This window comes from Pipistrellus hanaki (genome assembly GCF_964339955.1).
Source record: "Pipistrellus hanaki genome assembly, chromosome: 2".
Classification (NCBI taxonomy): Eukaryota; Metazoa; Chordata; class Mammalia; order Chiroptera; family Vespertilionidae; genus Pipistrellus; species Pipistrellus hanaki.
In genome coordinates, this window is record NC_140504.1 from 178,563,857 (window position 1) to 178,635,262 (window position 71,406).

General features: G+C 43.2%; 2 protein-coding genes across 2 annotated transcripts; both read left to right on the forward strand.

The window, feature by feature from the left end:
* Nucleotides 1-5,452: 5,452 nt before the first annotated feature.
* Nucleotides 5,453-33,266, forward strand: CLSPN (claspin). The gene is made up of 25 exons (XM_084872669.1): nt 5,453-5,590; nt 8,834-8,942; nt 9,474-9,928; nt 10,910-11,071; nt 11,940-12,017; nt 12,345-12,417; nt 13,330-13,438; nt 13,616-14,205; nt 17,547-17,738; nt 19,822-20,048; nt 20,966-21,144; nt 21,258-21,310; nt 21,831-22,030; nt 22,356-22,510; nt 23,090-23,316; nt 23,868-23,973; nt 25,250-25,325; nt 25,544-25,647; nt 27,801-27,965; nt 28,072-28,193; nt 28,672-28,799; nt 29,383-29,488; nt 30,030-30,112; nt 30,359-30,520; nt 30,826-33,266. The coding sequence occupies exons 1-25, from the start codon at nt 5,564-5,566 to the stop codon at nt 30,934-30,936; spliced, it is 3,999 nt and encodes a 1,332-aa protein (XP_084728795.1). The 5' UTR covers nt 5,453-5,563; the 3' UTR covers nt 30,937-33,266.
* Nucleotides 33,267-44,281: 11,015 nt separating this feature from the next.
* Nucleotides 44,282-49,166, forward strand: LOC311616528 (UPF0500 protein C1orf216). The gene is made up of 2 exons (XM_084871957.1): nt 44,282-44,713; nt 47,282-49,166. The coding sequence occupies exons 1-2, from the start codon at nt 44,395-44,397 to the stop codon at nt 47,962-47,964; spliced, it is 1,002 nt and encodes a 333-aa protein (XP_084728083.1). The 5' UTR covers nt 44,282-44,394; the 3' UTR covers nt 47,965-49,166.
* Nucleotides 49,167-71,406: the final 22,240 nt, after the last annotated feature.

The window sequence follows — 71,406 nt, forward strand, 5'->3', positions numbered from 1 at the left end:
TCTTTAGTCACCAGAAAAGCCGGGAGGGGTGGTGGGAAGGATGGGGGAGGAGAGAGAACTTGAGCTCCAATTTGGACAATTGGTGGACAGGGGTGAGCTAGGAAGGGAAAACCTTTTGTTCCACGTATTAATTTGTACCAAGCTTAAGTGAGTCTTTATTTGGAATTTGTGACATATATTCTCAATTTTGGCGAATGGCACCATAATCTGTCACTCAACCAATCCAGAAACCTGAGACTCGAGAGAGTCACACTGACTCCACTGTCCCTGGCCTCTCAAAGGTTAGTCCTCCAACAAGCCCTGTCAATTTTTGCCTCTATTTCCCACTCTATCTCCTCCTCTCCATTGTTACTATCATTGACCTAGTTCAGGTCCTTATAATCTCCCACCTAGGCAACTGGTCTTCCTGCCTCCAGTCTAATTGCCTTCCAAATACATCCTTCAGACGCTAACCAGAATAATCTTTCTCAGACATTTATTTAACCACGTTGCTCTCCTTCTTAATAACCCTCATACCCCCCAACTGCCCAGTTCATAGAATCTGAAAACTAAATTCTAGGCATAGCATTCTAGATCTAGATTTGTTCTTCCCTGTTTAACTTTCAGCCTTCATCCTATGAACAGTTAGGAGCAATCCACTGTGCTGGCCATCCTCACCCCCACCACACACACACACACACACACACACACACACACACACACCCTATGCTCCAGTCATACTGACCTACTTTCAGTTCCCCGAACACAACATGCTTTATCAAGCCCCTACACATACCTGGAATGCCTTTCCCTCCTGTGCCAGCCTGGAGAACTCCAGTCCATTTGGAAACTCAGTTTGGGAGTCATCGCCTCCTGACTTACCCCAGGCGAAGTCAGTTGCCCCTCTCTTGGGGCTCCGCAGCTATTGTACATACTTCCACTATTACACAAGATGGTTTGCTTGCCTGTCTCCAGCCAGCAATGGAAACCTGTCTGAGAATAAGACTGTATTTTATTTATCGTTATATTTTCTGTTTCTAGCATAGGCTTAAAATAGGTGCTTGAGGTTTGTTGAGTGAGTGGATGAATATGTTAGAGGTACGTTAGGTTGCCAAAAGTGGTGGTAAAGGAGCTTCTGCATACAAGAAGCTGATGGTGTGTGTGCTGTCACGCCTTGGCAAAAGGCCCTGGTGTTTCTTTTTTTGTTTTGTTTTGTTTTGTTTTGTTTTAGGCCATGGTATTTTAGTCATTTGTCCCACAATTATTCATTAAACACCCACTATGTGTCAGGTCCTGTGACATTTTTAGAGGTCAGTGTGTACTACATTAAGCAAGAAAAACACCCTGGCCTTCAAGCAGCACACTCTCCAAAATAAGCTTCATAATCATATGGGATTACAGCATGAATTTTTTAAAGCAGATTCTGAGAGATGCAATTATTTCACTGTACCAAAGGAAAGTTTAGACAACTCTTTGAATATCTTTTAAATAAAAATTAAAAAAAAAAAAAAAAAGTTTTAGGATAGGTGAACTGACATGACAAAATCCTGCCACGAGGTGGCAGTGCTTATCTAAAAATGAAAACTAGACTTTTGAAGCCCTTAATGGCATAGGACTTTAGAAAAGCAAGTGGTTCTCACACCTTACTCCAGAGCAGTGATTGGCAAACTCATTAGTCAACAGAGCGGCAAACAAGCCCGAGCTGCACGCGGTTTGCCGATCACAGCTCCAGAAGAATGCTAGTACTAAAAATTTAATATGGTAGCTGTTCTCAATTTTCAGAAAAGATCAACTGAAAGATATGATTTAATCAGTTTTCCCTCCACACTTTCACAAGATATGATTTAATCAATGTTTTCCCTTAAAATTTTCACAAGCCTTTGGAATCTGTTTTTTGTTTGCCTCCCAACAAGCAAATATAAATTTATAATGGGCTGAGCATGATAAATTACATGCCTTATTATTTTATAGACATATTAGAGGCCTGGTGCATGAAATTCTTGCATGGGTAGGGTCCCTAGGCCTGGCGGGCGATCAGGGCCATCTGTGTGGCAATTGACGGGGCGATCGGGGTCCCTGCTCGCACCTGCTTTGGCCTGGCACTGCCTGTTCATCTGCTCCATCATCCCACCACGGTCCCACTCTCATTGGGGCTCATCAGGGCCAACAGTGTCTCCACTGCTGCCTGTGCCACATCGCTGCTGCCCACCATGTTCCACCATGGTGGTCAGCACACATCTAACTCCTGGTCAGTAGAACTCCCACCAGTGGGGACAATTTGCATATTAGCCTTTTATTATATAGAATAATTTCAAAATTTATTTTTATATTACTTTTGAATGATATACTAATAGATCCTACTAATGAAATTGTTTCTTGACTAATATGACAGATTAAATGGGTCAGTATTACAAAGTATTTCCTACAGAGATCCTTACTTCCAGGTACTTTAGCAATTAAACCCATTTGAGAATTATGATCTAATCGAATGTTTTCTAATTTCAAATGAAGAAAACAAGGTTCTGAGGAACTAAATGACTTCCCCAAGGTCACAAAGTCATTTGTGGGACAAGTTCAGGCTTATCCCTGCAGAGTGAACATTGAGTTCTTTCCCTTGTTGCCATCTATCAATTTCATAAGCAGAGCTTTTTGGATAATTAACCTTGAGAGCCAAGACAAAGAGAGGAGTCAAGATGACTTTCAGGTTTCTGAATTGGTAAGTGATGGGTTATGGTGCCATTCACCAAAATTGAGAACACAGACTGCTCATTCCAAATACAGACTCCCTTTAGTGGCACAAGTTAGTATATAGAATGAAAGGTTTCCCTTCCTAGCTCAGCCCTTTGACCCATTGTCCAAATCAGAGCTCTTTTTCTTAGCTTCTCTGGTGACTAAAGAGGTGCTCTATAAACAGAGAAAAATGCTAATTAGTTCTGGAAAAAGCTAATATCAGCAGTATTATTTCATATATTCACTTCCAGAGGGGGTTCAATCTATAATAATAAAAGCATAATATGCTAATTAGACCAGATGTCCTTCAGGATGTCCTTCCGGGATAAAGCTGGAGCTGCAGCCACCACACCTGTGAGGGAGGGATCGAGGCTGCAGCTGTGAAGACCTACTCTTGCACAAATTTCGTGTATCGAGCCTCTAGTAATAACATTTGACAAGTGACTGATCTAATTAGTTCAACAAATATGGATTGACTTTCCTACTATGTTCTAAAGTGTGGTTCTCAAAGTATGGTCTTCATATAAGCCACATTAGCATCACCTGGCAACTTGTTAGAAATGCAAATTCTTAGGCCCCACATGAGACACACTGAATCAGAACTTCTGGGAGTGGGAGTCAAACAGTCTGTTTTTACCAGTCCTTTACAGCATTCCGATGCATGCTCAACTTTGAGAAGGATAGTGAGGATATGGTATTAAAGAAAAAGTGGCCGAGGCCAGTTTGGCTCAGTGGATAGAGCGTCAGTCTGCAGACTGGAGGGTCCCAGGTTCGATTCCGGTCAGGGGCATGTACCGTGGTTGCGGGCACATCCCCAGTAGGGGGTGTGCAAGAGGCAGCTGATTGATGATTCTCTCTCATCGATGTTTCTAACTCTCTATCCCTCTCTCTTCCTCTCTGTGAAAAATCAATAAAATATATATTTTTTTTAAAGAAGAAAAAAACAACGAAGTGCTTGTCTTCTTGGACCAACACTATACAAATAGAAACTTTTAGGTAAAGGTGAGTATTACCAGAGAAACCAAAACAAGGGACAGAGGGAGAATGTAGAGGGCACTCAGGCGAGGTCTTTCTGAGGAGTATGAACTCTGGAGTCAGGTTGAACCGCATGTGAATACTGGCTCCACCAGTTATTAGGGTTTTAAAGGTTTCCTCATCTACTAAGATGGAGATAGTAATATTACTTATCTTACAAAGTTACTCTGAAGATGAAATAAAATAATGTGTGTAAAAGTCTTGCGAGTGTTTCTGTTACAGGGCAACTCTCCAATAAATGTTAGCCCTTCAAACATGAGGGAGGAGTGCTACAGATGTATATTTGGGAATCATCAATAGGGCTTACTAATAGAGTGGGTGAAAAGATGTGAGAAAAGAGAATGGATGATAGGCTCTTGTTGGAGGGTGGGGTGGCAGAAATGGGTTGAGAAGTGGTGAGGAGGTGAAGGAATGAAAATGAGACCATTTACCTGAACTCAGCTAAACGGTGGGAACTTGGGAGAGCAGTCCAATGGATAGGGTGAGCAGCTATCCTGGTTTGCCTGGGATTGAGGAGATTCCTGGGAAGTGATTATTTCAATGCTAAAACCAAGAAAGTCCAGGGAAAATTGGGATGAGCTGGTCAACCTACCAGTGGTTAGGATCCTGGGGGGTGAAGTGGAAGTGCTAACTGCCATAAACTTTCTTTCTTGGTGCCCTCTGATCTCCTTACAGTAATCTTGTAAAGTACCTTCCAGTAGCTTGACTCCACCTGAAATCAGAGGGCCAGGGTGCTCAGGAATGCAGTGGAGGAAAAGCCAGCCTCGCCCGGATACAGCAGGATAAGGAACGACAGAGAATGGATCTGGAGTGGCTAAAAGATAGTAACCAGAACAGTGACAAGAGGTTAGAATTGTCTGGGATTGGTCTGATTCCATACTTTTTATTTCCCCCCCCCCCTGCCTTATCCAAAGAGCCTAGAAGTGGGATGAATGTCTTTTCTGCATCCTTGAATTAATCTTACGTAGAATTATAAAAGTTACCCAAGGATATTCCTTAGTATCTGAGCAGCCCCCCCCCCAAATTTTTCTCTTTAGATGTTCACCGGTGTGAGTGCCATATACAAGAAGGAGCAGGTAGGGTGGTCCTGGAGAAAACACTCATGCGCACTGGACTCTAGTACAGATTAGGGATGCCCCTCTGGTGTCCACAGATTTTTCTCCCCACTTTTTAAAAATTTATATATATTTTATTGATTTTTTACAGAGAGGAAGGGAGAGGAAGAGAGAGTTAGAAACGTCGATGAGAGAGAAACATTGACCAGCTGCCTCTTGCACACTCCCTACCGGGGATGTGCCCGCAACCAATGTACATGGCCTTGACTGGAATCGAACCTGGGACCTTTCAGTCCAAAGACCGATGCTCTACCACTGAGCCAAACCGGTTTCGGCATTTCTCCCCACTTTTTACCTAGAGCAGGAACTTACTCCTCAAATCGCTGCTTGATGGAAACTATCGGCAAAGTCAAAGGCCAAAGTCCACCACTCGAACGGTACCATCTTGCTCTACACCCCAGTAGCCAGAACACCTTCAGCCTCCTCCAGGTTCACTTGACTTGAGGAGCCGCGACCCGCCAACCTTTACATTTGTGGGACTGGCCGAAGGCGCTTCGTGATTGGCCGAACGGAATGGGGGCGTGGCCTCACGTAGAAAGCCGCCTCCGGATTGGTGCAAATCGTTAAGGGCGGTACCTCCACGCCGGGTAGGCGCGAAAGCTCCCAAGTCGCAGCCGGGTTGAATCCGGCGGGAGCAGCTGCGCCGCGGCTGAGGGAGCCGGGGGCCAGTTTCGTCCCAAGCAAAGCGCTGGGGAGCCGAAGTCATGACGGAGGGCGAAGTGCCTTCCGAGGTGAGTTCATGCAAATGTCTCCATCGCGATTGCGGAGGTCGGCGCTGAAGGGGTGCGGGGGTCGAGGGTCGAGTGCGGTGGAATGGGTCGCGGAGGCTGGGAGAACTACAGTTCCCGGCGTGCACCGGGCGGCCCGGCCTCGCAGTCCCTGAGGGAAAACACCCCCACCCCTGGCCCACCGTCTCGCGGTCCAGTCCCCACGTCGGGGTTTCCGCGCCTCCGTCCAGTGGGCCGTGTTGCTTCGGGTCTTTGTGGCGCGCAGCCGGCCACCCAGCTCCTCCTCAGTCCGTCCCGCCTTCCCTCCCCTTTGGCGCGTTTCCTGCCGTGGGTGCTTTTCCTCTTACGGCGTCCGGAAAGAGGAAGGCCCGAGCCGAACCGGGCCCTGGGAGGCGGGGCAGGACTCTGTAAACGGACGGCGGGAGTTCGTAATTGTGTCTGGAAGGGGCCTTTGCGGTCATCGGGAAGGGGCTGTACTCAGCTCCGGGCGGATTTGGGCACAGGAACTACTGTTTACAGTTCTGTGTTCTTTCCTGGGGCGGGAGTAGGGTGAGGTACTCACCTTGGGAGCAAAATATAAGGAGACGTCAGAAAACTCAGTAATCAAGATGATAACATTAAAAAAAGTAAAAGTTAATATCAAAAAATCCCATGACTTGATATTGAGTAAAATAACATACATTTAAATAAAGACAATATCTGATCCTGAACTTGCACTCCTCAGCATCATTCACCTCACCCTTGCTGATACTGCTGCAAACTGCCTAGAATAAAATGACTAACAATATCTTGTATTGAGTTGTGTGGCTGCCTATATGCAGTTTTCTAATCTACAAACAGAGCGAAGAGACTTAACTGTTTTGTATTGTTGGAAGAACCATCAGCAAATGCATGAATCTCCTTGGTGATGTTCTTTTTAGCTATTTAGTAATTGTACCAAGCATTGAAATCAATTTAATAGCTGTTGGATCCCTAAACCGGTTTGACCTAGAGCGTTGGCATGTGGAGAGAAAGGTCCCAGGTTTGATTCCAGTCAAGGGCATATACCTCGGTTGCGGGCACATCCCCAGTAGGAGGTGTGCAGGAGGCGACTGATCATTGTTTCTAACTCTCTATTCCTCTCCCTCTCTGTAAAAACTCAATATAATATATTAAAAAACAAGACAAAAAAGAAACCACATAATTGGCCTTATAATGAGTCCCACACCTGGATTGCATCTCTTTTTAAAAATATATATATATTTTTTTATTGATTTCAGAGAGAATAATTGATTTGCTGCCTCTGGCACTCCCCCTTAAAGAAAGCACTTTATGGCTCCTCTTTGGCATATCTGAATTGTCAGCATCACCACTCTGGTGATATTATTAAGTAAACTAGAGGCCCAGTGCATGAAATTCGTGCACCTGGGGGGGGGGTTGTCCCTCAGCCCAGCCTGCACCCTCTCCAATCTGGGACCCCTTGGGGGATCCCTGCAGGCTTACACCAGCAGTTAGATATCCGCTCACAATCCAGGACTGCTGGCTCCTAACCATTTGCCTGCCTGATTGCCCCTAACCGCTCCCCTGCCAGCTTGATAGCCCCCAACGGCCCTCCCCTTCAGGGTTGGTTCCCCCAACTGCCTTCCCCTACCGGCTATCTTGTGACAGCCATCTTATGATGACATGGGGTGGCCATCTTGTGAGGTGTGAGGGTCAATTTGCATATTACCTCTTTATTATATAGGTTAAGGGTTAATTTGAACCCAAGTACTGTGGTACGGTGACAGTAGATCTCATAACTGAGGTGGCTACTAAGTGTCTACTAGCAAAAAATGGATTGTATATACAGCACAGATATGCTGGACAAAGGATGATTCATGTCCTGAGTGGGACAAAGTGGGGTGGTGCGAGATTCCATCATGCTACTCAGAATGATATGCAATTTAAAACTTAGGAATTGTTTATTTTTGGAATTTTCCATTTAATATTTTCTGACCTCGTTTGACCATGGGTAACAAATTATGGAAAAGTAAAACTGTTGATAGGGGGATCTACTGTATTCAATATAAAGAGTTGGTTTTGCCCTGGATGGTGTGGCTCAGTTGATTGGAGTATTGTTCCATACACTGAAAGGTTGTGGGTTCAGTTCCCGGTCAGAGCATACTAGTATACCTAGGTTGCAGGTTTGATCCCCTGTTGGGGCATGTATGAGAGATAACCAATTGATGTTTTTCACATCAGTGTTTTCTCTCCCTCTCTTCTTCTCTAAAATAAAAAGCAAACAAACGTATCCTTGAGTGAGGATTAAAAAAAAGATTTGCGTCTATAGAATCCTTTAAAGATGAACAATGATTTTTCTTTTGGCTTTTGGTCCAGTAATTCTTTTTAAAAATATATATGTTTATTGATTTCAGAGTGGAAGAGAGAAGGAGAGATAGAAACATCAATGATGAGAGAGAATCATTGATCTGCTGTCTCCTTCACTCTCCCTATTGGGGATTCAGGCCTGCAACCTGGGCATGTGCCTTGACCAGAATTGAACCCAGGACCCTTCAAGTCCATATGCCGACACTCTACTCATTGTGCCAAACCAGCTAGGGTATGTCCGGTAATTCTTTTTTTTTTTTTTTAATATATTTTATTGATTTTTTACAGAGAGGAAGGGAGAGAGATAGAGAGCTAGAAACAGCGATGAGAGAGAAACATCGACCAGCTGCCTCTTGCACACCCCCTACCGGGGATGTGCCAGCAACCAACATACATGCCCTTGACCGGAATCGAACCTGGGACCTTTCAGTCCGCAGACCGACGCTCTACCACTGAGCCAAACCGGTTTCGGCTGTCCAGTAATTCTTAATGTCATCTCTCTCTCTCTCCCCCCGCCCCTCTCTCTCTCTCAGTCCTTACCTGAAGATGTTTTTTCCATTGATTTTTAGAGAGAGTGGAAGGGAGGGAGAGACACACAGAGAGGAACATCAATATAAGAGAGATATCCATTGGTTGCTCCTGCACATGTCCTGCAACCCAAGTATGTGCCCTTGACCGGAATTGAACCTGAGGCCCTTCAATGTACACACCAACATCCTATCCACTTTACCAAATGGCTAGGGTTGTCATCTCTTCATTGAACCCTTGAATTGTGGTAGGGTTTCCCCCCCACACCCCTTTTTTTCAGCCTGATGATCCCATAATGCTGTGTGTATCATAATGTACTTAGAGCTTTTTGTAACCTGCTGGTTAATGCAAAATATATTCTCATTGATTTAGGTTCATCTAGAAATCAATGATTTAAAACTCATTTCACAAGAAGAAGCAGATAGTCCTTTTGACAGTGGACAGGGCAGCTATGAAACAATTGGACCCTTGAGTGAAGGAGGTTTGTAATAGTACTTTTATTTTTAGAAATAGAATGTGGGGGCTTGGATTTGTAAATGGGTTGGATTAATTTTTATTATTCTCTTGATTTATTAGGTTATGCCCAACTTTATCATTTTTTATTATAAAAGCAAAATAGTTCTGTTGTACTCTTTTGAGAATAATATTTTCTGTTATATGACTGAATATATAAAATGTCAAGAAGCTACCACATTGCCTGGTTGAATGCATTCATCCCATAATAAAAAAATTGTAACACCTTCCAGAATGATTAGAACAACTTTTCCTGTTGTAAAGATATATACAATAGTTACATTTTCCAGTGATACATTTTTCTAGTGAAAATGTTTTCCAAATGTACTTTTAGATTTGCTTTGCTACAGTCACTTCTTAGGGGTAGTTACATAATTTTACAAAGTGATACATCACTTAGATAATTGGATATATTTTTGGATGATTGGATAGGTTTAGTGGATCTAGGAGAAAGGCCAAATGACAGCGGACTGCTAACAAAATTTTGTGTTTCCTTCAGATTCTGATGAAGAGATATTTGTGAATAAGAAATTGAAAAGCAGGAAGGTGCTACAAGACAGTGATTCGGAAAGAGAAGAACCAAATGCCTCTCCAGAGGAAGCTGCCTATGATGTTGTCAAAGAGGAAAACAAAGAGAACTTATATCCCGGGGAAAATGGGAAAGCCAGAAGGATGCACAAAACTCTGGCAGACAGTGATGAAAGTGACATGGAGGAGGAAGAGTCTTCGTACCAGGAAAATCTTGAAACCCAAGTGACATCTTCCTTAGAGCTGGGTCATCAATCTGAAAACTCTGTGGACTTTACAGCTAGTAGAAAGATTTCCAAAAAACCCATAGGTGATAAAGAAGGAACTAAAGGGAAAGCAAGAGTAAAATCAAAGAGAAGACTAGAGAAAGAGGAGAGAAAGATGGAAAAAATTAGGCAGCTAAAAAAAAAGGAAACAAAAAATGAGGTACATTTAAAATATATATATATATATATATATTTTTTTTTATTGCCCTAATTGGTTTGGCTCTATGGATAGAGTGTCAGCCTGTGGACTAAAGGGTCCCAGGTTCGATTTCAGTCAAGGGCACATGCCTGTTGTGGGCTCAGTCCCCAGCAGGGGGTGTGCAAGAGGCAGCCAATTAATGATTCTCTTCCATTGTTGATGTTTCTCCCTCCTCTCCCTTCCTCTCTGAAATCAACAAAAATATATGTATAGAAACATCAACCATAAGAGAGAATCATTGATTGCCTGCCTCCTGCACACCATACACTGAGGATCTATCTAGCCTGCAATCTGAGTATGTACCCTGACTGGAAATTGAACCGTGACACCTGGTTCATGGGTCATTGCTCAGCCACTGAGCCACACCGGCCAGGCAAATTAGGTACATTTTAAAGAACAATTTGCTATTTCTAATGCAGATTAATAGTTTGGAAAGGATTGTTTTTAGTTCTTGAGGTTTTTCTGCATTCAGAATACAGCTTTGAATTGATTGTTTTTACATTGTGAGTAACAAGGTATGTGATTTAAAACTTGATGCCATTTTCCATTTCATATACGTGAAGGACACCTCCAAATATATAGGTTTCTGATCTCTGAAAGTTAATTTTCAACAAAGGATTTTTCATGCGTTTATCAGTCAGAAATGTTGCTAACTATAATAGAAAACACCATCCTCAAGTTTTATAGACTAGTTGCTTAATAAATATTAAATTGACTTTTCAAAAATACTTGCTGTGTTGTAAGTTAGTTTTAGACAGTTTGCATAAAATCACAGCCTGGACTTCAAGGGATGACTATGTGTTAGGAAATGGTGAGGATGTTCTAGAATGCCATCTATTTGTCTGAAACCTGGACTTTTTCTGGCCTGATCCAGATTGCCTTGTGTTGTGAAATTGGATTCTGAAATGATTGGGTTTTGCTTTTTCTTTATGCATTATCCAGGAAGAAGATGTGAAAGAGCCATTTACTGATAGTGGCTGTCTTCTTGTGGATGAAGATCTTTTTGAAACTGGGTTGGAGGAGGAAAATAACTCTGCATTGGAAGATGAAGAGTCGCTAGAATCCATAAGGGCAGCTGTGAAAAACAAAGTAAAGAAACACAAGGCAAGTAAAAGATTATCACAGTAGGGGCTACCCTATTGCTTCTAAGTTTTGCATTATTTTCTGACTTACTTTTGGAACCTTAGTTTTTTAATATATATATATATATATATATATATATATATATATATATATATATTTTATTGATTTTTTACAGAGAGGAAGGGAGAGAGATAGAAACGTCGATGAGAGAGAAACATCGACCAGCTGCCTCCCGCACACCCCCTACCGGGGATGTGCCCACAACCAATGTACATGCCCTTGACCGGAATTGAACCTGGGACCTTTCAGTCCTCAGACCAACGCTCTATCCACTGAGCCAAACCGGTTTCGGCTGGAACCTTAGTTTTTTTTTTTAAAAGCGATAGACATGCTAACTTGTTTGGAAACTAGTATTTTGATTGCCCTCATTGAAATATTGAGGGGAGAGAGAATAAGATACTTTATGTTGTGTAAGAAGCAGAGAAATAAGGGGACAGAGATGTAAGTTTTATAACTGTGTGGCCTCTAAGAAATGAACCAATAGGGTTTCAGGAAAGGTATAAAGGAGACGTCAAAAGCATTGTTATCCTGAGTGATTGGGAGCATAATTGTTTTTCCTAAGATTATCTTTAGATGCCTGGAAGTCATTGTCTCTCCTTAGGGGAAGTTGTAATACAGAAGTATAAGAAACAAGAGCCCAAACTCCATTTGAGACATCTAATTTGTTTTCTAGGTATTATAGCGTGCTGTGTTTAAATTTTTCTATTTGATAATTATTGACATATTACTAATGTAGCATGATGTAATGTTAGAGCACAAAAGCAATCTTTGAGTAAGCTTATTTCATGTTCATTTTTGTCCATATTATTTAACTTGTCATCTCTTTTAGAAAAAGCAACTATCTTTGGAGAGTGGCATTTCTTCATATGAAGAAGAAAGTGAGTCATCAAAAGGCACCATGAGGAAGGTGAGTTAGAGCTCCGTACTATATAGTTGTCATGTGGTCTCTTTCCCCAGGAGATTGTGAATTTCTCAGGGTTAATATTTTATCATGTTTATCATGTTTTCCTGGTACCCAAGATAATGCTTTATACATGGGAGGGATGCAAATATGGATTGGATTGAATTAATTCTTTGTGATTTGCAAATGAATGAACTCCTTGGATTTGTATTGTATTGAGCTTATTTGTGCTTACTATTACCTCTCTTGTCCTCTTTTCTTGGAAAGAGCAAACTCTCTTTCCGAATGTCTACGTGTAGCATTAATGTATTCTCACTTTTTGTTTTCTTTAAGGAAAGGAAGGCAGCCAAGTTAAGTAAGGAAGCATTAAAAAAACTACACAGTGAGACTCAGCGCCTTATTCGAGGTAATTCAAATCAGTACAGTAAACTTTGAGGCAAATCACAATATTTCTTTGTAAGCTCAATTTAGATGGGGATTTTTGCTTGTTTAACACTCCTCCTAATATGAATTGGGTTATAATATCAAGTTTAGAATGATCTTGGTGGATGGCTATTGTTCTGAATCCCCTGGGACATGACTACAAACAAAATTTTCAGAACTATAGTCATGGTAAAGAGGAAAGTCTTTTTTGTTTTTGTTCTTTTTATTAAGAAGTTTTATGAGTTTATTTCAGTTCATTTGAGCCAAATTGATGACATGCTGGAAAGGAAGATCTTAAATGCTCCCGGGAGGTTTTTTGTTTTTCATGGTTTTCTATGGACCAGCTGCATCAGGATCCCTTGGGAGCTTGACAAATATATAAATTCTTAGTCTCCACAGAAAGTGTCATTCAATAGGCTTGAAATAGGGGCCAAGAGAATCTGTATTTTTTAAGAACTTTCTGGACCAGTTTGTCTTCCAACTAGGTTAAAAGCACTGGTCTATCTTGGTGGGCGAGGGTGTGTGTGTGTGTGGGGGGTGTTTTCCCTATAGAGGGGAGATGGGAAGAGATTAACCAAAGAGCTTATATGCATAACCAATGGACACAGACAATAGTGTGGTGAAGGCCTGGGGTGGGGCAGGGGCTAGGAAGAGGGAAGCTAAGGAGGGGGTTGTTGGGAGACATCTGTAATACTATCAACAATAAAAAATTAAGTATTTTTTTAAAAGCCACTGGTCTTCAGGGATTTCTTTTGTACTTAAATCCTGTCTTTATTAAAGTCAGGATTGTTTTTTTTCTGGTGATGACTTTGGCTTACTATTTAGTTAACTGAATATAAAGCGACATTTCCGAATATACAGTATATAGATTTGCTTGTTTTGTTTCATTTTGTAGAGTCTGCACTTAATCTTCCGTATCATATGCCTGAGAATAAAACCATTCATGATTTCTACAAACGTAAACCCCGGCCCACTTGGCAGGGAAATGCCATGGCCCTACTAAAGTAAGAACCCTCTTTCCTTTGATTATAATTTTCATAAACATTCCATTTTGTAGGAAACAAAAAGTTCAGATTCCTTACACCCTTCCTACTGATTTAACTTGTTCATTCTCTGCTAAACGAGGAGAATGTTTCTCATTTAGGATAGCTTACAACTCCAGCTTATTTCCCCTTCCCTAGGTCATCTAAGTATCAGTCAAGCCATCACAAAGAAGTCACAGACCCTGCAAACAAAACTGAGATGAGCAATGACCATCATACCAAAGATTCTGAGCCAACAACAGGTGCAGGATATGAAATGGAAGCTAATGCACTCCCTGCAGTTTCAAAGGAACTCCAGATGACTACTGGATCCGATGAGTCTTGCAGTAAAGATCTGATGGTAAGTGAAGAGCCAGAAATTCAGGAGAAACAGGAGCAGAGGGATACTAGACCTCCTGGGGACAGCTCAGTGGCACAGCAGGAATCCAGCTTTCTTGGGAACAAGGTCAATGACGAGTCTCAGACTGAAGAGTCTCAGACTGAAGAGCGTGTGGCACTTGAGCCTGATGCCCTGGAGGGAGAAGGCCTGCAAAAAACAGAAGAAGCAGATGAGAAGGTGGAAGAGCCCAGGCAGCAAACCAAATCAGCGGCTGTCGTGCCACCTGAGAAAGCGAGGAGGTTCACGCTGGATAGACTTAAGCAACTGGGAGTAGATGTTTTCGTTAAACCTCGGCTGGGTGCTGATGAAGATTCCTTTGTGGTACTTGAAGAACCTGAACCCAACAGAGGTAATCCTTTGAGTTGTGGGGGGCCACTCCAGAGTGACTTATTCAGGCAGCATTCCATTACATGCCACTTGGGAGGACAGGGAACCCAGGAGAAGCCAATAACCACACATGATCTTATTCTACAGATGTACAGGCACATCCTGTTTTATTGTGCTTCACCTATTGCACTTCACAGATATTGCTGTGGTTTTGTTTTTGTTTTTACAAATTGAAGGCAGGACCCTCCACCAGCAAAATTATTATGACTTGCTTTATTGTAATACTAGCTTTATTGTTGTGGTCTGGAACCGAACCTGCAATATCTCTGAGGTCTGCCTGTACTAGATAGGATAGAATCCCATTTAGATAGATTTGGCAGTGTATCAGAATATTCTAAACCTTGTTTAAAATTGAAGCCTGTTCATAGGTTAATATATAAAAGAGGTACATTGCTATTGTGTTATGATATGACATTACTGTTCAGTTTTTCACAATTAAAGAAAAATATTTTGCTGTGGTTTTGTTTTTGTTTTTACAAATTGAAGGCAGGACCCTCCACCAGCAAAATTATTATGACTTGCTTTATTGTAATACTAGTTTTATTGTTGTGGTCTGGAACCGAACCTGCAATATCTCTGAGGTCTGCCTGTACTAGATAGGATAGAATCCCATTTAGATAGATTTGGCAGTGTATCAGAATATTCTAAACCTTGTTTAAAATTGAAGCCTGTTCATAGGTTAATATATAAAAGAGGTACATTGCTATTGTGTTATGATATGACATTACTGTTCAGTTTTTCACAATTAAAGAAAAATATTTTGGTTCAGGAAATTGCAAAACTGAATTTCTTTGCTGCTGCTTCTTCTTTTATTTTTTATTTTTATTCTACTCAGCAAATACTAAACTATCCACTACATGCAAGATGCTATAGAACATACCAAGGGAAATCTGACATTTATTCTACACTGTTTATGGAAAACATTAAATAATGTGGAAAAAAGGGGAAAAAAGTTTAAAATTTACTTTGCTGGAAAAACTTTAGAATAAAGTGCCTTGGGCCCTGGCTGGGTAACTCAGTTGGTTGGAGTGTCATCCAACCAAGGTTTCGAGTTCGATTCTTGGTCAGGGCACATAGTAGGTTTTAGGTTTGAACCCCACTTGGGATATGCACTGGAAGCCAGCTCTCTCTCACATCAGTGTTTTTTCCTCTCTCAAAAATCAATAAAAACATAGCCGGGACCGGTTTGACTCAATGGATAGAGCGTCGGCTTGGGGACTGGAGGGTCCCGGGTTCGATTCCGGTCAAGGGCATGTACCTTGGTTGCGGGCACATCCCCAGTAGGGGGTGTGCAGGAGGCAGCTGATCGATGACTCTCTCTCATCGATGATTCTAACTCTATCTCTCTCCCTTCCTCTCTGTACAAAATCAATAAAACATATTTTTTTTAAAAAATCAATAAAAACATAATAATAACAATAAATTAAATAGAAAATAAAGTGCTTTTTGGAATTCAGAGGAGGGATAAGTTTCTTCCAATAGGTGGTTAAAAGAAAGGCTTGAAGAATAGGCGGGTATAATTTCTTGTTCACTGCCTTCCCCTACTTTGAGTAGGCTCTTCTGGCTTGTTCCCTACACTAAACTCAGTGCTTCCACAGGGATGACATATAGTAGGCATTCATATTTATTGAATGATGCATGATCTTTCAAAGAGAACTCAAGTGTTATTACCACATGAGGTAAACTTCCTGACTCAGGTAGAATTTGGTGTTGCCTCTGCATTAAAGCAGTGTAGCATGACAACTAAGAGCTTAGGCTTTATAGCAAGACCAGAGTTTGAATCTAGACTATGCTACTTACGGTTTAACCTTGAGTATGCTCTTTCTAAGCCATCTTTTAAAAACAAAAATTGAAAAAATAGCACTCTTGTTTCACAAGGCTACCGAGAGGATTTGTTAAAATCGTGAATACAATTAGATAACATAAAGAAGCACTCAACTAGCGGCTGCTACTTTTACTAGTGTTATTAGTGAAATTAATACATCAAGATTCACTAAACAGTTTATGGTTGACAGGTACTATGTTATTCATAGTATTTGGTGTGTAAAATATGCTCAATGAGTCTTTGTTAATTGAGTAGATGGGCTTTGTGGAAGTGGAGAGGACATTCTTGGAAGGAAGAGAAAGAGTGGTACAAATTGAGAAGTTGTATAAGTCCGTTTGACCGGAACAGAAGGTGGGAGGGAAGAGTTGTTTAACAGCCTAGCCAGTGTGGTTCAGTGGTTGAGGGTCAACCTATGAACCAGGATGTCATGGTGAAAGTTTTATTCTCTTAGACTAGAAATTATCTAAACAGTTTCAGACTAAGAGAGAGAACAAATGCTTTTGGAGTTTTTTTTTAAATCTTCACCAGAGGTTATTTTTTCCATTGATTTCTAGAAAGAGTAGAAGGGAGGGAGGATAGAGAGGGAGAAAGAAACATCGATGTGAGAGATACATTGATTGGTTGCCTCCTGCATGTGTACCTACTGGAGCTATGGAATCTGCAATTGAGGTATTTGCTCTTGTCTGGGAATTGAACCTGAGACCCTTCGGTTCTCAGGCTGACACTCTAACCACTGAGAAAACTGGCCAGAATGAAAACAAACATTTTTTGAGTACTTGCTATAATAGACACTGCTAAATTTTGTTGTATGGAACCAGAAGTTACCTAAGCAGTCCTGGACTGAGAGACAGGAAAGGGAAGAAACTTAATTTTGAGTACCTACTGTGTTGATTCTTTATTAATTGTCTTGTTTACAAGTTGGGTATGGTTCAGGGGCAGCCTGAAGGAGAATTTCCTTTCTGATTATACTGACTAAGCTAGCATAATAGTTTCACCAAAAAATTTTGCCATCCTGCTGCTGAGTTACATCACTGATTGGATTGTCATTTTCTTTTTTTTCTGTTTTTTAATTGACCTTGCCCATTTCTAGTAAGATTTTTCAATAAATAGTGAAATGTTCCAAATAGGGAATTTTTTAAAAGGAGCCCTTGAATAGTCAAGAATAATGTCATTTTTTCTGATCAGTTTTACTTTTTAAAAAAAAAATTGCACATATTTAGAAAGTTAATTTGTAAATTTCTACCCTAAATGACTTTTAAGTATGTTGAGAAAGCATTGCAGCAGTCCATTAGTTTGGGTTAAGTTATATCAATTCATAGTGCTGTTAGTATCAAAGGATATTTGGTGTTTCTGCATTGTGTGTTTTTTTTCTTACAACTATATTTCTTAAAAAACTTAGCTTATAATTTCTAACTGAAATCATAAAGGAAAGAGTTTGAGCATGGCAAACTGACATACTGGTTGGCACTTGTGTTTAGAACTGGAAGCCTTGAAGCAGCGTTTCTGGAAGCATGCTAATCCCGCAGCCACACCCAGGGCTGCTCAGAAGGTAAATGTGAGCATCGTCGTGAAAGAGGTGGGCACTGATGGTAAGGAAGAGCTGAAGGCCGATGTGGTGCCTGTGACTTTGGCAGCTGAGAAGCTGGATGGAGTAAGCCACACAAAACCAGGTATTTGAGTTGACCTTTTTTTTTTCTTTGTGCCTTGTACTCTGACGAGTCTTTATGCCACTGAAGAAACGGTAGTGAAAAGTTCCAGGCCCTGGCCGAGGAGCTCAGTTGGTTCATCCCCAAACCCCAAGGTTGTGGGTCCAGTCTCCAGTTAGGACACATACAAAAATCAGTCAAACAACCAATCGATATTTCTCTTTCTGTCTCTGTTGAAAATCAATAAGTTTTTTAAAAAGTGTAGAACCTTTTTTTTTTTTTTTTTTTGAGACTTGGGAGAGTTGATAGCAGTACCTGGCTGTCATGTATAGCATTGAATTGTGTAGCATTGCCTAGAGGTGTGGGGTGAGTAAGATGACTTTATTCCTTTGTCTTATTTAAAAAAAAACACTAAATATCTATCGTAGAAAATGCATGAAAATAATAAACAAAAGTTCTACAGTCCTCTGTGTATCTATCCTTTTAAACTCTTTACATGTTTGTTTTTTTAAAAAAACACTATAATGTGATAACACCATTCATTCTGCTTTGTCATCTGCTTTTTTGTTTTCAGTATGTTAGGGACAGGTATGTTGTTCCCACTCCCACTTTGAAATATGAGTAATAGGTCACATAGAAAATATTTAAAACACTGAGAAAAAGATATAAGGAAAAATTAGTCTTCCCAAAGGCAACTGTTAACAATTTTTTGTTTGTCCTAGGAAAATTTATATGTATATATCATTTGTGTGTGTGTGTGTGTGTGTGTGTGTGTGTGAGAGAGAGAGAGAGAGAGACAGAGAGAGACAGAGAGAGACAGAGAGAGACAGAGAGAGAGACAGAGAGACAGAGATGGACAGAATTTGAATATTCTGTGCCAGGCATTGCTAGGAGCTTTATAGAAAATTGTATTAGTATCCTTATTTTATATATGAGGAAATGATATACAAAGCATTTACACAACCTTCTCAAGTACTAGAACCAGTAGCCTAATCCAAACCCCCTAACTCCTGAGTTCAGATATACATTTTGTTGCTTTTGAAGGTTGTTGTTTTTTTAACAGCTGCATAAAATTTCATTGTATGAGTATAACATGATTTGAGGATTTATTTAACCATACTCTTATTAATGGACATATTGTTTGTTCCAGTTTTTGGTATTTTATATAATGTACTTCCTAGTATGAGATATATATTGGTATATCTGGATGCAAAATTTCTTACAGTGAAATCAAATTCTGATGTATATCATTTCATTGTTCTTCAAAATAGTTGTCTCAATTTATACTCAGAATAATATAAAAGTTTCTGTTTCCTCCTGTTAATTCATATTATCAAACCTAAGTTTTGCTAAATATATAAAAAATTGTATCTCTTTATTTTGATTTGTAGCTCTTTAACTAGAAGTGAAGTTAAACGTTATTTTTAACTATTTATTAACAACATAGCCCTAACTGGTTGGGCTCAGTGGATAGAGCATTAGCCTGTGGACTCAAGGGTCCCAGATTCAATTCTGGTCAAGGGCGTATACCTTGGTTTCAGGCACATCCCCAGTGGAGGGTGTGCAGGAGGCAGCTGATTAATGTTTTTCTCTAATTGATGTTTCTAACTCGCCCTCTCCCTTTCTCTCTGTAAAAAAATCAATAAAAACATATTTAAAACAAACAAACTAACTAACAAACAAAAAAACCCCAATATACTCACTTTCTGTGAACTCCCACTCCATATCCTATGCTCATTTTACTCCTTGATTGTTTCTCTTTTTCTTCTAAATAGATCACTTTATCAACTTTTTTTTCATGGCTTCTGAGCCAGAGACTATTGAAGTCCCACTCCTCCTCCATTTTTTTGCCTTTTTAATAATAAGTTTATAATCTCTGCATAGTATATTATCCCAGAGTGTGGAACTTAATTCTGGAAGTTCTCTTTTACACTTGACTTCATAATAATCCTCACTTGTTAAAGGAACAAAAGTCTAGAGTGCTAAGATCTCTGCCCTTTAGGGATGTGACTAGAACACTTCTGGAATTGCCTAAAATGCACACTTCCATTATTGATGTGTGGGGTCAGTCATTATGTCTAACACATGCCTTCATGTTTCTATTCAGGTGAAAAGCTTCAGGTGCTGAAAGCTAAACTGCAAGAAGCAATGAAACTCCGAAGGTCAGAGGAGCGCCAAAAGCGCCAGGCATTGTTTAAATTAGATAATGAAGATGGATTTGAAGAAGAGGAGGAGGAGGAGGAGGAGGAGGAGATGACGGATGAGTCTGAGGAAGATGGAGAAGGGGAGGAAGAAGAAAAGTTAGAGGAAGAGGAGGAAGAAGGCAGTCACGAGGTTTCTGGCAATTATGTAATTTTGTTACTTGATCGTGATGAATAAGGAAAAGAAAAGAATTCGATTTGAATGATTAAATAAGCATGTTCAATTGTATAAAGATGTTAGGGGGTGGACATGAAAGCAGCTAGCTCATGTGTACCTCAGTCTTAATGTATTCAGTTTAGTTGGCACCATTGAATACCTACAGGTCTCAGAGCCACGGCTTGTGTTAGTTTATCTTATGTAACACAATGCTGGTATGAAATGGCTTTGAGTGAATAAGGGCTTTTATCTTTGTTTATTTAGGTTTCTTTGTTCAGAATAAAAAGCAGTTTTAGCCTTGGCCATGCTGAGGCCTGGAATCAATTCTCAGGCCAAGACCTTCCTGTGTTGATTGCATTCTTGGTTGAGGAGGGTATTTGTAGAAGGGTCTCTTACCCTTGTTCCATGGTATTCCACTGAGGGAACATAGATGATGACACGATTTTTTGTATTAGAAAAATGAAAAGTTTCCTTCTTTGAACACTGGAATCACTTGAAAGAGCTGGTTAGTAGTTAGCCTGGGGAGAGAAAGAAGAAAGCAGTGGCTGAACTAGGTAGCATGTCACAGTCTGTAGTTGGTTTGAGGTCAGTAGTCATCCTGCACTCTCAGGCTAATCATTTAACCTCTCATTGCCTCAATAAAATGTTAATTCCAGTTTTCTTTCATAATTTTAAAGCAATTTTGGGAGGGTAAAAGGTAAAATAAGTATAAAAGAACTCTAAAAGTGTAAGGGAGAATTATATTATTGATAATGGTGGGGCCAGATTTCTTTCAGGTTTACCTTTTCAGTATAAAATGTGACCAAGCAGCTATATTTTAGGTCAACAGTGTGTTTGCTTTAAAAATTTTTTGACACGTATTATTTTGTTTTGGGTTGATGTGATTGTTAAAGACGGCAGAATTCCTTCTCGGTAATGAAGAAATAGAAACCAAAGGTGAGAAAGAAATGGACAAGGAAAACAATGATGACAGTAGTGAAATTGGCAAGTCAGTTGGCCTTCCGTTGGTTCTTAAGCCTCTCTCATCAGATTCTACCGTTCTCCTATTTAAAGACAACTCTTCCAAGATGGAGTAAGTAATTCTCTCTAAAGAAAGATAAGATTCCCTTGGATTTGCCTCTTTAGTAAGAAACAGGAACAGATACTCAAACAGTTTACTTTCTTGTTTTGTAATTACTTTCCTAGTGAAGAAAAATCAGAAACAGATGAAAACTCAAGCAAAAGGCCTACCAAACTGGGTAAGTAGTGACTCTTTCACAGATCTGTTTGATCTTTCATTTTTTATATTTAAGGACTATGATTCCATAAGGTTCCATTTTTTGAACCCTAGTGGAATTTTCCCAGTCTTACATGTGGCAGTGAAAGCAGTTTATGAATTAGATTTTTTTTTTTTTTTTGGTCTGGTTTTATAAAACTTATATGCAATTTCTTTATAGTTGACCGTGGACATCTAATAGGTCTGTAGTTAAGTGTATTGATTGTGTGAACCATGAAGCATTTCCATGTAGATCAGAGGGAGATGTGTAAGTGATTGGATAATGGAAAGACTGATCAGAGGCATTAGGTAGGGTGACAGACAGAACTTTCAGTTGTTACTTAGCTCAGAGGAATAAGCCTTGATTAACTTAATATTTGGGAACATATCTGAGAGACTTGCTTGTGAATGTTACCTGACAGTTTCATCCCCAATTATTTTTCCTAAACAAACCCACTTTATTTCCGGAATCACACACCTAAAAGTGTCTTCTCTTTCTTTAGATGAGGAGGATTCATGCTCATTGCTAACAAAGGAGAGCAGCCACAATAGCAGCTTTGAATTGATTGGCTCCACAATTCCATCCTATCAGCCTTGCAACAGACAAACAGGCCTTGGGACTAGTTTTACTCCTTTAGCAGCAGGATTTAGATCTCCTTCCCCTGGACTATTTCGAGCCAGTTTGATCAGCTCAGCTTCTAAGGTAAGATGGTAATGGTTTTCTGATCTCCTCCCGCTTTTGCTTCCCACAATGCTAAGGAAAATGTATCTGAGCCAACCAACTCCTACCCCATTATGTGTGTTCAGTTTAAAAATCCACCCGGTGTATTAAAAACAAGCTTCATTCAGTGTTCTTACTTTCTTGGAGATATTTTTCTTTATGCTTCTCTTGGCTATTCATTGTCCTCCTCAATTGCAGTTGCCTGAGAACAGATTAAATATTGCAAATAGCAACTTCTGTTGTTGTCATGACAGTGAATGATATTTGTAAAATGTTATGTTTTTGTTTGGTTTTATTTTGGTGCCAGAGTTCAGAAAAGCTGTCTGAGCCTTCACTTCCCATAGAGGATTCCCAGGATCTATATAACGCCTCCCCAGAGCCTAAGACACTTTTCCTAGGAGCAGGAGATTTCCAGTTCTCTTTAGAAGATGACACGCAGAGCCAACTGTTGGATGCAGATGGGTTGGTAGTTTTATGTTTTTGTGAGTGGGAAGGCGCTGGGCACTGCTTAATTTTGTTTAAAAATAAAGTGAGCTTCTGTCACTCCATCTGTGCTTTCTCATCTGAGAAAGAGAAGATGTACAGACCATTAGTATTACATTCTGCAAGCTTGAACAAAGTCTCTCCAGAAAGTGAAATGTAAATAGCCCTTGCTGGCATCCTTCAATCTCTGCCTCATTTGAAATGCATAGCTCTTGTAAAGGCATCAGAATTTCATGTATCCATTCTACTATGTTATGATTGTTGGGTGGGATTGAAAATTGACCGGCTTGTGGTGCATTACATGGCCATAACACCAAGCCCTACTCTAGCATCATCTGAAGCCAAAATTATCCCTTTACCCTTTACCTTCTGAATAGCATTTATTCGTTCGTAAAACTTTCCCGTCTTTAGACTGTCAACAAGGCTGAAGGTTAAATCTTTTGTCTTCTGGTTTGGGATTCAGCTTCTAACTTTGGTATTGGAGACGAGTTGGCTTTTTCTCTCACTGCTTTGTTTTTCTCCCTAGAGCGTTTCTTACACTCTTTATTGTGCTTTTAGGTTCCTAAATGTTAGAAACCACAGGAATCAGTACCAAGCTTTGAAACCTCGATTGCCATTGGCCAATATGGATGAGAATGCCATGGACGCTAACATGGATGAGCTGCTGGATTTGTGCACTGGAAAATTCACTTCTCAGACGGAGAAGGCTCTGCCCGGGAAGAGTGACAAGAAAGAGAACATGGAGGAACTTCTGAATCTTTGTTCAGGAAAATTCGCCTCTCAGGGTAAATATCCAACAAAGTGCATCAGGTTTGCCACAGCCAACTACCTTACACCAGTATCCTTGAAAAAAAGCCCCTTACTCTTGGGTGAAAAGTTTGCAGAAAACTGTGTGATGGGTTCTTTTATGTAGGTTGAATTCACAGCTTAGCTCCCTGACATTTAGAGCCCTTACTTTCTTATGGTGGTAAAGTGTCATCTTAAGATTGCTCTTAATATTTGTGCAAAGCTTAGAGAAGTGTCTGGTGTGTAGTAAATATAATATAAATGCTAATTTGTTGTTCTTACCTGCACACTTTCTCTGCCCCCTGACACCCCTGCTAAAATGTAAGCTTTGTGGAAGTTGGGATCTTTGTTTTGTTCACTATTGTATCCCTGGTGCCTGGCACATGGTAAGCACTAAATAAGGATTTGCTGAATGAATGAATAGCTGATGAGGTTTTTTTTGGCAAGCGTACTTTAGAACTGTATTGAGCTGGCATGTCTCAGATGGCTGGGAAAAGAGGATAAAGCTGTCATTCCTTGGTGACAGATCTTTTTCTTTGTTGTGATGTAGATGCTCTGGCTCCATCAGAGTTAAATAAACAGGAGAAGGAGAGCAGCATGGATGATCCGATGGAAGAAGCACTTGCTCTTTGTTCAGGCTCTTTCCCAACAGACAGGTGAGTCTCAGTGATTGGTGGGAACTTGGGAAGGCCTGGGTCAGATTCTCTGGATTTAGCAATAGCCAACCATCATGGGGCTTCTTATATTGTTTGAGAGCATTTCAGTGCATCTGAGTCTTATATTTGTATGTAAGGAAATTATAATGCTTTTATTTAGTTGGTGGAGTATAGAAGGGGGGAAAGGTTAAAAATAAGTACATGAAAGTGCTCAAAATCACTAATAATTAGGGAAATGCAAGTCAAAATCATGATAAGATACTACCTCACGCTCATTTGAATGGCTACTATTAAAAACACACATACACACACACACCCCAAAATAACTATTGGTGAGGATATGGAGAAACTGGAATCATTGTGCTATGTTGGTAGGAATATAAACAGAAGCTGCTATGGAAAACAATGGCAGTTCCTAAAAAAGAAATTCTAAATAGAATATGATTCAGCATTTCTACTTTTGGGTTTATATACAAAAGAAGTGAAAATAGGGACTCAGATATTTGTACCCATGTTTATAGCAGCATCATTTTTAATAGTCAAAGGGTGAAAACAACCCAAATGGATACAAAATGTGTTGTGTGTATGTTATATACATACACAGTGGAATATTATTCAGCCTTAAAAAGAAGGAAATTCTAATAAATGCTACAACCTAGATGAACTGTAAGGATGTTATGCTAAGTGACGTAAGCCAGTCAGGAAAATACAAATATTATATGATTCCACTTATTTGAGGCACTTAGAATAGTTAAATTCATAGAGACAGAAAGTAGAAGATGATTGTCAGGAGCTAGGGGGAGGGAAGAATGAGGAGATATTTAAAGGATATAGAGTTTTAGTTTTGCAAGATGAAAAGGTTTCTGAAAGTTAGCTCACAACAATGTGAATGCACTTAACATAGTGAAGTATACACTTAAAAATGGGCCCGGCTGGTGTGGCTCAGAGGTCTCTGTTCAATTCCTGTTCGGGGCACATGCCTAGATTGCGGGCTCAGTCCCCAAGAGGCATCTGATCGATGATTCTCTCTCATCATTGATATTTCTCTTTTCCCCTCTCCCTTTTTCTATAAAATCAATTTAAAGAAAAACATTAAAAAAATGTTGAAAAAAAGATTAAGGTGGTAAATTTGTTATGTGTTATATCACAATTTTTTTTTTTAAATTAAAGTCAAAATATCTTGTTTCCTGTTTCTTGAAGATATTTTGTTTTAAAATATTTTCAATTCTTCTAGTTTGCTTTCAACAACTTACTGATTTGTGGATTTGCATTTTAGGGAAGAAGAAGGTGAAGAGGAAGAATTTGGAGACTTTCGGCTTGTCCCAAATGATAACGAGTTCAGTAGTGATGAGGTGAGTTTGAAGGGAGCAGAGTAATCATAACTGTACTTCATGTAGTGCTGCTATATGGGTTTCTTTCCTAGTCTGAGTTCTTAAAAGTTCTAGCTCGGCATCTATGAGAAGCAATTTCGTAGAATAAGATGTTTGGGCAGAAGTTCATACACCCTGTCTTAGTTGAGAACACATTGTACTCTGCCTGGCCTTCGGTGTGATTCCATATGATTTTGCAGGATGAACACAGTGACTCTGGTAATGAACATGAGGCCCTGGACGACCACGAGGATGACGATGAAGAAGAACTCCAGAGACAATCTGTGAAGTTGAAAAGGCAAATGTAGGTGTTATTTTCATTCCTTCAGTTGCTAGAAGGTTCTGAAGGTTGAATTGTTCTAGAAGCTTGTCACCTTTTTATTTAAATGTGCTGGTTCTGTTTTTGCTTTTTGTGGTTAGCATAAAATCTATTCCCATGTTAGCTCTTGAGTATTCAAAGATAGTCATGTCTTCCTTAAAGGATTTCTATACTTAAGGACATATACTAGGTCTTTCAGCTGTTTCCCACATGACATTGTTTCCACACTCCTCACATACTGGATATTCTCTTTTCCTTCAAGTGTGTCTGGCCATATTCCTTGTTCTGGATGCATGGCATACTCCTTAGAACAAGCATGACAAACTAAAAGGCTAGCAGGGGCCAAAGAGCCGCAAGTTTGACATGCTCGCCTTAGAATGTAACCAAAGGTCAAAAGCTGAGTCACAGTAGACCCTGAGGATCTAGTAGTCAACTAGATTCCCTGGATCTTTTTCCCTATGAATTACTGTCATTCCAGGTTTTCTTCATCCTAGTTTCTTATTATACTGATCATGAAAGTAATCACTTATTTTAGAATATTTAAAAGAATATGGAAAGATTAAATTAAACGTCTTCTGTGTTCACTATCCAGAATCTTTATGGAAAGTGTTTGGGTGGTTTTTGCCCCATCACCTTTTTTATACATATATTTTTATATAGTTGGAATCTGTATAATTTTTTATATTTACAACTTTGCTTTCTTTCTTTCTTTTTTTTTTTATAATATATTTTATTGATTTTTTACAGAGAGGAAGGGAGAGAGATAGAGAACTAGAAATGTCGATGAGAGAGAAACATCGACCAGCTGCCTCTTGCACACCCCCCACCGGGGATGTGCCCACAACCAAGGTACGTGCCCTTGACCGGAATTGAAACTGGGACCTTTCAGTCCACAGACCGATGCTCTGCCACTGAGCCAAACCGGTTTCGGCAACTTTGCTTTCTTTCTCACTTAGCCTATCCATAAGCAATTTCCCAGGATGTTATAAGTTTTATAAATGACATTTCAAAAGGTATTTAGTATTCTATTTTATGTGGATGACTTTTGGAATTCACATATAGGACATCATATTGATCCCTATTAGATTTATATTATTGTTCTTAGCCCATCATTCCTTTCTATCAAGATCAGTTTTGGGTTCTAATTTATTACCTGTCAAATTAACTGCCTCATACAGCTTTGGATCATCTGTAGATTTTTTCTAAAGCAGTGGGTCTTAAACCATATTTAACTGCAGAATCTGAATGAAATCTTATAAAGAATGACAGCTAAAAGTTGAACTCCTCAAAGAGGGTGGATGGAAAAGATTGGGCTAGTCGCCCCTGAAAGAATTCTGCAGAATTGCTAGAATTTAGAGAAACTCAGCTTAAACAAACAAACAAACAAACAAACAAGGCCCTGGCCCAAGCTCAGTTGGTTAGAGCATTGTCCCCATACCAATCCCATGCCAAGGTTGCAGGTTCAATCCCCGATCAGGGCACATACAAGACTAAACCAGTGAATGCATAAATAAATGAAACAACAAATGTAACTCTGAGCCTCAATCATGCCTGTAACTTGGGGGTCTTGGTGGACTGCAAGAGATCCAAGTCTATTTCCTTTCTGTACCATTGTGTCTCCTGAAGCTAGTGAGCTTAAAAAACAAGATAGTTTGAACCTTCTAACAGGTATGTCTCAAATATAGAAGAGATTGAGAGTTCTGGCTTTAACGTCACCAACCTGATTGAACCCAGGCTCTGCTACCTCCTAGCTGTGTGACCTTGGGTAAATAGTTTATTCTCTGAGTCTCAGTTTCTTCAACTGTAAATTGAAGGGAATAATAGCAACGATGTTTATAGCAGCATCATTTTTAATAGTCAAAGGGTGAAAACAACCCAAATGGATACAAAATATGTTGTGTGTATGTTATGTACATACATAGTGGAATATGTGAGAAAATGCAACGACGTTTGTAAAGCACAGTTACTGGCACACAATGCTATGAAATGATAGACTTTTAAGTATTATCAAAATATATTACTTTAAAGTTAAACGTAATATTATTTGAGGTGGCTCTATATTCTACTTTTCTCATTGCTTCCATATTCTTTGTGTGTATTCACTGTTGCATTTTCTACTCTTCAAAATTATTTTCCAGGAGATTGAAGAGATACCTGGAGGACGAGGCCGAGGTGTCAGGAAGTGATGTGGGAAGTGAAGACGAGTATGATGGGGAAGAGATTGATGAATATGAAGAGGACGTAATTGATGAAGTACTTCCTTCTGATGAGGAGCTACAGAGTCAAATAAAGAAAATACACATGTCAGTATACTAACAAGCCCTTCTGAGTAATGGGATATGTCTTAAGGCAGCCCTATAATCAGACATAGTGATGCTCGATTTGAACACCATATTTCTCCTGTTGTAGGAAAACAATGTTGGATGATGATAAACGACAGCTCCGTTTATACCAAGAGAGGTACCTTGCTGATGGGGATCTGCACAGTGATGGTCCTGGACGAACGAGGAAATTTCGATGGAAAAACATAGGTATCTTGGTAGTGTCTTTTTTTTTTTTTTTTTTTTTTTTTTTTTTTTAGTTGATTTCAGAGAGGAAGAGAGAGAGAGATAAAAAACATCAATTATGAGAGATAATCATTGATTGTCTCCTATACTCCCCCACTGGAGATTGAGCCACAACCCGGCATGTGCCCTGACCAGGAATCAAGCCATCACCTCCTGATTCATAGTTTGACTCTCAACCACTGAGCCATGCTGACCTGGCTTGGTGGTTGTCTTTAGAAAGCAAATGGTGTAATGTGTGTGTTTGTCCAGTTTAAGATGACAATGAAAATCAAAACCGTAGCAGGCTGTTAGGAAGTACCTGGTTGTAACCATTATTTTCTATTAGTGAATGAGAAGAGTTTGCGCCAGTATATGATAAATGCTAAGAGTTCATTTGTGTCTGTCCAGGCATCCTCTCCTATGGGAATTACTGAGTGCTGACAGCCTTACCTCTTTGCTTTAGATGATGCTTCCCAGATGGACTTGTTCCACCGAGACTCTGATGATGAACAGATCGAGGAACAGCTTGATGAGACAGAAGCCAGATGGAGGAAGGAGAGAATTCAGCGAGAGCAATGGCTTCGGGACCAGGTAGGAAGTTGGCAAGAAATTCGCCTCTTTTGACCCTCGTGTATGAGGAGAGGACCTAGTCACCTAGCTTGTCACAATAGTTTCAAAGACCTGGGCAGTATATTGCTGTTCCTTTTAATCCTTGAATTTCCTTTTGTGCTTAGAGAAGGTTTACTATGGGCATTTATTTTTTTCTTTTTTAAATAGATTTTATTGATTTTTACAGAGAGGAAGAGAGTGGGATAGAGAGTTAGAAACATCGATGAGAGAGAAACATTGATCAGCTGCCTCCTGCACACGCCCTACTGGGGATGTGCCCGCAACCAAGGTACATGCCCTTGACCGGAATCGAACCTAAGACCCTTCAGTCAGGAGGCCGACGCTGTATCTGCTGAGCTGAACCGGTTAGGGCAACCATGGGCATTTCTTTGTTTGCTTGTCCAAAATCTTTTTTTTTTTTTTTTTTTTTTTTTTGTCTAAATTAAGAAAAGATTGTAAAAAAGGAAAACAAATGATATCCCAGGTATCTTAGCTTCACACTCCAGGCTATGCCAATTATTTGGGGGAGCTGTGGACTTCTGTTAATGCTGATTTTTATCTAAAGGCACAGCAGGGGAAAATTTTACCTGAAGAAGAGGAAGAAATTGGAGAAGACAGTCAGTTTATGATGCTGGCCAAGAAAGTTACAGCCAAAGCATTGCAGAAAAATGGTGAGTTTCTAGTCCTCCTCAGGGTGTGGTCCCCTGGAGATGACTCCAACCTTCAGCGGCTGTGTGGTCATGGGCCTGTGTCTCATATTGTCTTAAAGAAGTAGGGAGCGACAGTGTTCTTAGATCTTTGTCTATTGGGCTGTGCATGTTGTCCTTATGAGTGTAGGTAGCTGGTTTTGCTTTATGTTCTAAGATAGCTCATAGGAATGAATTCTGTATTTTTTATTTAGTTGCCCAGAATTAAATACTTAGGTGTTTGAGCTGGAATTTGAAGCCAGATATATCTAACTCCGGAGCTGAAGCTCTTAAACATCCTCCACACTTTACCATTCTTGTTTTTTCTTATTACTGTTAGTGATTAGTCAATAAGTTCAGCTTGGTTGGCTGGCTTCTTGTAGCCACTTGCTATGGTTTCAAGTCACCATTATAAAGTAATCAGAGTTCCTGTGGTTTTAGTTTATTGGTTTAGTTAAAGACAATTTAGAAGTAATTCTGCCTAATTTTACCCAGAACAAGCCTGTCTGCCTATTTTTCTTTTCAGCCAATCGCACTGTGGTTATACAAGAATCAACACCTTTACTCAGAAATCCTTTTGAAGCCATCAGACCGGGAAGTGCCCACCAGGTTGGTTGGGGACATTGTTAGCCTGACATCATGATCTGCAGTGTTATAAAGGCCCAGGTCAAGCTAAGGGAATATACCCTCCTTGGGGGAGGGAGGTGGCTGCGGAAAATAGAAGTACCTGGCAAAGGACCTTGCTATTTCTCTTCTGCCGAGTGGGGTAGGAATATGTCCCCTCAGGGAGACAGTAGCTTCTCATTCTTTCTTTGACACTTGGATTTTGATACCAGATGACTCTTCTTTCCTCAGCCAAAGACAGGCTCATTGCTAAACCAGCCCAAAGCTGTACTTCAGAAACTGGCTGCCCTCTCTGACCTCAACCCCAGTGCTCCCCGAAATTCAAGAAACTTTGTCTTCCATACACTTTCTCCTGTCAAAGCTGAGACAGCAAAGGAATCATCTAAGCCTCAGGTAGGGAATTTGAGAACTGATTTGATGGTTTCCCAAAGCAGAATTTATTTATTTGTTAATTTAAAAAATATGTATTTCCGGCATAAAGGCTTATGCTGCGGTGTTAATATTGCACTCCTCAGAAAGGTACAAGGAGATTGCTACCCCCAGTAGGTAATCAGTTTTGAAATTTACTTTTCTGTTTTTTGTTGTTTTCTGTCGTTAATCGTTTATGATTTAACTGAGTTAAATTAGCTGAAGAGCTGACTGAAGGTAAGCGCTGCACGAGGGTTTGAGCTGGTCATGACGCTCTCTCTGCTCTCTAGGTGAGGAGAAAGGGCCCATCCATAATGAGAACGCCTTCACCTAAGCGCCTCAAAACAGGTGATAGCACTTCAGGATCGAAGCAGAGCATCTTCAAGTACTTGGAAAGCTAACACCATGGGGTGCCAGTGCCTGCCTTGAGACTGCTTTGAGAATTCTGTCATTGAAAGTTGGAATTGATGCTCACATGGATGGGCCTTCCCTTCCTTCAGAATCGATGCGTTAAGATTGTCGAAAGAGACTCTAGTTCTTTCCACTGCAAGGCTCTGGACATCTCTTTCCTGTCCCAGTATTATCTCCTGGGTTGGCCACTAATCTTAATTCTTCAGTGTTTACAACATTGACTCATGGGATACTTGGGTAAAGACTTGATTCCTTCATTAAATATTTGACATTTTATCCTAGCAGCTTCCTGGGTTTTTCCTCTTTGTGAAAGGAGGGCTTAGAGGAAGAGGAGGAGGGAAAAGCATGGCATTACAGAAACTTACAGAAAGCAGTGACTGTCAGTACCAGCATGACTCCTTCACGCCCCTCAGATCTATACCATGGTGGCCAGGACCCGGTGAAAGAGCTACTTCTTGGAGAACCTAGGAATCTCTGGGCTGTCCATTAGTCTTGCCCCTTCCATTTTCCTGTTTCCTCTTCCCAAGACAGTGCCAGGTGTTCAACAAACCTTTGCTGCCTTTATCATATGGACTCACACTGGTACCCAAGTCAGGAAGACGTTGTCCCCAATTTTCTGGTGTATGAGGATGAAGATGCAACATGAGATATCCCATGGGACAGAGAGCTCTCTCCTGGGACTAAATTCTCAATTTGAAACACTTGTTCAAGGACGTCCCTTCTCATCCTGACAAAAAGAAGTATAACCAGAGGACAGTTTAATACTTCATTATCTATTTTGAGAGAAGACCATCATGGTGTTATATCAAAATATTGTTAAGAGAGTCCTGGCTGGTGTTGCTCAGTGTGGAGCGTCATTCTGTGCACCAAAAGATTAGGGGTTTGATCACCGGTCAGAGCACATACCTGGGTTTCAGGTTCAATCTCCAGTCAGGGTACATGTGGGAGGCAACTGATCTCTCTCTTTCTCCCTCTCTCTCTTCCTCTTCTCCCCCTTTCTCTCTCTAAAATCAATAAGCTGGCTCCTAACTGCTTGCCTGCCTGATTGCCCCTAACCGTGCCCCTCCCTGCCTGATTGACTGCTCCCCTGCCGACCCAATCACCCCCAACTGCCCTCCCCTGCAGGCTTGTTTCTCTCTCCCTCTCCCCCCACTGCCTCCCCTGCAGTACTGGTTGCCACCAACTGCCTTCCCCTGCTGGCCATCTTGTGATGACATGGTGGCAGCCATCGTGGGGCAGCCATCTAGTGACATAAGGGTGTGAGGGTCAATTTGCATATTATCTATATTATATAGGATATAAGAATTGCCATCACTCCTGAGTTTCCCTAAACCGCCATGAGGCACTCAGATTTTAGGCATTTCCCACCCCCTCAGAACTGACCATCACTGCTGTTTTAGGAAAAACATTTCCTGTGAATAATGTGGTTTCACAATCCGGAGTTGGACTTGGGAAGTTGGATGAATTGTGCCAATTTTTTATCGACAGGTGGGGAACACCAATTTAATTGATGAAATTAGGGAATAGGTTTTCTCCAGTTGTTTCTAATGCACAAGATGCTGACTTGGACAGATTTCATGTTTGTATATTTGTAATCTTGTAATGAGGAAGATGTATGTAAAGAGGTTTTAATATGTATGTAGTTTTTCAATAAATCTCAATGCCTGGAGAGCAGGATTTCCTGTCCAGATTGAATGCTCCTTCTAGGTCAGTGCCTGCCTAATGTTGAGAGCACGTTGTCTCCAATGGAAGCCCTCTGGATCTGGAGAGAGGCTGCTGCACTTGTCCCCTCACTGGCTTCTCAACACCAGCGAATGAATCAAATTTCCTTGCCAAGTGGTTTGGATTCAGTGTGCAGGTCAGGAGGGTTTACATAAATGATAACTGTCTTGCCCTAGCCTGTTTGGCTCAGTGGATAGAGCGCCAGCCTGTGGATCGAAGGGTCCTGGTCAAGGTCATGTATGTATTAACATCAGTTGCAGGCTCCTCCCCCATCCCAGCCCTGGTCAGGGCTGTGCAGGAGGCAACCAATTGATGTGTTTCTGTTACATTAGTGTTTCTCTCTGTTTTCCCCTCTCTCTTCTACCCTCTAAACAATGGGAAAATATCCTCCGGTAAGGATTAAAAGCAAAACAGGCCGAAACCGGTTTGGTTCAGCGGTAGAGTGTCGGTCTGCGGACTGAAAGGTCCCAGGTTCGATTCCGGTCAGGAGCATGTACAGTGATTGCGGGCACATCCCCGGTGGGGGGTGTGCAGGAGGCAGCTGGTCGATGTTTCTCTCTCATCGACGTTTCTAGCTCTCTATCTCTCTCCCTTCCTCTCTGTAAAAAATCAATAAAATATATCTCTCTATCTCTCTCCCTCTCTGTAAAAAAATCAATAAAATATATTAATAAATAAATAAATAAAAGCAAAATAGAAATGGTAACTGTCTTTACAGCCCTTAGATTTGCAACCACAGGTCCAAGCTGAAAGTTATTGCCCCTCCCTCTGAGAACCTCCATTTATACCTATGAAAGGAGGATAGTAATGCATGTTTGTCTTGGAGTTACAGTGAAGCTTATTTTGGAAAATGTATGTAACTACATTGTGTCAAGTGTTAGTTTACAAGCATAAGAAATTACCAGTGTCACAACTCCAGTATGTTTTGCAGACCAGTTCTTAAAGGCCCATTGTCTCAAGAGTCTCAGATTTAACATCTTTAAAAATGTTACAGTTTTCCTACAACCTGTGCTTCCTCCTGTTTCCCATTTCAGTAAAAGCCATCTCCACACACCCGGCCATTCTTTTTTTTTTTTAAGTTAAATAAAAATTTTATTTTATTCCTTCAAATCTGAGTTGAAAGAATTTTCTTTTGTTGGTGGTGTATATTATTAAGTTAGTTTCAGGTATGTATTTGATATTTGTATATTGTGGACTGATGACTACAAGTCTATTTAACATCTATAACCATACATAGTTACCAAATACTTTTTCTTGTGATGAAAACTTTGAAGATCTATCCCATGCCCTAGCTGGTTTGGCTCAGTGGATAGGGCATCAGTCTGTGAAATGAAGGGTCCCAGGTTCAATTCCAGTCAAGGGCACATGCCCAGGTTGTGGTCTTGAGCCCCAGTAGGGGGTGTGCAGCTGGCAGCCAATCAGTGATTCTCATTGATGTTTCTATCTCCCTTCTCTGAAATCAATAAAAACATTAAAAAAAAAACAAAAAAAAACTTTATCCCTTAGCAACTTTGAAATATGTCATATAGTAGTATTAACAATAATCACTATGCTGTGCATTCTATTCCCATCACTTTATAACTGAAAGGCATTCTTGACACCTCCTTAGTCCCACAATCAAACAATCTCTAAATCATTATTTCTACTTTCAAATTACATCCTAAATCAGCTCACTTCTCCCAGTGCTATAGCCAATCCCTTTTCCCAAGATTCGATAACTTCTTGCCAGGGTACTACAGTGTGATCTCCTGATCTCCCATTCCTATTCTGTCCAATCTGCACAGCAGCAAAAGGGTCACCTTTGTATACACATAAATTAGATGCCACTTCTCCACTAAAGCTTCCAGTCTCTTCCATTGTACTCAAGTTCAAACTCATGACCTGCAAAGTCCTCTGTGGTACAGCTCTGCCTTTCAACCTCCTATCCACTCCTGCCATTCACATGACACTCAGTTCAGGGCCTTCCACAGTGTCCTTTGTTTCCCCGGAATGTCCTTCCCTCCACTGTTCTTTGGCTAATGTATAGTTCTCCAATTGTTAGCTTAGATCTAAAGAGGACTTCTGTTACCACCCCTTTCTTAATTAGTTTCCTATTTTTATTAAAAGCACCATTTGCCACTTTAATGTATGTTTAGGTCTGTCTTCCCCAGACTTAATTCTGTGAAAGCAGAAACCATATCTGTTTTGTTGGAAATGTATGCTTTGGGTAGTGTCATGCCTGCCACATACCCAAATAAGTATTTTTTGAGCATTGGGTGAACTGAAGCCTGGAAGAGCTACTGCTGAAAAGTTTAGAGCTGAATGGCCTACAAAGCTGTCTAATGTGGGATCGAGGTGGTTGCTATTTGAGACCTTAAGTCTTTGCAACTTACAAGTGACATGACCTTGCATAAGTCATTCTCTCTGTACTTTTCCCCTCAACTGGAAAATGAATCTAAAGTGAAATGGCTTGGTTTAGCTCCCAGGGTTATAGTTAGGATCAAAGGGACAAATTAATGTGAAATTATTGAGGTTGAGCTAATGCTGGCTAGCCCACTGCCGAGGAAGGGTTGGTGCTGATGCCTCTTACTGTCTGGCTCATTAGGAACAAGAGGCCAAGCCTTACCAGTCTCCACAACTGCCAGCCCATGGGTCTATCTCAGGACCAGTGATGGCTAACTGTGTCAGCTGTGTGCCCGGACTAGAGAAATGGGCATGGCTTTGTATATGGCTCATGTCACCTTGGATTTTACCTTTTGATACCAAGGTGCCAGATCTCTGTCCCTAGTATTGGGTCGGCAACTAAGTAATTGCGGGTTTCACACATATATGGCTTCAGTTGAATTTTTAGGTTTGCAGACGTAGTACAAATGTAAAACACATTTTGTATTTGATAGTTGGCTATTCAGCTGTTAATCAGTAAAAAAAGTTTTTTGATCTGTTTTGTAGTTTTTGTTTGGCGTTCGTTGAAAAATGGAAAATCAAAAGGAACATTTTCGTCATATTTTGCTTTTTTATTTCCGCAAGGGAAAAACGCATCACAAGCTCATAAAAAGTTATGTGCTGTTTATGGTGACGAAGCCTTAAAAGAACGGCAGTGTCAAAATTGGTTTGCCAAATTTTGTTCTGGTGATTTTTCACTCAAAGATGAAAGACGCTCTGGTCGTCCAGTTGAAGTTGATGACGCCCTAATCAAAGCAATAATCAATTCGGACTGTCACAGTACAACACGTGAGATTGCAGAGAAGCTTCATGTATCACATACATGCATTGAAAATCACTTAAAACAACTTGGCTATGTTCAAAAACTCGATACATGGGTTCCTCACGAACTGAAAGAATCACAGTTAACGCAACGCATTAGCAGCTGCGATTTGCTAAAGAAACGTAATGAAAATGATCCATTTTTAAAACGACTGATAACTGGTGATGAAAAATGGGTTGTTTACAACAATATCAAGCGGAAAAGATCTTGGAGCAGGCCAGGTGAACCAACTCAAACAACATCAAAAGCTGATATTCATCAAAAGAAGGTTTTGTTATCAGTTTGGTGGGATTACAAAGGAATTGTCTACTTTGAACTCTTACCACCCAACCGAACGATCAATTCTGATGTCTACATTGAACAACTAACGAAATTAAACAATGCAGTTGAAGAAAAGTGGCCCGAATTGACAAATCGAAAAGGTGTTGTATTCCATCATGACAATGCAAGGCCACACACATCTTTGGTCACTCGGCAAAAATTAATGGAGCTTGGTTGGGATGTTTTGCCACATCCACCATATAGTCCTGACCTTGCACCATCTGATTACTTTTTGTTTCGATCTTTACAAAACTCCTTGAATGGTAAAAGTTTCAATAATGATGATGATGTCAAATCGTACCTGATTCAGTTTTTTGCTAATAAAAAACAGAAGTTTTTTGAACGTGGGATTATAATGCTGCCTGAAAGATGGCAAAAGGTCATTGATCAAAATGGGCAATACATTACAGAATAAAGTTATTTAGTTCCATGAAAAAATTGTCTTTGATTTTCTTTAAAAAATCCGCAATTACTTAGCTGCCGACCCAATAGTTGTATTATCTTGGTCTGTATTATCCACGTCCTTTCCATTCCCTTTCTGTCCCCTCTTCTTTCACCTTAAAGGGTTTTCATTTTCAGTTTATTGATCTAGGTGTTCCCTGTGGTGGGATACCTAATGGGAAAGGGGGGTTTGAAGTAGCTACAGCCTAAGGGTGGTTGGTGGAAACTATGGGACTGGGTGCCTGGGTTCTTTCCTTTTTCTTTAGAAGGAACCACAGTCTAGTATTCTTGATGGCTGGTGGGCTGAAGGTGGGGGTGAAGAGGCAGCGCCCAGCTCCAGGATGGAGAATCACTAAGGGGTGGAAAGTGCTGGGGCAGGGTTGGTTGGGAGTGAGTCGTGATGTAGGCTTTTTATCCCCCGTCTCTTTCTCAGAGGCTGAGGGAAGGGGAAAAGCTGACTGCCCACCCCTCTCTTTGTTTGTCTTGTCTAATTTAACTTATGTTATTTATCAAGTAGACAGGTTATTTGGAAAGCCAGATGGACCCAGGCAAAAATCATCTGGGTTTTCCAAATGTGAAAAATTAGGTTCTGGGGGCCCAGGAGGAAAGGCGCGCGCGCGCGCGCGCGTGTGTGTGTGTGTGTGTGTGTGTGTGTGTGTGGTATTGAGGGTACTTTATGTCTCTGTAGTCAGACTTAGAAAGAAATGGCTCCATGACCTCCAAGCTTTCCCCCTCCTCTCCTTTTCCCTTCAAGTTCTTTATGACTGGAATCTAAATGAGAAAACTACAATCTTTATGTTGGTGGCTAGGAGTGCTGAAAGGTTTAATTGGCCAAGAATGGGACTGTCAGGGATATAATAGGGCAGCAGCTGACAGCTTTCTCTCTCTCTCCAGCAGAACCAATAGGTTAGCAAAAGGCACAGAAACCTCCACCTCTTGTCCCTTCAGGATCATCCCCAAATGATCACAGCAGTTGTGGAAGTTAGACATTAAGGGAAGAAATTACCAGTTCATACCTTCCTGATGATCAGATGGCCAAAGAACACTGAGGAATAAGGATTGTCCTTCCGCATGTACCTTGGTTGCGGGCACATCCCCAGTGGGGGGTGTGCAAGAGGCAGCTGGTCGATGTTTCTCTCTCATTGACGTTTCTAGCTCTCTATCTCTCTCCCTTTCTCTCTGTTAAAAATCAATAAAAATATGTTAAAAAAAAAAAAAAAAAAAGGATTGTCCTTCCCTTAAATATCCAGGGAAGGAGCTAGCTGTGTTATTACAACCAGGAATGGTTGTGTGTGTGTGTGTATGTGTGTGTGTTTGTTTATTTTAATCCTCACCTGAGGATTTTTTTCCATTGATTTTTAGAGAGACTGGAAGAGAGAGGGAAAGACAGAGAGAAATACATCAATTGGTTGCCTCCTGCACATATCCTGACCAGGGCCTTAGCTGGGGAGGAACTTGCAACCGAGGTGTGTGCCTTTGACCAGAATCAAACCTGGGACCCTTCAGTCTACAGGCCGACACTATGGACTGAGCCAAACTGGCTAGGGAACAACCAGGAATGTTTAAAGCCTGGGGGTCTGTTCCCTCTGGGTAGCAACATCAGTAAGGAATTGAAGCAGGAGGCCATGGAGTCAGGACTCCTGGCAGCAATAGAAGTGTTCTGGCTGAGAGGGAGCGCCATCTCTCTACATACACACATGCACACTCAGAACAGAGCCAACAGCCTTTCTGGCCCGAGGAATCTGGCAGTGGCAACAGCACTTGTCCCATTGTGAGTGTCATTTTTTTTAAGTGTCATTGGACTGTGAAAGCCACTTAACTTGATCTCATCTGAATAATCTGAGTTTATACTAGCTCCACAGTGGTGAGGATTAAGTAAAAAAGGATTGTCAAGTGTCTGCCTCCAGGCCTCGCATGTAGTAAACCCCAATGAGTGCTTGTTGAATGAATGAGTCCATGAATCTGAGCATTAGGGCTCCTGCTACCATTTCCAAAGGTCGGTGTGTAACAGCTTGAATAAGTGAGACTTATGTGCGGTCCCGTTGAGCCTAGAGCCTGAGACATGTTCCTACCCTGCCATTTGTTTAGCACATGCTGAGTGAGTATCTGTGGTGTGTGGGCTAGACCCCGAGATGTACCACCCCATCCCCCTTCCATGAAGGCCTTTTGGCCCAGCTACCGGGAATGCTGCCTTCAGCAGTCAGCCCCTGGGGGATTGCCTCAGCTGCAGAGAACGCCTTGTCCAAGATCATGCCCCTTTTCAGCACAGCCTACATCCGATGACAACAGGGGTATTAATGCCTGGCCATTTCAGCTCATTTCCAGACAATTCTGATGGGACATTCTGTTTTCAGAGCGTCCCTGGAAATAGGCTGAGAGTATGGCAGTTCAGCTTCTGTCCCCTCCCTTCCACAGGTGTTGATCCAAAGGCCACTTCTTAAAAAGCAAAACAAAAAAAGCACACTTATTTATTTATTTATTATTGATTTCAGAGGGGAAGCGATATAGAAACATTAATGGTGAGAATCATTGATCGGCTGCCTTCTGTGATAGAGCCTGCAACCTGGGCATGTGCCCTGACTGGGAATCGTATCATGAGCTCTTGGTTCATAGCTCGATGCTCAACCATGTTGACAGGGCTAAAGGCTACTTCTTAATAAACATCCTTCATGCTAAACTGTCTGAGTCTGCCTTCTGAATCCAGTCTGCCAGTGTGCTAATCCTGGTGCTCAAGGCTTTAGGACAGGAAAGGATAGACACCCCTCTGCAGTTTCCAGTGTTTTCAGCATGGGCAGTGTTGGTGCTGTCTTTTTCTGTCCACCAGAGGGCAGCAGCATCAAAGCAACCTGCCCTCCCAGTGTGGGCTGGGCCTTTCTTTTCCTGTCCCCTCTGATTTCCCACCACCAGAAACAGTATTAGGCAGGCTCGCCTCCCTTAGTGTGTCCGCCTTCCCGTCTAAGGAAAGAAAACTTTCTGAAACTGTCTAGGCCTTAGTTTTATAAATCTCAACCTCCCTCCCCTTCTCCCCCAGCACCGAAGGCCAATCTGTCTTCCTACTGCAACCCCTCCCCCTCCTGAGCTGGACAAACTCCTCGTCCAGAATCCCTCAGCCCACCACACTTACCACCCACAATAGATTTGTTTTCTGTGTGACAAGGTAATTATGAGCTTGGGGCCAGAAGGCCCAGGGGCCAGTATGAAGATGGTCACTTCAATCTGGTTCTCCCTGTTCTACTAGCATTATTGATTTTTAGTTTTATTTATTATGGTGATTTTTTTTTTGTGTGTGTGTGTGATCTAGCCCTGGTGACATGAGGTATGGAAGCAAGAGAGCAAAACTCATTTGTTCTTGTCACAATTTAGGTTCTTGAAACCACCTACCCACCCAACATCTTTTCCCAATCTATAGATTTTAGTACCATTGTTTACCTGTGTTCATTCTCTCCCCCTAGTCCCAAAGTCTCCCAAAGATTCTCCCAGGAAATGGAGCCAGGTGTGGCTACAGGACCGGAGCTGGGAGAAGTGTGTGGACAGCGTCCATTAACTCATCCAGCATTCCTGGCACCTGCCAGTTATTTCAATGCTAAGCTCCCCAACTTTCTGCTTCTTTCTCATTCCTTCCCCGGGTCCTGAGATAGGCCAAGCTCTGTGCTTTTTTTTCTTCTACATCAGTTTCTCTTGCTATGAAATGGGTGAGAGAAAAAACCTGATCAGGAAGCTTTCAGAGAGTGGGATTGTGACTGGATGGACCCAATTCAAAATTTGCCTGCCTGACCTTCAGGCTACCAAAGGCCTCCCATAATGCACTCTACTTCCTTGTGGGGGCGGGAACGGCAGGCTTTAGGCAATAAATTACAAGCATGAGGGTGAGTTCTTAAACAGAATGATTGCCATGGGAATGGGCAGAGGCCGAGGGCGATTTGTGGGGCCACATTCCCCGGCCGGCCCGTGTTCCCTGTGTGTGCCCGGAGAATGAATAAATCATTGTTCAGGGGCGGGATGCAGCTGCCGGGCTCCTCCCCTCGGCACATGCCCCGACTCCGGCGCCTCCATTGAGGGCTGCTGGAACAGAGCGGTTTATACACCCAGCTCCCCAAATCCTATTGAGGCCCGCCCCTCTGCACGAGCCGCCGGCTCCAAGCCCATTCAGACTAGCCCTTTGTGCTGGAGGTTAAGTGGTTACATGTGGGGGGCACCCAGAAAGGACCTGTCAGGCCCTGAAAGGCTGTGCTGATACTGAGCCCTCCTCCTGATGAATGGGGTGGGTGGAGGAGAGGTGGGCGGCCTGAGGATGGGGTGGGGGAGAGGGCATGAGATTATGGAGCCCACAGAGGCAGCTGCTAGGAAGGGGGTGGAATGGGCACCCCCTTCTCTCATTCTTCCTTCAGATCAGATTTTCTATTGAACTCACTCCCATCGCTGTGGGCTCTGGGGTGTTCCAACAGCCTTAGGACTTCGGATTTGACTTTTCTGGACTCCTGGTGGAGGAGAGGTTTGGGAGAGAACATCGACCACTTGGGTGCCTTGGGGGAAGGGGTCTATTTCATTCTTCCAACAGCTCCAAAACACCCCTCCGTTTGCCCCTTTCCCCTCCAGGAGTGAAGGGAAAGGTTGGGGCGGGATTCATCTCCCAAGTTCATGTGGTGCAGTGGACTTGAAACTGTCCCACTGAACTTTAAAAGCTTCCTGGGACACCCCCCCTCTCCTTAGGAGCTGTTTAGGTTGGGAGTGTTCAGGGGAGAAAGAGACCTCAAATGGGGTGTATTGCAAATATTTTGTATGAAAATAAAAGATTCCAAGTCTTCAAAAAAAAAATTCAGACTTGATGTACGTCCCACTCATTTTATAGATGAGAAAACAGCCATATGGGGAGGTGGGGAGTGGACCTGTCTTACCTAACGTGGTCACAGAAAATTTTTTAAAATATATTTTTATTGATTTTTTACAGAGAGGAAGGGAGAGAGATAGAGAGCTAGAAACGTCGATGAGAGAGAAACATTGACCAGCTGCCTCTTGCACACCCCCTACCTGGGATGTGCCCGCAACCAAGGTACAGGCCCTTGACCAGAATCGAACTCGGGACTTTTCAGTCCGCAGACTGACGCTCTACCACTGAGCCAAACCAGTTTCAGCAGAATTTTCTTGATAGACTAGAGTGCACTTTGCCTTTAAGAGGCTGAGGAGAAAAATGGATGAACAAAACAACTAGGTCACCAGCATTGCAGGCCTTTCTTTCTAGAGATGAGCTAATTCTGGGGAATGGTTTTCCTTCTAATACGCCTTCAGGGCTCTCTCATGCATCAAAGGTTCTCCAAAGACTGTGTGCCTGGTCTTGGGATCCCAACTAACAATGTTCACATTATAACGTTATTTAATAATGTTCAAGGCATAATATCTTTATTTAACCTAAAAAGGTTAAACTGGGTTATTTGCCTAAGTTCCCAAAGCCATGTGAGGAGGGTTTTTTTTTGTTTAATACATTTTATTGTTTTTTTACAGAGAGGAAGGGAGAAGGAAAAGGAGAGGGATAGAGAGTTAGAAACATTGATCAGCTGCCTCCTGCACACTCCCTACTGGGGATGTGCCTGCAACCAAGGTACATGCCCTTGACTGGAATCGAACCTGGGACCCTCCAGTTCACAGGCTGACACTATCTACTGAGCCAAACCAGTTAGGGCCCATGTGAGGAGGTTGGCAGATGACGATATGAGCTCAGGAGCCTGGGCTTTGTCCTGATGAGGAACCTCTCGGGGCTCCCTGTTATTTCCCTGCGGCCCCCGGGGAAGAAGCCCTGGCTCCACAGAACAGTGGTCAAGACCTTTCACCTCTTAGCCTCCTTCATCCTCCAGCTTCATCTCCTGTACTAGTCAGATTGGCCTTCCCCGGGTTGTCTCAACACACTTGGCCTTCCCCTGCTTTCTCTCCGTGAGCTTCTCTTCAGCCATCAGAGCCTGGCTCTGCCACAGACAATATAGACTCCAACTCAACAGTTAATCTCTGATTTGTTGCCTTTTGTAGCCAAAACACATATGAAGGGGTTGTTGAGTAGGTGTGGAGCCTTATGGGATTGTGCTTAATGACTTTCTCAAAGAGTTAACTTCCTGTCTCTGACATTCTAGGTTCTGCGTGGTCAGGAGGCTTTAGCATCCAGGGAGGAATGTTTCTAACGGGGAACACCAAGATGATTCCACTACATTCCAAGCTCCTCCTAATACTAGAGAAAGAGAAGAAAGGAGGTCACCATGTAGGCTGGACTGATAACGGCCACCAGGGGAAATAGAGTTGCTACTATTTTTAAAAATATAAGTATTTTATTGATTTTCCACAGAGAGGAAAGGAGAGGGATAGAGAGCCAGAAACGTCAATGAGAGAGAAACATTGACCAGCCGCCTCCTGCACATCTCCCACCGGGGATGTGCCTGCAACCAATGCACATGCCCTTGACCAGAATCGAACCTGGGACCTCTCAGTCCACAGACCGACGCTCTATCCACTGAGCCAAACCGGTTTCGGCAAGAGTTGCTACTATTTAATGAGGACCGAGAGGTGCATGCGTGGGACTCAGAGATGCTCTGTTAATCATGGTCCTTTTGATTGCGAGCAAAAGAAATCCCTCTCACGTTAGGCTTGGCAAAACAAGGGCCTCACTGGAAGGTACACAAGACCTCAGGAAACGGACTGGAACATCGCCAGGACACTGGCTTTTGTCTCTGCTTCTGTGTGGCAGCATCATTTTCGCCTATTACAAACTGACTGCTACCTGCCAGGAAAAGGGATTGCTACAGCCCTAGGCTCACATCTTCCCTGCTTTGTCTCCCTTTAATTTTATTTTTTATAGCCTTGTTGAAACAGGACTCCTAAGAATTTTGGTTACCTCCAAAAAAATTAGGAGCGAGAGATGGGACAAGGTATTTTAACTGTATTATTCAACAATGAGTCCATATTAGTTTAGTTTTGAAATGGGGTGAATGGGGTTGGAGATACATGAGGAAGGTACATAATGGCATAGCTTGTTCAATAAAATGGTGTGGAAGGGACCCCCCTCCTCCCGGAAGCTCATGTGCCCCGAAGGCTAAATTTGTCCCAGACTTCTTTCTGGGGAACTTATTTTAAGAAGCCTTCACTTAACACCAGCCAGTGCTTTTCGGTTTTATGATCGAAGCCAGAAATTCCTCTGTTCTCTTTGATTGCAAACTGGGCCCCCAAACCCTATACGTGTCCCCCAAGGAGGAAGGGAGTGAGGGGGTCAGGCTTCAGTCAATAGACACTGAGGAGAGCTCACTGCACCGGCACCGGCCTGGCAGTAGCCCCAGGCCTGTCCCGGAGCAGATGTTCTTTCTGCTCTTAAACACGTACCTTTCCTAAGTGACTTTAGTGAAGCCCAGAATGAATACATCATTTCAAACGGTGATAGATGCTAGGAACAAAAGGAACAACGTGCTCGGGGGATAATATCAGAGGTGGTTGATCTGAGAAGAGGCCTAAAGTATGAGAGGGGGGAGGTCATGTTCAGCAGAAGGAGCAGTGTGTGCAAAAGCCCATGGCAGGAAGGAGCCCGGGCGGATTGCAGAGATGGAGCTCAGAGGCTGACGAGGGAGAGACAGGGGCCGGATGCTCAGGGCCGGCAGGATGCTGCCTGCAGGATTCGCCCTGCAGCGGAGAAGCCATCAGGGGGTTTGAGGCAGGAGGGTGGTGCCATGACCGGAGTTTCATCTTGAGAATGTCACTCTGTCCGCAGAGAGGAGCCCAGGGAGGGCAGCTCGGGACGAACGAACACGGGACCTGCCTGGCCTCGGTCAAGGCTGCGGAAGGGGAGGCGGTCCGGGGGCTCCGCTTCCTCGCGGGAAACCGAAGCGGCCCACGTGGGCCCGGCCGCCCCGCCCCGCGCGCTGACGCCGCCGGCCCCGCAGTCCGCCCGGAGCTGGGAGCGCAGCCGGGAGCCCCGCACCCCGCGCCGGGCCCGCGTGGACGCCCAGGCCGAGCTCCCGCCGCGGGGCCCGTGGAGCCAGAGCTGGCCGTAGGGGCGGCGCCTCCAGGCCGTGAGTCGGGGGGCCCCAAGGGAAGGGTTTGGGGCGCAGCCGCAGGGGTCGGGGGACCAGGAGGGAAATCGCAGCCTGCGCACCGCTGCCTCCTATGGGGGGATTAGGGGAGGGTGGTGTCTGCTCTCAGTCTTCCGGGAGTCTCCCCCTCCTGCAAGGCCGGGCAGGGAGGGAGGCCCATCGCCCCCACCCTCACAGAGCGACCTCCCCTCCACCCCCACCCAAACCCGGCAAACTGAGGATTAGAGAGAGAAGCCTGATCCTGGGGTGTCTGGGTTCCCACTTTACCGTCTTGGAGACCCCCTGCAGTTCGTCACACCACCACCAACACATCCCAGCTTCCTTCGTGGCCCCGCCCAAGTTTAGGAAAAGGGAAACATCTGGGTGGGGATCTCCGGGCACCTCGCTTAGCGGGGAGTTTGAAGGTTGTAAAGGAACTGTCCCTACACCACCCACCACCCCCAGCCCACCCCCACCCCAGGACTTCTGCCCACTACTGGATGTGGGGAGGGTCCTTGTCGCTTACATTATCTCTCTCTTACTGATACCCAGATTTTCTAATTCTAGTGGTACGTGGTCAGTAGAAACCTCTTGCCAAGGTTGGTAGAAGGGGGTTATTGAGGAAGTAAATTAGTATTGTATGTCCTCCCTCAGGGCATTGAAATAGAGCAAGTTAGGGGCAGGGACACAGGATAGTGGGTATGAGGGAAGGAGGCAAAGCCCAAGAGGCTTGTCCATAGGGAGGTGGGGTCCCCCTTGGGCAGAGGAAGGACCTGGACCCAGCGGGGCCAGGCCTGGGCAGCCGGCAGGAGTCTCCTGCTGCTCTTCCTGAACATAGATATCCCACTGCAAACCCCCTCTCCCCGTTAGAGGCCCCCCTCTCCCCCATTCACTCACTCAGCAAGTATGGACTGACACCTGCTAGTGCCAAGCTCCATGCTGGCTCTTGGGAATACGATGGAGGATATATAGAGGAGTTCCCCAGCTAGTCAGGGAGCCAGATTTATAAGCCGGATTTATAAGAGAGTTTTTAAAAAATTGAATAGACATTTACTGATCATCCATTATGTGTTGGGGACAAGAAACAAACATGAGTTAGACAGTGTGTACCCAGGGCAGTGGGACCACAGGAAGGCAGTTAACTGGTTGTGTTTGTGTATATTGGGGCAGTGGGGAGGAAATCAGGATGGCATCAGAGATGGGGGAGGGATATTAGAGCTGAGTTTTGAAGTATAAAAAGGAATTTGTGACCTAGCTGGTTTGGCTCAGTGGATGGAGCATCGGCCTGTGAACTGAAGGGTCCCAGAGATCGATTCCAGTCAAGGGCACATGTCTGGGTTATGGACTCAATCCCCTGGGTCGGTGGGGGGAGGGGGGGGGAGGAATGCAGGAGTCAGCCAATGAATGATTCTTTCTCATCCTTGATGTTTCTATCTCTTCTCTCCCTCTTCCTTCTTTTCCGAAATCAATTAAAAAAAAAATTTTTTTTTAAAGGAATTTGTGGGTGGAGAAGGATTCGAGGAGAGGGGAAAGGAAGGGTACCGTAGGCCAAGGGAATTGTGGGAGGAGAATAATGGTGCGTTTCTGAGATCTCTGAGCAGTTTGGTGTGGCAGGAGGGGCAGGGTGGCAAGAGGCAAGTCTGGAGGGGTGAGCAGGAGCCAGATGAAGCACAGCCTTGTGGGCCATTAGAGGTTTAGGGAGCTGGGATGAATCAAATTTACATTTGTAATTGGAGGCAGAGAGATCAGAGAAAAGGCAGTGGCAGTCATCAGTCCTGGTAAGAAGTACCCTAAACCAAGTGAAAGCGAGGATAGATGTATGTACATACACACACAAAGGGTGTGTGTGTTTTTCTCTCAGAATTTCGTGGCCAATGAGATGGGGAAAAGAAACAGCGTGAGGGCCGAACCGGTTTGGCTCAGTGGATAGAGCATCGGCCTGCGGACTGAAAGGTCCCAGGTTTGATTCCGGTCAAGGGCATGTACCTTGGTTTCGGGCACATCCACAGTGGGGGGTGTGCAGGAGGCAGCTGATTGATGATTCTCTCTCATCGATGTTTCTAACTCTCTATCCCTCTCCCTTCCTCTCTGTAAAAAATCAATAAAATATGTTTAAAGCAGAGTGAGAGATCCAGGATGCTCTCAAGTGTCTGACTAGAGTGTGGGGCCACTTTGCACAGGTCCCTGAAGAGGAAGAGCTGTTTGGATGCGTAGAATTTGAGGAGCCTGTGGTTGGTTGGAGGGTTGAAAAGTAGTTGGATCTGAGCTGGAGGCAGATCTGAGTCACCAACACATGATTCTCCTTGAAGCTACAGCAGTCTGAGGTCATCTAGGGAGAAGCGCATAGAATGAGAAGACACCCTGCTTCAGAGGGCTGAGGGTAAACCTGTGCAGGAGACTGAGAAGCAACAGACAGACAGGGAGGAGGAAGACCAGGAAGGAGGTGTTACCAGAGCACAGGAAAAAGGACCGAGAAGGAGCAGCCAAGCACGCTTGCTGGTTGCCTCCACTCTGTCAGGACACCCCCCCTGCCCTGCTCTGACTCATCCTTCTGCTTCCCCTCTACAGGCCAGATGTTTGCCATCCAGCCAGAGGTAGCTGAGGGGGGCCAGTTCCTGGGGGGGCCGCCTCCTGAAGCATGCCAACCTGAGTTTCATCCAGACAGCAACTCCAACTTCATGGCGACTGCCAAGGACGCCAATGAGAATTGGCATGGGATGCCAGACCAAGTGGAGCCCATCCTGATGAGGAGCTCCTCCGAGTTGCCTTCTGACAACCAGGCCTTCCAGGACCCTGGACTGCCCGAGGGGGAGCTCCGCAGCCCCCCAGAGGGAGCAGAGATCCCCAGAGCTGACCCTGAGAAGATGAGTAGTGCCGGCACCATCTGCTCCCCTCTGGAGGACAACGGCTATGCCAGCAGCTCCCTCAGCATTGACAGCCTCAGTAGCAGCCCTGAGCCTTCCTGTGGGACCCCTCCCGGCCCTGGGCCTTCAGATCCCCTCCTGCCCTCGGTGGCCCAGGCTGTGCAGAAGCTGCAGGCTCAAGAGCGCTACAAAGAGCAGGAGAAGGAGAAGCACCACATGCACTTGGTGATGTACCGCCGCCTGGCCCTGCTCCAGTGGATCCGAGGCCTGCAGCATCAGCTGGTTGACCAGCAGGCCCGTCTTCAGGAGAGCTTCGACACCATCCTAGACAACCGAAAGGAGCTCATCCGCTGTCTCCAACATAAGGCAGCACCATCCAGGCCCTAGGACCAGGACTAAGCGTATGCCTCTCGGGTGCGAGGGTATATGTATATATTTGCAGGCATGCGTGTGATTGTGCACAAGTATGTGATTATTAGCTGGTATGAGTGCAGGTAAGCATAAGTGAGTATGTATGTGCTAACATGTGCCAGGCATCAGCTTATGTGTGCTGTATATAGACACAGCCTAAATTATGTGCAGGCCTGTGTGTGTGTCCATCTGTGTATGTATGGTATCGATATGTATGTAAGAGAGTAATAACATTTTGGTTAGTTTACTTTATTGTGAGAATACAGTGTATAACACATATAACATACAAAATATGTGTTAATCGACTATTTATGTTATTCATAAGGCTTCCCCGGTCAGCAGCAGACTATTAGTTAAGTTTTTGGAGAGTCAAAAGTTCTACATGGATTTTCGACTGTTTCAGGGATCGACACTCCTAAAACCTTCGTTGCTCCTGGGTCAACTGTACATACAAAAGAAGTGTGTGCCTGTGAGTAGGTTTGAATGTTGAGGCTTGTGGTGGGTGTATATGAGTGAGCTCTTGTCTGTGTAGGCCCATGCGTGCTGTAGGGGTGCATGTGTGCTGATGAAGCCTGGGAAGTGTCTATTAGGAATATGTATTTGCAGGCAGACTCCTGAGCAAGGGTGGGGTGTGCAAATATATATTCAGTTGCATATGTGGGGCATCCATCCACACCCTATGTTACCCATGACCTGCTGTAGCTTTTTTTCTCCCCAGGGCCCCACTGCTCCCTGGAAAGAGGGTCTTTTGGGATTTCCCAGGCCACCCCTCCTTCTTCCTAGATTTTGCTCTGGTAAGGCTGTTGTCCCTGACCATGGATTTGCTGTAGATAGTAGCCGCTTTAACCTGTCAAGGCTTTTGGCTGCAATTTTGCCAGAGCAATTGGTAGAGCATTAGTATCAGGCAGGGGAGCTGGGGGTGGTGATTGACACCGTGGCAGGGATGGGGGTGGGATCAGAGAAGAAGATAGGGACTGTCTCTCTTGAACTCTGCCTCCCAGCACGTGGGGATGTGGAGATGATAATGGAAAATAGGAGTTTGGGAATTCTCAAATGCCAGTTCCAAACAAATCACAAACCAGCCCCTCTCCCCTGCAAAGGAGCTGTTACAGACCATATTGATTTAAGCTTCTGATGAAAAGAAACGTGTGCTAATAAGCTTGCAAAGAATGGACAAGGTGTTCCCCGGCTGTTGGGTAAACTCTCACTTCCATCTCTGTGCCTCTACTTGCTATGCCTCTCTGGATTTAGCAGCGCTGGGTGTTGAATTAGTTTGATTCTTTTCCCTGAAAACAGAATGTCTGTGCCAAGAGGAGCCAATTCTTTCAAGAGGGAACAGGGCACAGGGTCAGCCCTACCCCTGTAAACTCTTAGAATATTGAATCATCCCCCTTTTCATCGCTGAAATGCCCTCTAAGTGGGAGTTGACAGGTTCCAGCGGAAGCTCTGTGAGGTGGAGAGCTGGTGAGTTCTGGAGAGAGCCAAAGACTAAGGCAGCCAGGCTCTCTGTTTTGCTTCTGGGAGCCAAGAGGTTGCAAGATCCTAGTGGGTGAGCAGTGGCATGGAGGTCATTGATACTAGTAGTCTGGCTCTCAGTCTTCCTATCTGTAAAATGGGGGGCTCTTTCTATCTCTGAGTGGGTGGGGGGGTGAAAGCAATGGGGAGTGAGGCTGAGACAGTGACCCTGGGGACTTGTGTCTAACTCTTGCATGTTGAGTCTGAACCAAGATGAATAAACTGGAGCAGAGAAATGTGTTTCCTGAGTTTGTGTTTCTATTCTATTCTTGAGTTTGTGTCGTCTGGTGGCCTCTTTGTCACATGAGCCCCTTTTTGAGCAGGGTTCTGAGCTGGGGGGGAAAGAGGGGGGAAGACACTGGGGAGGAGGAATCCAGCCTGTGATGATTGACAGTCTGACGGTGGTCTGAGGTCTCTCCTAAGGGGTTTCTCAGGTTGAAAGGGGGGACTTGGCCTCTGCGAGAGCCTTATTTGGGTTGTCCTTGTCCTAAGGCACCTTTGGGCCTAAAAATGGGGCGTTGATTGTGAAGGACACTGCCACACAAAACACATAAACACTCATATTCTCAACCCTGCTCGGGAGCCACTGCTTCCCTGAAAGGCAGCCTGACTGCAAAAGACCGAGGGCCCTTAGATGGTTCTGACACAGATGTGGTTACAATACATGTGCATGACTTCAGATATTTGTTGATGCCAATCATATTAGATCTCCTGTTTTATATTAATTTGTATGATGATTTATTGATGTCTCAAAAATTCATTACTTTTATAAAGTAAGTATATTAATTACCTATTGCTGCATAACAAATTACCCTAAAACTTAGTGACTTAAAGAAATACACATTTGTCATCTCACCATTTCTGTAGGTCAGGAATCTCTCTCAAGGCTACAATCAGGGCCTAGTCAGTCCAGGGTGCATGGAGCACTCAGTTCTTCAAGGACTGTTGGCTGAAGGTCACCTTCAGTTCCCTGCCATGTGGGCCCTTCTAACATGGCTGCTTAGTTCATCAAATCATGCAACCTAAGAAAGTCAGAGTACTAGCAAGACAGCAGTCACAGTTTCTGTAACCTCATCATAAACATTCATCCCCTCCATGTTGCCATATCCTGCTGGTTAGAAGTAAGTTTCTCGCCGAAACCGGTTTGGCTCAGTGGTAGAGCGTCAGTCTGCAGACTGAAAGGTCCCGGGTTCGATTCCGGTCAGGGGCATGTATGTTGGTTGCGGGCACATCCCCGGTAGGGGGTGTGCAAGAGGCAGCTGGTCGATGTTTCTCATCGACGTTTCTAGCTCTCTCTCTCCCTTCCTCTCTGTAAAAAATCAATAAAATATATTAAAAAAAAAAAAAAAAAGTAAATTTCTCAAAGGGAGGCTATTACACAAGCATCTAAGAACCAGGCAGGGGGAGAATCAGAGGGCATCTTAGAGGATGCCTACCATAGAAGGCATATTTTATTGATTACATCAATCAAATATTTTATTGATTATTTTAAAATTACAAAAATATTATATTTCACTTAAAATAATTGAAACATTTTAGAGAAAGGTATATATATTTTTTATTTTTTAAAATAAAGGTATATATATTTTAAATCCCAGAAAATATACTTCTCAGAAATAGTGACCCAATATATTAATAATTCTTGTTATCTCTGCATTTGATATTTATACAGAAACAATATTGAACCAGTTTTGACAAATTCACTTATTAAGAGATCTTGTTCTAGCAAAGAGCTATAGCTAAAATTTGAATAACTTTAACCATGGAGATTTCTAACAATGAGACATCAAGCCCCTAGAGACCAAGAGGGGGAATTTTTAGGAAGGACCCCTTTTCCCAGAGGTGTGAAGGCTCTTCTGCACACAACCAATGGCTGAGAGCACAGACAGTGAGGCCAGACCCCTGGGTTTGGATGTTAGCATCATTGTTCTCTGTCTCTATGACCTTGGGTAAGTCAATTAACTTCTCTGTACTGTATCTCAATTTCCTCATTTTAAAATGAAAACAGGTTTGTAACTACCTCATAGGGTTATTTTAAGGATTAAATTTATAATATGCAAAAATACTGATAGCTATGCATGACACATAGTAAACTATCTTAATGAGAGTCATGAATATAATTATAAATAACAAGTGGCCTGGTGCACGAAATTTGTGCATGGGGGGGAAGGGGCAGAGTTGGTGTCCCTCAACCCAACCTACACCCTCTCCAATCTGGGACCCCTAGGGAGATGTCCAACTGCTGGCTCCTAACCACTCACCGGCCTGCCTGCCAGATCATCCCTAACCATTCTGCATGCCGGCCTTGCCCCATTCCTCTCTTCAGACCCTAGAGAATCAGTAGATGTATCACCAGTAGATTCAAAGAGAGAGGTGTCCTGTTGTGGGACTGGCGGGAGCAGGGAGGGAGGTGGCACGGGGTCAGGGCCGGGAAAGGGCTAAGTCCCCGAGGGCCTGCACCCCCCAAACCCACCTGGCGGGAGAGAGATCTCGGGCAGTGAGATGGGGGCTGTCCAAGAGGCTTGGGCTGAGAGCCGTGACCTTGCCCCGTAAGGTGGAGCTCCCGTGCTCCGTGCTGGCGAAGGAGCGGGCTGGAGGCAGGCGTTCAGCTGGTGTTCTGCGGTCCCCGGCGGGGCTCATCCTCCCACCCCCACAAAGGCGCAGACAAAGGGGCGGTCTCCTCGGAGCCTCGCGGGCCCGGGGTTCCCCCACAAAGCGTGGGTCTGGCAGGGCCGAGCCCGCCCCACGCGGCGGCCGCCCCCAACCTCTGATCCGCACGGCTGCCAGCGAGTTTCCTGCGCTAAATCCCAACAAGCATGAAAACGGCTCAGGGCGGCCGCCAGCAAGCCCTTTGTCCCGGCCCTCGCCCCCCGTGGGACAGCTGCAGCCGGACCCTCCCCTCCTGTGTCTCCGCCCGCGCCCCCTGCCGCCTCCGCCTCAGCTGCTGGGAAGGCCGGCCGCCTTCCAGGGCTTTCGCCTCAGGCCCTTGGAAGCACTAATCTGGGGGAGGGGGAGGATTAACTCTAGGATCTGTAGGGAGGAGTGAGGCCAAAGTGGAAGAGCAAGAGAGGGCTGTGGGGTGAGCCCTCCGCTGCGAGTGTGGGTGCAGGTGGGCAGGGTGTGCAGTGATGGGAGCTGCAGGGGCGCATAGAGATGTGGGTCTGGACCTGTGGGTGTGCAGGTCTGAGTGTGTGCGAGTTAGCGGCTGGAGGGGACTCGGATGGTTCCTGGACTCCTCTAGGCGGCCCCCACTCTCCAGTGTTCAGGCAGCCCTCCCTAGACCTTGATGCTTCCCTTCGCTGGCCTGGGACCTACTCTCTCCCATTCCTCCTAAGGTCTCCTCCTTTCTGTGCCCTTTAGTCCCCACTCATGCCCTGGACTTCCAACCTCTGTCTCCAGCAGGGTCTGTGCCCCCAACCCCAACTGTATATCCAACTGCCCAGTGGACAGCTCCACCCCGGTGACTCAATTCAGACTGCCCATGACCCAATCTGAGCTCATCTTCTCCTCACCCACAAACTGGGTCATTCCACTCGGTCCTTTGGGGTGTGAGTCTAGTTTTCCTAGTTCTCCTCATTGATAGATTAAATAGAGAAGGTAGACCGGAGACTGGGTGGCAGGACACGCACAGGCTTTATTGGGGGGAAGGGTACCCCTGCCGGCTGCTCCCACGGAGAGGAGCGGAAGAGAGCAAGCGAGGGGCGTACAAGCACCTTTAAGGATAGGGGGCGGGGCTTAGGGCACTCAGCACACGCTGATTGATTAGGGACCTAGGGACTTAGGAATTGGGGGCTTAGGATATTTGGCAGGTGCTGATTGGTGGTTCAGAGCTCAGGAATATCTGGCCACAGGTGGGGTTTATGTCTGTCCATCAATTGAAGTAAGGGAGGATCTATCACTCATGGCACTCAATCACCAAGTCCAGTTCCTTCCAACTTCCAAGAACTTCTGCAGCCCGTGCCTTCCTCTCTACTCCAATTTCCCCCACCTTGGTTCAGGCCACCATCATTTCTCATCATTTAGAAGGGGTCCTGGTCTGGCTCCCTCCCTTCCATTCACCACACTGCTCTAGAGTGGACTCCTATAAGTCTCCTCCAATTTAAGATCTTTCCACGGCTCTCCAGTGGTTCAACTTGCTTAGTTTGGCCTGCAAGATCTTCGCTGGCTGGTTCCTGAATCCCCACTGGCCTGATCTTTCCTCAGGGTCGAGTGTTCCGTAAGTTTCTGTTTGGTCTACAAAGACCTTCCTCAAGACTCATGGAGATTTTTTCCTTCTCAGGAAAGGGAATGAAATCAATGGCTAGCCTTGTTCCTCACAGAACCGTCCTTCAGAGCCACAAACTCTAGGGAACTCCAGGGCAGTGGGTGATTCGGCAAAGCCAGACCCACCAAAGATGGTATGTACTGGCCCAGTCTTGCCCACATGAAGTCTGCCACACGCCGGATAGCTGGGTTCCTCCCAAACTGATGAGGTCCTGCCCTTCCTTCAGCTCCCTCAGGCCACTGTGGTTATAGGACCCCCAGGGATGCTGGATACCCTTGTCTCTGTCCCAAATCCCTCTGGATGGGCCACATCCCCAGAGAGCCAAGCACCACACAGTCTGCAAGCATGTGTGTGGCACTCCCTTGCTGTCACCACTGTCACCAAACACCACCTCCTAGGCACTGCCAGGAGCCTGTCACCAAGGTGCTCTTCACATCTTCATCTTAGTCACAGATATAGGACTCTCTTTCACGGCCCGCGTAGAAAGAGTTCCAATTCAGGGTTCAGGTTCTGGAGAAGGGCCGCACACAAATGAAAAGAGACTTGAAGAAATTCAATTTGGCGATTTGGGGGGCCAGGCGGTAGTCCAACTCTAGTGGGAGAACTACTCCTGCTCTGGGCCTGCCATCCCCTTTTATTGAGGCTTTGGGGAACACATCTTAAGCAACATAAACAGAAATTTACATGTAGCCCTTAGGCAGGAAATAACAGAAACTTTCACAGACAAGGTAGATTCTGCTTCAGCTAACAAAATCTCAACTAAAGGTTAGAGCAATTAAGGTTTTTGACCAGCCTTCCTGGCTTCCTGTCTATCTCTTTTTCAGTGAAACTGATTTGGTTTCCAGCATCTCCCCCGTTTTCTTTCCTTAAAACATTTTGCATATGTAGACTAGAAATAAACAAAAAAATGAAACAAGCAATGCTGAGAGTCAAATGAAATCAGTCTGCAGTAAGTTTCTTTCTGGGCCAACAGTTTTTGAATCCCAGATTCAATGTCCAACAGTTTTTTTTAGTCCAAATTTTAATGTCCAACAGTTCTGAGTCCATGACAGCAATGGTATCCGGATGGTGGAAAAATGGTGACAATGCAGGTCCGACCTCTGGTTTGGTCCTGGACAACCTGCAGCGACGCACACCTGCTGACTGCTAGTATGGCAAGGCGTCGTCAGCATCTTCCATCTCTGGTCTGTTTTTCCTCTTATCTTATTGCTGGAGTATTCCTGTCAATTCTTCTCTGTTGCAGGAATCCACATGGTCTTGGAGTTGTTTTCTGAAAATATACAAACATATCTCGACCAAAATTAATAAAGGAATCTTTTCTATAAATTTTACTTGTAATACTTTTAATTTTTTGCCCAAACAATTTTTCTTTGACTTATTTTGGTACTATGTGTGCTTTTCATGGCTGTCTTACTGTTATCATTACAAATGATTTTGAAAAATTGGTTTTCAACGGAAGAAAAATTTTTCTAGATGTAATTTACTTACAGGACATTTTTTCTTACATGGTATTTTCCACTATCCCCCTGTTTTCTATTTAATTATTAGGAGGCTTTTGGAAAAATCTTTTATAATGCTGTTTTGATAACTTTTAATTTTTAATTTTTTGTACAAAAACTATGACTGCTTTAGGGTTTATTGTATGTTAAACAATTTTACCACGAAATGGACTACCAATAGGAATTTTGGTTAATACTTTAGGAACAGCCCGTTGTACAATTAAATTTTCTTGAATATTAACTCATTTCATTTAGCCAATTTAAGTTAATCTGAAAACTTATAATACTTTAACAACAATTTTAGTTTACTCTGTAAATATTAATGGAAAAGATTATATGCATCCTTGAGAAAGCCCTGAGCACTCGTAGATTTAGGCTGGATTTAGATGTAGGACAGTCGCCATCAGCCACTTCTCTGTTGCTCGGGTCTCAATAAGAGCCGTGCCAAGTCTCTTGTTTGTAGCTGGGTCTCAATCTGAGCTGGACCAAATCTGTTTGTTGCCTGGGTCCCAATCTGAGCTTGGCATGGGAAGCGTGAAGCAGCCATGGGGCAGGAGACATCCCTCAAAAGGGCGAGTGTTCAAGCCTCTGCAGCGTTGGGGGGGTGAGGATCTGTGCCCCACCTCTGTTGGCCCCCAAGTCCTCTCCTGATGGCCCTCTGCGGCTGTGCCTGTCTTAGGTTGTCCCTCCCTTGAGGAATCTTACCCGTCATTGGCTAACCAGCCATCCTCCGGGGCCAAGCAGGGTGATGTGAGGTTCAGTTCTGTCTCCTTGGTAGCCTATGCCCCTATGGCCTCCATGCCCAGTACCTGCCTTGGGATCCCCTCGCCTGCTGGCTGGGCCCCGGCATTGATCACAGATCTTAGGGAACCCAGGTTTCTTCTCCAGGGAGGTCTCAGCTCACCCCATTGTGTGAGAGAAGGATCCATGGTACCAGCCACCATGAGGTTTTAACCTCAGCATGAACTGAAAACTCAAGCAACAGCTGTGGGCAATTGAATTGTGACGAGAGGGTCCCTCTTCTCAAATAAGGCAAGAAAGGCCAATATAGAATGCTCAAGCGCCTTCCCAGTGAGGCTTTCCACACAGTGGAAGGGATTAAATCCTTTCATGTCCTTTTAAATTGCTGACAAACATTCAAAAATTAGATTTTTAATTTTGTTTGGAATAATTGTACAATATGCTGTTGTAAAATATCAAAAATTATAAATGACATTGTAGAATAATACCATGCAAGGATATTCTTTGTTCTAAGCCAATGGCAATTCAAATTCAAACTGGTTATCAATTTCTTTTTTTTTTTTTTTTTTTTTTTTTTTAAATAAGTTTTTATTTTTCATATTATTACAAATGTTCCTTCCCCCCCCCCCCCCACCATTGCTCTCCTCCACCAGGTTCCCACCCCACCCTCTGCCCTTTCCTCTCTCCCCATTGTCCTCATCCATAGGTGCACAGTTTATGTTCAGTCTCTTCCCACGCCCCCCTCTCCCCTTTTCCCCAAGAATCGTCAGTTCACTCCCCTTCCATACCTCTGATTCTATTATATTCAACAGTTAATATTGTTCATCAGATTTTTTTAATTTCCTTGGTTTTTAGATTCACTTGTTGATAATTACGTATTTGTTGTTCATAATTTTTATCTTTGTTTACTTTCTCTTCTGAAAGAACCCCCTTCAGCAATTCATATAATTCTGGTTTGGTGGTGATGAACTCCTTTAGCTTTTTTTTTATTAGTGAAGCTCTTTATCTGGCCTTCGATTCTGAATGATAGCTTTGCTGGGTAGCTTATTTTTGGCTGTAGGTTCTTGCTATTCATCACCTTGAATATTTCTTGCCATTCCCTTCTGGCCTGCATGGTTTCTGTTGAGAAGTCAGCTGACAATCGTATAGGTGCTCCTTTATAAGTTACTACCTTCTTTGCTCTTGCTTCTTTTAATATTCTCTCTTTATCTTTTGCTCTTGGAATTTTAATAATGATGTGTCTCGGTGTGGTCCTCTTTGGATTCCTTTTGTTTGGAGTTCTGTGCGCTTCCTGGACTTGTAAGTCAAATTCTTTCACCAGGTGGGGGAAGTTTTCTGTCACTATTTCTTTCAGTATGTTTTCGATATCTTGCTCTCTCTCATCTTCTGGAACCCCCATAATTCTGATGTTGGTTCGCTTGAAGTTGTCCCAGAGGTTTCTTACATTATCTTCAATTTTCTGGATTCTCTTGCCTTCTAGCTTCTGTGGAGGAGTGTCTTCTGGCTCTTTATGTTCCAAATCTTTGACTTGATTCTTGCGATCTTCCCTTCTGTTTTTAGGACTCTGTAGAATATTTTTTATTTCAGACAATGTATTCTTTATTTCTTGTTGATCCCTTATCATTTCTTGTTGACTCCTTATTAATTCTAGTTGATCTCTTTTCATATCCTCATAGGCCTTATCCATCTTTTCTAGGAAATTCTTGAAAAACCTTATAAGCGTAGATTTGAACTCTATATCCAGATGCTTTTTGTCCTCCATTTCTTTCGTTTGTGATCTATTTTGTTGTCGCATTTCGCAGTTACAGATGGGACGGGGTTTCAGGGTGGAGCCTGCAGCTTTGGCTTCCGTCAGCCCCGCCCTATGCGGGTCCTTCAGTGCTCGCTGCCAGCGCCTCTGAGAGAAAGGTGCCCTCGATTTTCGCCTGCTGCCAAACAGTCTATGCTCTCCCACAATGAGCCCGGTATTGGGGTTCAGTTCAGTTGGAAGTGGAGTTGGAGGTGGCGTTCAGAGCAGTCTGGAGCCCCAGTCTCCTTCCCGTCAGGGCAATCCCGCGGCACAGCCGACCGTCCCTTCTCTGGGGGCAGTGTGCGTGCCTCCGGGACCTCCTTTCTCCGCTACCCCGGGTTTCCGACTTACAGCCCAGCTCCCTATGGCTGAGCCTGAGTCCCCGCGGTCTGGCCCAGAACTGGGGTTCAGAGCAGTTGGGGGCCCAGCACAGTCTGAGTGTTTATCTCCTTTCCGCTAGGGAACGCCCGCCAGGCACTCGGCCTCCCTCCTCTCCGGCTCCGTCCTCTTCGCGTGCGCCGCGTGTCTCTGTACCTTAGGCTTTTACAGCTCCTCCGTGCTTCCTTCTGGTTTTCTCCTTGCTTCTTGTTGTAGGATTTCCAGTCAGTCGACTTTCCTGTAGTTCTGGGTAATGTCCATTTTATATTTTAGTTGTATTTTATTAAAATTGTTGTGTGCGGCTGCAAGGCTTGCAAGGCTTTCCATGCAATTTCAAGTATATTAAATCTGTTTTAAATCATTTAAGAAGAGAATAAATTTCTTGTATTTCTCCGGGCCCTTGGAGCTTTCCAAGAATCATCTCTGTTAAGGCCTTGAAATTTTAACATGGAAAAAACCATCAAACAAATATTTATATTATATATGATTTAAATATTATAATACCTTTTATTATTATCTTAAGATATCAATTAAATTTAGACTAATTTTTGCATAGAAAATATTTGGTTGAGATCACAGAATTAATCCTCTTTTTTAATTAGACCAATAATAAGCAACTTATTTTTAATTCATAATTATTAGAGAAAACACACCTTTTATTTTCTCAAAAACAAGTTATACTTTAGGTATTTTAATTACAACTATATAATTTCTCCCAATTTAATTTGCACTTCGAACTTTTAAAGCTGCCAAATCAAATATATATTGCATGACCTAGATTAATGACACTTTACATTTCTAAGAAAAATACAAGACATAATCAATTAAGAGCTTCAATTCTGTCCTCTAGATTTTTTATGAGGCAAATTTAAACTTTACCCTTTTTTTAATTAAGCAAACTTCCACAAAAATTTTTGCCACAGGAGTTTGGAGGAAGTTTGTAGCCATTCAAATGCAAGTTACCACATTCCTTACTGGGAGAGTGGTCTTCCTTATAGGATTGCCTGGTCTCTCCCTTCCCCCACATCAAGCTTACTTTGGGAGAAGTTTCAACAGATCTGGCCACACATTTTTTCATGCTTAAAAGATAAAGACAGGTGTTAAATTTTTTCTTTCTTTTTTGCTTTCTGAAGTAATAACTAGCACCCAATTTGGCCAAGATAAGCATTTCCCTGCGAATTCTTTTATAATTTTTAAAGAAAACTTTAAGTAATCTCATTGCAGGAGAGCAGATGGCTCTGCCCTCTCCTGCCACCTTTGAATTTCTCCGCACCAGAGGCGGTTTCAGCAGTGGAGTCTCATTTCTTATTACAGATTTTAAATTCCAAATACAAACTAAGATTTTAATTTGAACAAGAAACCACATTCTTTAAGTTTACAAACCAAAAGTCTATAATAAAGTTTACTTTATATTTATAACCTAATTCTTCCCCATTAGCCTGGCTGAAAAAAGACGTTCCCACCCTGCTTACAGGGCTTTGAGTGTGGTGAATTTCCCTCACCTTTTTTCTGGTGAATCTTCCCTCATCTTTTTCTGGTGAATTTTCCACACCTTTTCTCGGTGAATTTTCCACACCTTTTCCCGGTGTATTTTTCCTCCTTCGCTCTAGGCGAAAAATACCTTCTCCTCCAGAAGTCCCGCATTGAAGGCGCCAGATATAGGACTCTCTTTCACGGCCTGCGTAGAAAGAGTTCCAATTCAGGGTTCAGGTTCTGGAGAAGGGCCGCACACAAATGAAAAGAGACTTGAAGAAATTCAATTTGGCGATTTGGGGGGCCAGGCGGTAGTCCAACTCTAGTGGGAGAACTACTCCTGCTCTGGGCCTGCCATCCCCTTTTATTGAGGCTTTGGGGAACACATCTTAAGCAACATAAACAGAAATTTACATGTAGCCCTTAGGCAGGAAATAACAGAAACTTTCACAGACAAGGTAGATTCTGCTTCAGCTAACAAAATCTCAACTAAAGGTTAGAGCAATTAAGGTTTTTGACCAGCCTTCCTGGCTTCCTGTCTATCTCTTTTTCAGTGAAACTGATTTGGTTTCCAGCACACAGACAGGACTAAGTCAGGACTACTTGTTCTTGCATTCAACAAATATTTATTACTAAAGGCCCGGTGCATGAAATTTGTGCACTGGAGGAGGGGGTCCCTCAGGCAGGCCTGCACCCTCTCGAAGTCCCGGAGCTCTCAGGGGATGTCCTTAGCACTGCCTGGGGAGACAGGAGAGGCTCCAGAAACCACTGCTGTGCTCAACAGCCATGAGCCCACTTCTGACTGAGCAACTGTGGGAGCACACTGATCATCAGGAGGGCAGCTCCTGCGTTGAGTGTCTGCGTCCTGGTGGTCAGTGCATGACATAACAACTGGTCATTCCGCTGTTCAGATGATTTGCATATTAGCCTTTTATTATATAAGATTGTCTACCATGTGCCAAACCCTCTGCTAGGCACTGAGGACACAGGTGGATCAAACACAGTTCCAGCCATAGGGACTTCACAGTTTATCCGTGAAGACAGATCCAGTCCTGGATAATGAGAGTGTGCTAAGTATGAAAAGAAGTACATGGTGCTATGGAAGCACTTTCCAAAGTATGTTTCAACAGGTGGGAAATAAAAGATTTCCGTGACCAAAGGGGTTTGGGAAACAATGGGTTAAACTATGTTAATTGGACTTTTAAAAATATATATATTTTATTGATTTTTTACAGAGGAAGAGAGAGGGATTGAAACATTGATGAGAAAGAAACATCAACCAGCTGCCTCTTGCACACCCCCACAGGGGATGTGCCCGCAACCAATGTACATGCCCTTGACTGGAATCGAACCTGGGACCTTTCAGTCCGCAGACCGACGCTCTATCCACTGAGCCAAACCAGTTTTGGCATTAATTGGACTTTTTTACTGCTGGATTCCTCAGGGCCTTTCTGTGCAAATATGTGTTGTGAATTTCTAAGAGGCGGGCAGTGTATGAAGGGGGCTTCTCAAACTTGTTTGAGCATGGAATGTTTTTTTGATGGATCGTCTTATAGAGTGAGTGTTCCAGGGATCACATTTGGGAAACACATTGCCATGGGAACCTAGAGAATGGAGAGACTAATTCTGTGTAGGGAGAGGAATAAGGGATATGAGGGACAATCAAGAAAGAGTTCATAGAGGGACTCACTCAGTCAACCTCAAGGATGAGTAAAAGTAAGTGAGAAAGAGAGCATCCTAGAAAAAGTGAAGGGGCCTGAACCAGGGGCCTTCAGTGGTTCAGAAGCAGGGCACTGTCCCAAAGACAGCAACTGCAGTGTGGACAGGGGCTTTATCCAAACAACCGTTAGGAATACTCTCTCCCATGAGCTTGGCCTGAAACATCACATCACTTCCTGGGATGCTAGGCAGTATACTGAGGTCAGTAAAACATCTCACTTGCCTGTGAGCCAGGCATGCCTCTGTCTTCAGGTACAGCCAGGACCTTTACAGTTTGGGTGTGCATGCGGTAGTAATGGTTGCAGACTGAGAATCCCAGGAGGCAGTTTTCTGAAGAGAGAGGGTCTCTACTAGGGCTTTATTATGGGAGCCAACAAAACTCCCTCAGAAGACCTTTCTTACTTTGTGTCAGCTGAATTTGGTTCTTCAGGAGCCATCAATATAGGCTCAGCCCAGAACATGCAGATGTATACAGGTTTATAAATGTGTCCAGACCCTGTGAATATGTCCAAAGCTTCTTTTTTTAAAAAAAAAAAAATATTTTATTGCCGAAATCGTTTTGGCTCAGTGGATAGAGCGTTGGCTTGCAGACTGAAAGGTCCCGGGTTTGATTCCAGTCAAGGGCATGTACCTTGGTTGTGGGCACATCCCCAAGTAGGGAGTGTGCAGGAGGCAGCTGATCGATAATTCTCTCTCATCGATGTTTCTAACTCTCTATCCCTCTCTCTTCCTCTCTGTAAAAACTCAATAAAATATATTTAAAATATATATATATATATATATATTTTTTTTTTGATTTTTTACAGAGAGGAATAGATTCTCAGTGCCATCTTTTCCAACTCACATATCCATTGTAGCCCACACCATCTCCCTAACAGCAACAACATAATTGATATAATGATCAATCATGTTGATCATTATATCCCAGATGAGAAGGTAAAAGAAGAGCAGCAGAAGGCCGAAGGGGAGTGGGAGGAGAAGAGCGTGACCACAGGGTGCTTACTGTGTGCTGGGGTGGGCACTGCTCTTGGTGCTCAACATGTGTGAACCCACGAAGGGCAGGTGCTACCTACTCTGCTTCCAGTGCCTATAATACCTGAAATCCTCACACAGTCTCCTAGGACTCACCAACCACCTTATCCCTGAATTCTTTCCTACCCCCCAAACTCACCCAGATAGAAGCAGACCCTTCTAAGTGATTGCCTGACTGACTCCCTTCATCCCTGCCCCCCCCCCCTTTGTCTCAGGTACAATTACCATCTTGCTCTCCCTAATGAAACTTGTTTTATATGATCCTCTTAGATACTCCCCTAATTCTAATGAGGTCTTCTAATGTGTGTGTGTACATGTGTACACACTTACATGCATTGGCACATATGAGTTTTGGGGGATGGGAAGTCAGAATGTCTATGTACTCATCTAACAGATAGAAAGACTGAGGCAGGGAGAAGAGAAGGGAGATCTTTCTGGCTCATCTGGAAATGGCAAATTACCTTATAATCTTATAGTGTCTTGCCTCTTCATGATATGTAACATTTTTGAAATCACTTGCAGTTCTGATATTTGACTCTAAAGTAGGTACAGTCCACCCCATTTTTCATTGGAAGTCAAGCAGCATTAACTGTGGAAGTTGATTTTGTGTTTCTGAGCCCCTCATCCAGTGAGGCAGGCATGGTTAGGGTCTCCCTGGTCTTATAAACCTCACACAGAGAAGGATAACTTTAGAAGTCCCTTACTAAATTAGCAGCCTATGTTCTGCTTTCCATAATAATAAAAAAAGTGCGTGCTCACACTTTTTCCCTATTTACCATTGCTTTCTCTGATTACACTGAGAGGTAGGCTCTGGGATGCCTTTTTATGGAAGAAGAAATGGGGCTAAGAAAGGCTAAGCGATTTGTGCTTGAGATGGAGCAAGAATCCCTCTCTTCAACTAACTACCCACACAACCACATAGGTCTCTCCCAAGTCGCTATTGAATCCCGTGACAGCAGTGTGGCAGGACTTAAAAGGAAGGCTTGTACCTGCATGCAGGGAGGGCTGCTAGCTCAATGGGAGTGCCTTTGGCATTTGGGTAATTCTTGGAGTAGGACTGTCCTAGGCAATGCAGAGTCCCAATTTAGCATCCTTGTCTCTTAGACATGAAATACCAATAGCCCTTTCTACCCAATGATTGAGACAACCAAAAGATCTCTCTCACATTTAAAAAAAATTTTTTTTTATTGTCTGAAGTTTTACATATGTCTGCTTTTCCCCCAATTGACCCCCCCCCCTCCCCAGCCATTCCCACTCTGGGGAAGCTCCCACCGCCCCAGTGTCTGTGTCCATTGGTTATGCTAATATACATGTATACAAGTCTTTTGGTTGCTCTCTAACTCCTCCCCTCCCCTCACCTTCCATTTGTCTCTGGATCTATTCTTGATCATCAAATTATGTTGATCATTATATCCCAAATATGAGTGAGATCATATATTTATCTTTCTCCGACTGGCTTATTTCACTTAGCATAATGCTCTCTAGTTCTCTCTCACATTTTAAAAAGCCCACTATAGAGGTGACATCTCCTCAAACTCCCTTTTCCCCCTTGCCACTTAGAACCCCAGGACTAGGGTCTCGCTCTGGATTTGGTCCCTTTTCTATTATCCCAGTTTCAGGACCTCTCCCTCTAGGGCTCTCTTAGCAAGAAAGTGTCAGGAGTTATGGAAGTTTGAGCCCCAACCTGCCTCTGAGGCCTGAGGAGGCTGTTCCTTTAAGGAGGCTGGTTCCCAGGACTGAAGAAGAGGAATTGGGAAAGGTGATAGAAGGAAAGGAGGGAGAGGACCCCTCCCCCCCATCCCTGCCCCCTGCAGGCTTCACCTAATCGGCCACATTCTGCATTATTACCCGCCTATCGTGGCGTGCTTTTAAATAAAATATGCAAAGACTTCCCTCTCAAATTATCTCCCCAGGCAAGCTAGCTCAACTCCAAGCTTGTTAATAGAAAAAATGCAAATAGGGACTCCCACCTCTCTCCCCCAACCCCCAGGCTCTGGACTGCTAATGTGATTTCCTTCTTTTGGGGAATTTGTCTGTTTTCACTGAAACCATTATTTTCAGGGGGACAAAGGTGGGTGTGTTTCCCAGGTGCCATCCAAAGGGAGAGTCTTGGGAGGGCGGAACAGCTCAGGTAGAAGTTAGAAAACATCACTCTGTTGTGGAGCCTGTCTCTTTCTGAGCCTCCTTTTCCTCATCTGAGGTCTTATTTAGCCCCCGCTCCACCCCTGCCCAGGACTGTTGTGAGCAAGGCTGAATGGTGGGCAAGGCATGGAGCCAGGCACCGGCAGGTACATCTTTTCCGTTTACACCTGCCATGCTTGGCTTCTGCCGTCATGAAGCTCACAGTCCAGCAGGAAACAAATAAACAAACACAAAACACCCAGATAATTAAAAAAAATCTTAAAGCAATTCTAGGACACCTTAATCCAGCAGCCAAAAGCAACATCACTGTAGTGAGACAAATGAACACCAAACCTCTTTCCCGATGTGCTGCCCTGAGAACACGCCATCCTGCCAGAGGCAGAGCCTGAGGAATGCAGAACCAGGAGGCAGCCACCACACAAGCAAAAGTCAGGGCCAGGCTAAGAAACAGGGGCAGGGGCTCTGGAGAAATACCAAGGTCACAAAAGAAGAATGAGCTCTTCCAGAGCAAAGGGGCTCAAGAGGCAAGACAACAAAACGCAGTGTCTGGTTCTGAATCAGATACTGGATGGAAACACATTTCTGGACAGGACAGCATTGTGACTACTGGTTGTATTATAGATATTTTATTGTACCTGTTTTAAATTTCCTGAATATGAGTATCATATTATGGCTAAAAGAATCTCCTTGTTTGGGGGAAATATGTGGAAGTGTTTGGGGGTAAAAGATCATGATATTTGCAATTTAGCTTCAGATGATTCAAAGAACAAAGGTGGCAAATATGAACAACTGGTGAGTTAAGTGAGAAATTTAGGATTGTTCATTGAATTATTTTTGCAGTTTTCCATAGGTTTAAACATTTTCATAATGAAAAGCTGGAAAAGAGAACAATTCTGATTGGCTTTTTAAAGCATGATGATACTATTGTAACTATGATTTTTAAATGTTTTATTAATTTACTTATTTAAGTAAAGTTCGTGCACAATATTATATTAGTTATGTTAGTTTCAGGTGTACAATTTAGTGATTCAACATTTTTACATTGGGTAATATAACTATGATTTTTTAAAAATCCTTATTTTTTAGAGACACTTGCTAAATAAAAAAATTTTAAGATGAAATAAAATGATCTGTATTATTTAAAAATAATACAGAAGGCCGAAACCAGTTTGGCTCAGTGGATAGAGCATTGGCCTGCGGACTGAAGGGTGCTGGGTTCGATTCTGGTCAAGGGCATGTACCTTGGCTGTAGGCGCATCCCCGGTAGGGGGTGTGCAGGAGGCAGCTAATTGATGTTCCTCTCTCATAGATGTTTCTAGCTCTCTATCTCTCTCCCTTCCTTTCTGTAAAAAATCAATAAAATATTTTTAAAATGGCTATACTATTTAAAAATAATAATAATACAGAAGGAGGAAAGTAGTTTGGGGTTAGATGAAATCAGATTGAAATTGTGTGATAAGAATATTCTCTTGTTTTTCTTATATGTAATTTTTCTATAAGGAAAAAAATTTTTTTTTCCATAAAAGCAATCACGAGAAATGTGATGAGTGTCAGGAGAGAAGAGCAGGTCTAGCAGGGAACACAATCCAGGTGAAGGGTTTGGAGCAGACTGAGGAGTGTAAGCAGAGGCTTAGAGTGGGGTCAAACTGGGGTGAGGTGGCAAGTGCTCTCCAGGCCAGGGGTCCAGCAGGTACCAGAGTGAGACAGCATGGTGAGCTTGTAGAGTCTGCATGTAAAGTGGAGAGGAGAGGCCTGGTGCAGGATGAAGAGAGATTGAGCTAGAGAGGTACGGACCTGGGGATTTTGTCCTGAAAGCAACAGAGAGCTTTAAGCTGGGAAGTGACAGGGTTGGATTTGCATTTGAGGAAGACCACACTGGTGCTTTGGGGGCTCGTTGGAAGATGCAAGACTGGGGACCGTTAGAAGCTTCTGTTCCGTGAGCTGGATCTGAATTGCTTCCTTCCCCCCAGGCTTCCTGACTTTCACTCCTAACTAAGAGATGGAGCTTGAGGGATTTCAAACATATGACCAAGCCACCCCCAAAGCCCTAACGGCTGTCCTCCCACCTCCAATTCCCTTTGCCTCCATCATCATAGGGAAGCGATGTGGCTGGTCCTTAAGACTTTCAGGCTCACCGAAACCGGTTTGGCTCAGTGGATAGAGCATCGTCCTGTGGACTGAAGGGTCCTAGGTTCGATTCCAGTCAAAGGCATGTGCCTTGGCTGTGGGCACCTCCCTGGTGGGGGGTGTGCAGGAGGCAGCTGGTCGATATTTCTCTCTCATCGACGTTTCTAGCTCTCTATCCCTCTTCCTTTCTGTAAAAAAAATCAATAAAATACATTAAAAAAAAAAAAAAAAAAAAAAGACTTTCAGGCTCTGGAGTCAGGTTGTCTGGGTTTAGTTTCTACCCCTTACTAGCTGATGACCTTGGACAAATTTCTTTTTATTTTATTTTACAGTTTACGTTCAATATTATTTTGCATTAGTTTTAGGGGTACAGCATACTGGTTAGACAGTCATATACTTTACAAAGTGTTCTCCCCTGTATTTCCAGTAACCTTTTGGCACTATACAAAGTTATTGAAACATTATTGACTATATTCCCTAAACTTAACTTTACATCCCCATGACTATTTTGTAACTACCAATTTGTACTTCTTAATCCTTTTTCTCTTTCAACTAGTCCTCCAAACCTTCTTTCCCTTTGGGAAACACCAGTTTAACAAATTTCTTTACTTCAACTTCCTCATCTATGAAACAGGGATAATAATACATCACAGGGAAGTTGTGAGGATTAAATGCATTGATAAGCACCATGTGGTCACAATAGCCCCTGGCCCATCATAAAAACTACTCTGTACCAAGTACTGTCCTGATGGGTGGGGAGAGAGAAGACAGGGTCTCCCTCCTCAAAGACGGAGGTCTTTTTTTTTTTTTAATAAGTATATTTTATTGATTTTTTACAGAGAGGAAGAGAGAGGGATAGAGAGTTAGAAACATCGATGAGAGAGAAATATCGATCACCTGCCTCTTGCACACCCCCTACTGGGGATGTGCCCGCAACCAAGGTACATGCCCTTGACCGAAATCGAACCCGGGACCCTTCAGTCCGCAGGCTGATGCTCTATCCACTGAGCCAAACCAGTTTCACAAAAGATGGCACTCTTATTGCATAGATGGAACACAGAATTAAAAAAGAACAATATCAAAGCACTGCATAATTGCATTATTTACTATATGAAATACGGCTGGAAACAACCAAGTGTCCATCAAGAGGGGAATGGCTAAGGAAATAGTTACATCCAACAATGTTTAGAAAGAGGTTGGGAAAATTCCATTTTGTTCATATTAGGTGAAAAGGCAAGAAGCAAAATTGTAAGTGTCATACAACTTCAATCATATTTTTGAAAGAATAAAAAGAGAAAAAACACACAAAGGAGCCGAAACCGGTTTGGCTCAGTGGTAGAGCGTTGGTCTGTGGACTGAAAGGTCCCAGGTTCAATTCCAGTCAGGGGCATGTATGTTGGTTGCGGGCACATCCCCAGTAGTGGGTGTGCAAGAGGCAGCTGATCGATGTTCCTCTCTCATATACGTTTCTAGCTCTCTCTCTCCCTTCCTCTCCGTAAAAAATCAATAAAATATATTTAAAAAAAAACACACACACAAAGGAAACACACTGAAAATTTTAGAGCAGTTACCTCTAGATGGTGCTATTTAGGTGTGGTTTAAAGTTGTTTTAAAAATTTGTCTCTAAAATATCTAATAAACATGAATTACTCTTATAATGGGGTCATTTCAACCTTACTTTGTTTGCTTTGGGTTACAAATGAATAATAGTGAATATCATTAGCCAGCCACCAGGAAAATAAAAATCTAACCACAATGCAATGCCACTTCAAACCTGCAAGGATGGCTAATAACCACAACAGATAATGTGTCAGTGAGGATATAGAAAAATTGGAATCCTTATTTATGACCTGCTGGTGGGAATGTAAATAATGCAGCTGCTTGGGAAAACAATCTGGCAGTACCTCAAAAGGTTAAACGTAGAGTTACTGTAATTCCACAAACAAGCAATTTCAATCCTAATACATATATACCCACGAGAATTGAAAATATATATTCACACAAAAGCTGTGCGTAAGTGTTCATAGTAGCCAAAAGTGGAAACAACTCAAACATCTATCAAATGATGGATGATTAAACAAAATGTGACATATCCATATAATGAAATATTACTTAAAATAAATAGAAATGATGCATTTTTAATTTATTTTATTGTAATTATAATTATACTACATATCACGTATGATATATCATATCATCATCCTATAAAAGTAGCAAGGCTACCAACTACAACTTTGAAAAATAGGGTTAAAAAAATAGGGTTGTGGGATTATAGATGGCTGGGGGTGACTCCATAATTATTGTGTATGAGGGACTTAAGATAGCAATCTGATGGAAGGAAGCAGATCTTGAAATTGCATTTCCATAGCACTTTACATACTAAGGAAAATCAAAGAATGAGGGGAGGTTATGGTGGAGGGAGAGAGACTAAAGAGACCTAGGATGTCTTTGCTTTTCTCTAATACAAGAACTCTGAGCATGCTGGTGGATGTTCTTTCAGATTTTTTCCCCTAATCAAACTTTTTACACAGCTGCAGTTATAATGCATAAGCATGATGAATCTGAATGTTTGACATAATAATCATTTTCCATGCTGTTACACAGACTTTCTGACCACTTTAAAATTTATTTCCTGTTATATAGAACTAACTAAAACTTACTTAACTCTTTTTTAAAATATATACATTTTATTGATTTTTTTACAGAGAGGAAGAGAAAGGAATAGAGAGTTAGAAACATCGATGAGAGAGAATCATCGATCAGCCGCCTCTTGCACACCCCCCACTGGGGATGTGCCTGCAACCAAGGTACATGCCCTTGACGGGGATCGAACCCGGGACCTTTCAGTCCGCAGGCCGACGCTCCACCACTGAGCCAAACCGGTTTCGGCTACTTAACTCTTATTGTTAGATATTTAAGTTACTTCCAATTTTTTACTATAATGAATAATAATATAATTAACATATTTGTTCATATTTTCCCTCATATTTCAAACTATTGTTTGGGGTAAATTCTCAATTAGAATCTCTGCATCAAAGGATCTATATGGGTCTTAAGAAATATTGTAGTCATTTTAAAAAGTCATCCTTGCAAATTTAATAACTACCAAATCAATTGTTAGATATAATTGAATATATAACAATTAAAGTATACTATATATTGTTATAGATAATATTACAATTAACTATACATGATTAAATCTGTCCTTTTAATTTCCTTCCTTTTTTCCTTCTTTCCATCCTGATTTCTAATAAAGCTACGCATTTCTCTCTTTCCTTTTCGTAACAGTTCCCCAATAGACCGTTACGTAGCACCTAGTCTGTGCTAAGTGGCTCTTTCCGCTGAACCTGTTGGAAGGTAATTGAAGAACGAGGTTGTGCGGGCCTGAGCCTGGCCAGTGGTGGTGGGAAGGAGGAGATGGGGATGCATTCAAGAGACTTTAGGCAAAGTCTAATATCCTCTATGGGGTGAGGGACCAGTTGAATGTAGGGTAAAGTAGAGGGAAGATAACTGACTCAGACTTGACAAACCTCAGAGTTCGGTCGTAACACTGTTGAACCCAGAAAAGGAGCAGCGCAGTCTGAGGCATATTGAGTATGAGATACCCAAGGACATCCAAGTGGTACCTGATACAGTGGAAGCTGTGGTACATCTCCCAGATTCCTCTCTCAGGCCCCAAACACTCATCTCCCCCATTTCATTGTGGCTGAAGGCTCTCAGGTGGGCCCTCTCTTGTGTTTGCCGTTAGCTGAGGAGTGGCCCCCGGTCACACTGCCTTCAAGGATAGCCAACATCCAAGACCCACTGAAGAGGGCATATAAAGTAGGACAAGTCTGAAGGCCATCCAGATGCCAGAGCTGATTATGGATGGGTTGTGGCTTTGGTTTTGACCATTCAGTTCCTTCATCTGCCCCATTCTACCTCCTTTCCTCCCTCATTAATGTTGACCCCAAGAGCACTCCCCAGTAAACTTCTTGCCTGCTGATCTCCATTTCAGAGCCTGACTTTAAGGAACACACGTTAGATGGTTGGAAATACAGGTCTGGGCTTGGGAGGACAGTGTGTTTGTGGACAGGGATTCGGGGACCATTTGTTACACAAGAGTGGTACATGGGGAGTAGTGGATGATAGGATGGGATCTGAGGGGCCAGAGCAGACACTACCTCTCAGGGAAGGAAGGCCTACATTGAGGGGGTGGAAAAGAGGAAGAGTATCCAGAGAAGGGAGCTGAAGTGTGACAATGCAGGATTGAGAAGGTTGTTTGCAGGAGGAACAGCCAGTCAGGGCCTCGCAGAGGGTGACAGAGTCCAGGCCACTTTTGTTAATTTGAGGGTCAAGGGTACATTAAAAAAATGTCTGATACCAATGCACTGTGCTTTTAAGGGTGGTATAATTTAAACCCTTCCATCAATAAATCATTTTAATCGTGGTATAAAAATACCCCTCCCCACAAATCTCATTGGAAATAAAAGTACAAAATGTAGACTCTTCATGGACAGGAAGTCTGGGCTAACAGTCTCTCCTGGCCACTGACCGTCCCACCTTCCTCTGCACCAGTCACTGCAGCCAGCACAGGCTGACCGGCTCCAAATGTGGGAAACAAAAACAGAAAATAATAAGTGTCGTCAAGGATGTGGAGACCTTGGAACCTCTGTGCGTGGCGGGCAGGAATGAACAATGGTGCGCTGCTGTGGAAAGCAAAGCGGAGTGGTGGGCAGAGAGTTAGAGGAACACGCTTC

Coding starts and splice junctions, on each gene's coding strand:
- LOC311616528 (XM_084871957.1), top strand. CDS start 44,395: ATGTCACTCTGTCCGCAGAGAGGAGCCCAGGGAGGGCAGCTCGGGACG. Junction 44,714..47,281: donor AGGGGCGGCGCCTCCAGGCC/GTGAGTCGGGGG, acceptor TCCCCTCTACAG/GCCAGATGTTTGCCATCCAG.
- CLSPN (XM_084872669.1), top strand. CDS start 5,564: ATGACGGAGGGCGAAGTGCCTTCCGAG. Junction 12,418..13,329: donor GACTCAGCGCCTTATTCGAG/GTAATTCAAATC, acceptor TTCATTTTGTAG/AGTCTGCACTTAATCTTCCG. Junction 23,974..25,249: donor GGCTCTTTCCCAACAGACAG/GTGAGTCTCAGT, acceptor TTTGCATTTTAG/GGAAGAAGAAGGTGAAGAGG.